Raw genomic sequence first — 72,089 nt, 5'->3', positions numbered from 1 at the left:
GTGGCGCTGGGGGGGGGAGGGTTGGCGGCGCTCGGGGGGTTTCGGCCCTCAGCTGTTTTCTTTGGAGTAATATGGCCCTCGCCACTTTACGAGTTGTGCAGGCCTGGTTTAGATGATCTAACTTATTTTTGGGATGAAAGCTATGATTGATTGGAAGCTGACTGTAATAAATTAGGAATACTGTTTCTTGACTGGGCTTTTGTGTTGTTTACTGTATCCATATACTGAGTTAATTCAATAGCAGATTTGCCAGGAAATGCACTCAGAACGGGGAAGGGGTGGATCCTGATACACACTTCCTTGCAAACACTTTTAGGCCAATACAAAAGCATTTGATGCTCTGACTCTAATCAAACTGGGCTTTAAAAAAAACCACCTGTGGGAAGAAAAAACAAAGACTAGATTTAAAGGAACACACTTCCTTAAGGGGACAGATAAGGTTGAGCTAAGGTGAACCCAGACTCCAGAGTTTGGGGTGCCTGGGGTAAGACAGGCCTACCTACGACTATAAATAAGATAGACAAGTGTAGACCTTTTATTGTTTTAATAACATCTTGTCTTATGTTATGCTTTATTCCTACTGTTAAGTTTAAACAATACTTCATTTTAAGATGTCTGTTTGGGGTCACTGCTGGCCACAAGCTCCTGAAGAGAAGAACAGTAGATACTCAAACCCAGTCAGAGCTATTGTGGTAATACAGTTGATACACAGCCTGGGATCTAGTCTAAAAGTGGGAGAATTGCATGATTCTACTACAGGGAGACAGAAGCACAAGGCCTCATACAGAAGGGGGGATGCACTCAGAGAGGCCAGAAAAGGGGTCACCGATGCAATTAGCCCTGTCACCATGACAACTTACACTCAAGATTATTTTAACTGACTAGATCTGTCATCTATAAATAAAGCAAACTTCACTTTATTTTTAAAGGGGAAAAAGTTTTACAGCAGATCATTCTACCTACTCAGTGTATACGACAGTGGGAGAATCTGGCCCTAAGCAACTAGAGTTGAAAAGGTTGAAAATAACTTTTATAATTGCCATGATAGAGAAGAAAAAACCTCTATTTATATTCTTAATTATAAAACCAAAAATATCAGACTAACTATTCAAGACTCTTTAGTGACTAAATGTTTCCAACCAAAAGACATAGTTCAGTAGTAATGCCAACCAAAAAAAGTGTTGCTCAGACTCTCGGCTTCCTGTTGCATTTCAGAGGGTGATGTGCTAACACCTCTTTCCGGTACCACAAAATGGAAACGGAGGGCTGAGGAGAGTAAAATCAAGAAACCTGTGACCAGTGTGGATTTGATTTAAATCACTAGTCAGAAAGACTCGATTTAATCATGGTTTTCTACATAAAGTGCATTCTTGTTGCTTGTTATAACCTTAATACATATTCTTCACAACTCAGAGATAGATGTAGGTTTTATTTTTAGAACATCACCAGACAGTTTGCTGTTGAAGAAAAAAATCCAGAATACTTAACGTTGTTGTTTTAGTTAAATAAAAAAATTTAAATGTCTGTGTCTGGTGATGTTCTCCTCCTAATACAGCATGGCAAGAAAATCCTCCAAATATTAATGATTAGCCTGTTGAATTGGAGATAGTTCACCTCCCAATGACTTCATAAATATCTGCTTCAATTACCTTTGGTAAATGAAATAATCAAACAATCATTCATTTTCTGATATAGCTGTAAAACTAATCTGAAAAGTTTTCAAAATAAATCATTGTTAAAAAATGTATAGTGTGTACCTTCTAAAAATGAAACCTACATCTATCTCTGAGTTGTGAAGAATATGTATTAAGGTTATAACAACCAACAAGAATGCACTTTTATGTAGAAAACCATGATTAAATCGAGTCTTTCTGACTAGTGATTTAAATCATGACTTAAATCAATTTGGTTTAAATCAAATCCACCCTGCTCCAGATGCTCCTCTAATATAAATAATCATCAACCAACTATCTCAATGCTTTCCTTGCAATAGGCTACTTCATGCATGCACATACACCTCTACCCCGATATAACGCTGTGCTCGGGAGCCAAAAAATCTTACCGTGTTATAGGTGAAACCGCGTTATATCGAACTTGCTTTGATCCGCCGGAACACACAGCCCTGCCCCCCCCAGAGCGCTGTTTTACCGCGTTATATCCGAATTCATGTTATATCAGGTCGCATTATATCGAGGTATAGGTGTATTATATTCAATGCTTTAAACATATCAACTCTGCATTGTCTTCATCAGGGAAAGCAGGGATGCTTCCAAGGCAACGTGTAAATGGTATATCAGTCTGGCAGCCAGTCACAGGTCACAGAAGGACACTCACCTCTCTCCCAAGGTGCCACAACTGCTGCTCAGCGACAGGAAACCCGGTTTCTGAATTAATTAATGCCTTTAGGTGTCCGACAGCCGCAGAAGGAGGCACCTGGAATGTCTTGCAGCCCAGGCAGTCATGGAGCACGGTCACCCTGGCCAACCTGCGGAACACAAGGCAGAGGAGCTCAGGGTGGGAGGTGACAGGAGAGAGCTCCCGCTGTCACTAGCTCACCCGTGCCCAGCTGGGGGAGCGAGGGAGAGGTCCCACCTCGCCCCTAGGGTGACCAGACATCCCGCGATTATCAGGACCGTCTCGATATTAGGGGCTTTGTCTTGTATACTCAACAATACCCCCGCCCCCCAAAAAGTGTCCTGATTTTTCACACTTGCTACCTAGCCACCCTACAGCTCTTCAGCCAGGCAGCATCAGCCTGGGCTTCCCCCACAAGCGCTGAGCCGCAGGGAGGCACCAACAGGCGGGGCCCTTGCAGGCAAAGACGCCGCTTCTCGGGAGAGAGGATGAAGCTCTGACCGGGACAGGACCCGCTGGCCTTGGAGGCACGGGCGGGGTGACGGGCATGGCGAAGGCTCCGGGGATCCCGAGCGCTCCCTGCCCGCTGTGAGGCTGCGACAGCCGCCGCCGCGCTCGGGCGGGGAGGAGTCGCCGAAGCGGAACCCGGCCGGAGGGCCCCGCTCCGGGAGCCGCCTCTCACTCCCGCCCGGTGCCGCAGACCCACAGCCCTGCCCCGCACTCACATCCCCCCACGGCCGCGGTCACTCAGCCAGGAAGCGGCCGGGCGCGTCCGCCGCTCAGTGACAGTTCGAACCCGCCACGCTCGCGCCCAGCGGCCCCGGACACAAAGAACCGTTAGCTGCGGCACCCGCCGGGCCCTGTCCCCCACGCGGCGCCGCGGCTCCACACATGGCCAGGGGGCGGGACTGAGCACGGGCGGCCCCCAGCGGGGACGGGCCAACACAGATCTCTGCAGGGGAGGCGGCTGTCACACCAACCTCCTCCCGCTGTGAAGGGAAACCAGGCTACCGGGGGCAGGGAACTGCCCTCGCGGGAGACAAACGGCTCCTCTCCCCGGGCCGAGAGTGACACACGCACTTCACACAACAGGATCCTCCCCCTTACACACACACACACACACACACTACACCAGACCCCCTCCCCATCCCCACAGACTCACACACCCGCACAGCAAAATCCTCCCCATTCCCACAGACTGTGACACACACCACAAAATTCTCCTCCATCCCTATAGACAGCAACACTCGCAGCAGCGTCTTCGCCCATTCCCACAAACTTTGAAACTCACCATCAAGTCCCTGCATCCCCACAGACTACAACTCACAGCAAAATCCTCCCCGTTCCATCCCCACAGATTGTGACACACACAGCAAAATCCTCCCCGTTCTATCCCCACAGATTGTGACACACACGGCAAAATCCCCTGCCGCCAGAGATTGTGACACACACAGCAAAATCTTCCCTGTTCCACACACAGACACAACACAGCAAAATGCCCCACTTGTCCCCGCAGTCTGACACACACATGCAGCAAAATCCTCTTTATTCCTACAGACGACTAGCACATGTACACCAAAATTCCCTACCCAACAGACTGCAACCCATCCAGCAAAACCAACTCCTTCCCATCCCAACACGCTGCAACGCTGCAAACACAGACAGCAAAATTCCCCCAACCCATTCCATCCCAACACAACGTGATACAGGACAAAATCCTCCTTATCCCCACAGACTGTAATACATGCTGCAACAACTTTTACAATTCCCAGAGTGAGAGAGCCTGCAACATTTTAAAATCCTCCTCCTCAAAAGAATCTACAATGTATACACAAGTTAAATACAGTACTCTTCATCTGTATCTGTAGAAGCATATCTGATTATCAGTTCTGACAAAGATAAACTCAGTATATGAAGTGGAGAGAGGTGAGGAGGGGTGGCAAAGGTCACTTTATCTCATATCCTTGGCCAGCCTGAAGCATATGTTAGACCAGCCTCAAGAGGCTGTTCCAGCAATCAGGAAAAGCCAGAGTGCAACAATACTCTAGTCAAGACCCCTACAGTGAAAGGCTTATAAGTAAGGCTACGATTTTTGTCATGGATATTTTTAGTAAAAGTCAGGGGCAGGTCATGGGCTTCCATGAATTTTTCTTTATTGCCTGTGACCTGTCTGTGACTTTTACTAAAAATATCCATGATAAAATGGGAAGGGACTAGGCAGCTGCGGGGTGGCTGGGAGCTCTGGGGTCCCCACCACCCGTGGGGGCTCAGAGCTCCAGGGTCCCCCTCCCCCCTCTCCAGCGGTGGGGAGTTGCGGAAATCCCCCTGCCACCACCGCAGTGGGGAGCTGCGGGAGTCCCCCTGTTACCCCATGGCGGCCAGGGGCTGCAGGGGTCCCATGGCCCTGCTGCAGCGAAGGGAGCTGCGGGGGTCCCCCTGCTGCCGCAGCAGACAAGAGCTACGGGGTACCCTCCCTGTCTGCGGTGGCTGGGAGCTTGGAGGCCCGCTGCCTCAGGCGGCAGGAGTACCTCACAGCTCTTTGCCGCTGCAGGAGGCGGCGGGACCCTGCAACTCCCAGCCACCGGGGCAGAAGTCATGGAGATCTTTGGAAGTCACAGATTCCATGACTTCTGCGATCTCCATGACAAAATCATAGCTTTATTTATAAGTGAATGGCATAGAGCTGCTACGCTGGCTCTACACCACCCAGGGAAGCCCCTGGGAAAAGAGAGAATCTTTGGTGGTCATATCCAGCAAATTTAGGCCCCTTCAGGCTGCATTGATGTAGCAGCGCTGCTGTAGCACGTCTGGTGAAGACGTGGCATGCGGATGGGTGAGCACTCTCCCATCGGCATAATTACTCCACCTCCGCGAGAGGCGGAAACTGTGTCAGTGGGAGAGGATCTCCCGCCGACATAGCAGGGTGTGGACAGTCTGTAAGTTGATGTAACTTACGATGTGGAATGTAATTTCCTGAGGTGGAATTTGTCCAGGACACTTTAGTTAACAAAGACACCTACTCATGTAAATTGCCATGGGATATGGACTGATCACAAGTACTCAGAATCTCAATTTTAAGTCTTGTACAAAATCTGCAACAATTCTACTGCTTTGTAAGAATATCGGTGTCATCAGCTAGTTGTTTTTATGCATTTTTTTAAATAAGAGAAGCAAAGCAACAAACAGGACAGACAAAATTGCTAGCGAAGCATGGCCAATTTTATAATGCTTTCATTGACACAAGCTGATACTTATAGTGCAATATACATAAAATAATCTCTTTATGATAGATATACTTTCCCGTTGTAGATTTTTAGTATTGGAATGACAGTGTTATCTCATGATTGGAGCAGGGCACTGCAGAACTTCTAAATTCTGTTCCTAGCTCTGACACTGGCATAGATCTTGAAAAAGGTCACTTAAACCTCCCTGTCCCTCAGTTTACCCATCTGTAAAATGAAATGACACTGACTTATTTCACAGTGGTTTTGAGTTCTTATACACTTCTCAGCATGCCAGCTCCATGGTGTGGAGCACACATTCCCAAAATGAAGGACAATAAGGGACACTCACTTGTGCAACAAAAATCACAATGTGGGGCCTCATTTTCCAGCTTTTGTCTCACTTCACTGCCCCTGAATGTTTATGGACAATAACCTTCCAGTTTCTATTCCCATTCTCCATTGTCTCTCATTTTCCCTCTATCACTCCATAGTACCAAAAAATTCACCTCTTCTCTTCATACTCCATTTTCCCTCAAATGTTCCCTTTTCTCCACCTCTTTCCATTTCCTTCAAACACTCATTAACCATCTAGCCTCATTATTTTAGGCAGCCAAAGGTTACTAGACATCCTCTGTGGTCCCCATCAACAGACCATGAGCCCTCACCCAGAAGAAAGATGTATGGGCAGCATCAGCCTGGAGTTATCCTGGCTCTTGAAGGGCAAAAATACACAAAGAGAAAGAGCTATGAAAAAGCATGTCAAGATCTAGAGACATTAATGCATTTGCTTATGAGGAATACAGTTGGTTAGTGTGCTCAGGAAACAGCTTGGATTTGAAGTTTGCTTCAGAAATGACAAGTCTTCATCCATGAATTGGTACAGTTCATCTGGTGTTAGGGAGATACAAATTAGTTAATTAGCTCTTTTTGCTAATTCAATTATCTGTAACCAAGCTCCTTAACTTTTTGCGTGTTGGCAATAATGATTGATTAACTCTTTTTCCCTGAAATGTAACAATGGGTAGACATCTTTAAATAGTGAATCATCCCTGAAAAGTGGCTGTATAAAAACTGTACCTTCTGACTCAGAAGTACTCCTGGTATGTACTCAATACTATCTTCTGATTTTAGTGACAAAAATAATTTTTTACTGGTTTTTATTCCTGTTAGCACTGCAGAGACAACACAGCTTTGGAAGTGGGAATGGAATTCTACTCCTTGTGTACCATCAACAAAATCGTTTACTAAGGGCAGGTCTTCACTACAGGGGCGGGTCGATTTAAGATACGCAAATTCAGCTACGCGAATAGCGTAGCTGAATTCGACGTATCGCAGCCGACTTACCCCGCTGTAAGGACGGTGGTAAAATCGACTTCCGCGGCTTCCCGTCGACGGCGCTTACTCCCACCTCCGCTGGTGGAGTAAGAGCGTCGATTCGGGGATCGATTGTTGCGTCCCTACGAGACGCGATAATTCGATCCCCGAGAGGTCGATTTCTACCCGCCGATTCAGGTGGGTAGTGTAGACCTAGCCATAATCATTGCACTGTCCAAACCCATTGAAGATAATGGGTCACATAAGTAAAATTTGGCTTGCAGAACCTTTATTACTGATGATCATATATTATATGAGAAGGAAAGAACCCATTTGACTCTCACAACCCAGAGTGAATTCTGCAGGAGTGGCATTTAAAAGAAACATCTTTTTACTTCTAAACTGAGTACAGTTGACTTGGAAATTATTGAGATGATAAAACACAAACATCCCAAAATGGCATTTTTACAATCACTTTTCAAAGTAGAACAGCACTTTTCAAATTATTATTTTCAAAATAAATATGTAAGAGAACATTTCCTTTAAGACTGGGTGGCTATGAAAAAGGAGTTCTGCTTGGCCAGTGCTATAGAAACTGGGAGACGTTAAACACAATCAAGATATGTGGAAACAAAGTCGTAGAGTATGAATGCAAAATGTATAGAGCCCTCTGCAATGTTGTCATATTGCTATAAAATGAAATGAAAGCAATCCTCAGAATGGCCATTTCCTTGAAAATAGAAAACTGTAGATTTCAAAATGACTAAGCATATCATACTCATCTGGAACAACTGTGAACACTGGCAAGGTTTGCTGCATTGGAAGATGTGAGTCCCTTCCATAAGCAAGAAGGGATATTACTGTGCAGGAACAGATGGGAAGGAGTCTGAGGAAAGGAAGAGTGAATGGGGCCATAGAAACAAATATTATTGGTGTCAAGTATCAGAGGGGTAGCCGTGTTAGTCTGGATCTGTAAAAAGCGACAAAGAGTCCTGTGGCACCTTATAGACTAACAGAAGTATTGGAGCATAAGCTTTCGTGGGTGAATACCCACTTTGTCAGTCGTCTGACGACTGACAAAGTGGATATTCACCCACGAAAGCTTATGCTCCAATACTTCTGTTAGTCTATAAGGTGCCACAGGACTCTTTGTCAAATATTATTGGGTTACTAATTCAACAGGAAGTGTACTGCAGTAAAAGATATGCAACTGCAGCTGCTAAGATTCTGCAGTGCTAGCAGGCAAGTAACAATGACTCAACAACCACTTTTAGATTTAAGACAATGCACTACTAACAAAATTAAAACCTTTTAAAATGCAGTAAGCATTGCACATTTGTTTTATACCTAATTTCTAAGCCAATTCCTTAAGTATTTATAACAGCATTTTTTTAAAATTAAATGTTTAAACATTTCAAATTAACTAGAGATGACTGACTGTACTAATCAGTGAAATCTTTGTCTGACTTATGCTTTACTGAACAGCAAACTATAGTACCATATTTACTAATCTAATTTCAAGAAGCCTGAGAATAAATCTACCACTCTCTGATGACACATGCACACTCTTTTTAGGGAAAAAACTGGAAAAAGTTGTAATCAAACCATTAGTTTGGATTATACAAAGCCAGATCATTTATAGACTAAATTCTGCCCTTATTTGTTCCCTGTGGATCCCCACTGACTGCAGTTAAGGTGGAAGAGAAGATGCATGAAGGCAGAATTTGGATCTAAGTTATGCCTTACTTGAACTGCTTCAATAACAGCAAACAAACAAGAAAGCTCATTTTCTTAAAGAAAAAAAAGAAAGGAAAATCATAAAGATTATATTTGTGGTATATTTACTTTTAATAATAAAGGACAGAGTCTGGGTTGTGAAAATGTCTGATTTAAATAAGGTTTCTGGCTTTTACCTGGTTTGTTACATAATTTAAATCTTTTTGCTGAAAACATTTATTATGGGTTACTCCATTTTATGTGTAATCAATATTCCTAGTCTGCATGCACTCATCATATCATCATATGGTTCCATTATATTCAGATGCTGAGCCACCTCTAAGTGGTTGTGGCACTGATAAAATATATAATGAAGGTGGAAGCTTTGTTCCTCTTCCTTTAAGGAGATGATGCACTTCTAAATGCATGTATCCATGCCCAAATACTAAAAGTATGGATGCATTAGAAGTACCACTACTACAAATAATAATAATAAAAAAAAGATTTAAGGGCAATGGCTAGCAGTAGTTTTTCCTTTCCACTACATGGTTTTTTGCTGTCTCAGTTACATATAACTGACAAGGGAGCAATAACTATTTATATTTTAACATAAGCTACCTCCTTGATGGCAGATTACAAATACCAGTGGAGAGTGTTTAAGAGATCATAAATCTTGTTTCACTTTACTACCTGCATACAAAATAAAAAGCAGAGCAACGGGGCACAAATCAGTATAAAAAAATAAAAACCTTCTAGTGAGTTTCTGAGCAAAAACTTACTTTCAGCTCTGACCCTAACATACATTGACAGACAAAAAGCTCTCTGAAAGTTTTTTAAGGCCCACAGGGGAGGAACTATGTGCAGCCCTAACTATGGAGCAGTTAATGTATCTCCATAACAAATATAAAATTGCTGAAAATCACGAGGTTTATTTATTCAAATAAGCTCAAACAACAACAAACACCTAGTAAAAAAGACTTGATGTTCCAAATTATGCAAAAGATCAAACCACCAGAATGGAGGATAAAAATAATTTCATAAATTGCTCTTTGGAATATTGTTTTGGGAGAGATTGTAGTGCTGCAAGTAGTGTAGCTAGCATCCATTTCCTGTCTATAATACAAAGTATTGTTCAGGCCCATTTTCTATGATAATAACAGCTGCGAAATGACTCTTTCTGTTAATGCTTCAAAAGTAGGTCTACACTGCAGGCTTGCCACATATTGCACTGTGCATTTTTGTCCAAACTACTGTATCATCCCCACTCAAAGCCATGCCATTCCCACAATTTCCTGTATCTGTATCTTCTGGCCCTTCTGCCTACTCGCTTCAGAGTCACCCTCTATGCACTGCTACCTGCCAGTTCACATACCCTTGCTTGGAATTTATTTCATTTTCCACATCCTGCTCTAGTTTCTGAACAATTCAGTCCAGCTCCATCTTCCATAGAAGATGCTAGCATGCTGTTAGCTGGCTGGAGGAGCACATGGGAGTTCGAATTAACCTCAGGTGCAAGAAGCCTCCAGACCATGATCATAAAAGGAGCTCCAAAAATATACATCTCTATGAGACCGTCTCAAAGATACTGGGAGATGTGGGCATCCACCAGACTGGTGGGTAGTACAGGGAGCAGATGAAGCAGCTATCCCACAAGGCCAAGAATGGACATGGCAGGTTTGGCAACGTTAGTGTTCACTGCTGCTATGAGGAGCTTGACCAGGGTTGCCACTGCCCCAAGCACAGAGCCCACCATCACCTCTGACATGCTCCTGAACTTGGATGGCCTTGTTTTCAGCCTGGTGGAAGAGGGGTATGGGGGGTAGCAGCAGATGAGACCATGGCAGAGGCTCAGTCCCAGGAACAGACAGCAGAGTTCAGCCAGTTGGGCTTGTGGACATTGAGGGTCTATTTTTGCAGCTGGACCTAGGGAACAGCCTGGAGAGTATGCAGCACAGGGTCAGTATCTGAACTGAAGCCTGGTAAGTGTTACCTGCCATATTTGTTATTGTCATGATGAAAAATGTGCTTTTAAGAGAGAGGGATTTACAGGTTATGCTCAACAAAACTATCATTATGGAGGATGGTGCATGCAATAGAGTGTGTTTTGCTTCGACTGAGGGTGGATGTGACACACTATACCTCAGGGGAACACTGTGTAACCCCCATATTCATCATTTGTATATAATTGTGATATTTCATATAAAGCATGCCATGTAAGGTATTATGGGAAAGACTATGATCTATTAAAATACATTGTTCTATCTAAATATGTATATTATTAGTGAATATGAAGTTATAATTGTAATATATGGAGATATCCTATCTCGTAGAACTGGAAGGGACCCTGAAAGGTCATTGAGCCCAGCACCCTGCCTTCATTAGCAGGACCAAGTACTGATTTTGCCCCAGATCCCTACGTGGCCCCCTCAAGGATTAAACTCACAACCCTGGGTTTAGCAGGCCAATGTGCAAACCACTGAGCTATCCCCCCCCCAAGATTGTGTTGTTGGTTTTCACTAAAATATGCTGTGAGTTAGGAAACCGTCCAGATATTAGCTCCTCAGAAAAAACAAGGGAGCTAACCAATGCCCGGACAGGTGTCGAACAACCATCAGCAGCCATTGTCCAGCAAGGGAGTTACAATTCAATGACTCACTTGCATAAGGCCATACCAGGGGAATTGCTCAACCTTGCCTGGTGACTCAGCAATGCCCACCAGACATACCTGGACTTGTTTTCTCCAAGCACATGGAATGAGGATGTAAAATAGAGGACAGAGGCTCCATGATTTGTCCTGTCTCTTCCCCCACCTACGCTGAAGGCAACGAGAACACTGGAGCTGAGGAGAGTGGTCCCAAGGCTAACAGGGAGAGCCTGTGTATGAAAGACTGTACCCAACCTGCAGTATCTAGTGGTGTGAGAAAAACTGCTTAGTCCAGATATTGCTTAGTCTAATAAGGTTGAGAATTTAGACTGAGTGTTTATCTTTTATTTTCTTTTGGTAACTACTCTGACTTTTTGCCTATCACTTATAATCACTTAAAAACTATCAGTTTGTAATCAATAAACTTATTTTAATGTTTATCCTTACCAGTTAGTTTGACTGAAGTGCTTGGTAAATCTGCTCAGGTTACAAAGGGTGGTGTATGTCCCCTTTCCATTGATGAACTGGTGAACCAATACATAAAATTGCATTGCTCAAGAAAGGGTCTTGAGCAGTGCAAGATGGTATATTCCTGAGGTACAAGGCTGGGTGCTCGGGGGGATTTGGCTGGTGCCTTTCTCTATGTGATTCGTGAGTGGCTCTGGGATCGTTCATGCAATCTAGGTGGGTGTGGGGTTCCAAATGCGGTTGTACCAAGTGGTAACAGCACCTGGAGGGGTTTGCTGCTTGTCACCAGTAAGGCATTGTTAGAGACAACCCGGAACAGTGAGTTAAGGGGGCACAGTGTCCCACAGTCCCACAGTTGTACCTTGGGGATCCTGTCACAATGAAGCCATAACATTTCCATAACCTACTTTCTTCTTGTTCCTTCCCATCAGCATGTGCGATCCAAGAAGAATGCCGAGTGAAGGGAAAAAAATTAAAACACATAACTAGCGACTCTTTCAGCCTATCTTTGCAATTTAAAAAAAATGCAAAACAATTAAAGGGTTACAAACCTAGCAGAAATGAGTGCATAGCTTTGCAACTACTGCTCTTCTGTAACTCGGTCACACTAATGATGTAGAGTTATACCTTGATTAGCAGAGCACTTTCCCAGACATCATGGATTATAAGTCCCTTGGACTTGTACAAAGTGGTAAAGTCCTTTTAGGACCTCAGTCCTTGTCCTTTTAATTCTTTCCATTTGCAGGACACTACCTGGGTCCCGGTCTATGGTGGGGGACAGCACGGGAGAATCCACACTGCTGATACCAAGCCTCTGCATCTTAGTGTAGCATCCTGTTAATGTTCACTCTAATTTCCCTCCACTCCTGACAGATGATGCTTGAAAAATTTTCAAGAAGTTGGAACTCTAGTTAGTCAGTCAGATTCCGGCAAACTTGCTAGGGCAACCATGGTAATTTACTAAACCTTTCCCCCTGTTGATATGCTGCTCAGTACCACATACTAAAAAATCTCCTTTTCATAAACAGATGGGATCCCACCACTAGCCTGGACAACTTCCTTTTTCCATTTTGGTACTTCTGAAATATTTATGTCTCCTAGGGTTTCCCCGGCCTGAAACATTGTCAGAACCAATTCTGGTAACAGTGCCCTTTTTACAATTTCACCCCATCCTCCCTCAGCCAAACACGAATTTAAAAAAATAAATTAATATATAATTCTTACCACAGTGAGTCCATGGACTGCCTATGTTAGCAGGAGGTTATGAACAAGACAATGCAAAAAGAAGTAAGAGAAGCACTCCAAAATAATAAAAAGTTGCAATCTGGCTTTATGTTGATGCAGAATGTAAAGTGGGGGGATTCTTTCCTCTCCTTCCTCCCCGTACCACAATGACAAAGAAAAAAATATGCTCCTTCATTGTCTTGGCAAGCATTTTCACCTTAGGTGGACCAACCTTCTGAGCCAGAACTCTGGAGGACAGGATTGTCCAGAAGCAGGGGAAACACAAGAGGGCCAAGGATGAGATGTTTGGCGGTGTGGTATGCACAAGTGAAGAGTACCTGGAGCTCCAGAGTGTGAAAGAGGAACAGGACATGCAAAGGGAGGAGAGACTGCTCAACAAACTCCTCAAGGAAGAGCAGAGGAATAGAGGACAGGACCATCTGCTCATGGAAAGGCTGATCAACTTGGTGACCAACAGGGTTCAGCTGCCAGCTCCAGTACCAGCTCCACAGCTGCGCCCTTTGACAGCTTCACCGATGCCCATAGAATCTCCTCCATGGTATCACATCCTGCAGCCAGTGCAGGCACTGGAAAACTCTAGGGTTGGCTGAGTCATTGACAACTCTATGAACTGGAGTGGACAAATGTACCTGTGCTCTCCATCCCCATGCAACCTACAGCCCCATACAATCCTTTGCAGCCACATGCAAACCAGGCAACACATTTTGCCAGAGGGAAGGAGAATAGGAGGAGATCTACAGACAGCTGCTTCCACTACCAGTGAGACTGACTTGTGAGGCTTGGAGTTTGGGGTTCATACAATTTCATTGTTTTACTCTGATTTTGAATGTTTTGCACAGACACACGTACACTTCTCTTCACACTGCACACTTGTTACTTCCTACTTGTGAAGAGGAAGCTGTTACGCCTGTAATGGTTTAACTTTTTTTTTATTCAGTTGTTTGGTTAATAAATTGGTTTGGTTGTACAACAGGTTGCTGTGTGGGTTCTTGTAAAGGAAGGTGGACCTAGGAAGTTGTTTCATAAATTTTTAATTAAGTTGCAAAATCTCACACATCACATGAAACCCACAAAACCTATAGTTGCATAAAACCTGTAACAAGTTGACAGTTGTATAATACAGCAATAAAAATTGATTACAGGTTGATCAAAACTGTTCCAATTATCACCTCATTACAGGCCCCCATTACAGCATCATAGCTCATTCACACCAACTTGTGGTGCAAGGATGCAGGCACACAAGGCATCACTTATTTCCCTTGCCTGCCTGGACCCAGCCCAAGTGATCAGTGCACTTTCTGGTTGCCGATACTAGGTCTGCAAACCATTAGTGTCTTGAATCAACACCATGCAAATGTACTCGCCTTTAGCCTTGCAGAGTGCAACAGGCCACAATCATATGGCCGCAGTCAGCCACACTGAAATCCAAATGGTTTTGTAGGCAAGTGCCATCTTGCCTTCAGCTTGTGAAATGTGCAATCCACCACGATCCCACAATGAAACTTCCTGTGGCAGGTCCTCTGATGTCAGGGTATGGTTTCATGAGCCATGGCAGAAGTGCGTAGGAGGGGTCTCCCAAAATAAGTAATGGGCACCAATACCCTCTTGATAACAACATTAAGAAGGAATAAGGTCCCTCTTTGTCCCAGCATGTAAATGTCAGATCTCCTCATCACCTGGCATCATGCACTTTTTCGTACTTCCCGTATTGGGGTATGTCTACACTACGAGAGTATTTCGATTTTACTTAAATCGAATATGTGGAATCGATATTACAAAGTCGAACGTGTGTATCCACACTAAGGACAGTAATTCGACTTTGTGAGTCCACACTAATGGGGCAAGCATCGACATTGGAAGCGGTGCACTGTGGGCAGCTATCCCACAGTTCCCGCAGTCCCCGCTGCCCATTGGAATTCTGGGTTGAGCCCCCAATGCCTGCTGGGGAAAAAAATGTGTCGAGGGTGGTTTTGGGTAACTGTCGTCATCCAACCGTCACTCCCGCCCTCCCTCCCTGAAAGCGCAGACGGGCAATCAGTTCGCGCACTTTTCTGGTGAGTGACAGCACGGACGCCACAGCACTGCGAGCCTGGAGCCCGCTGCGACCATCGCTGCAGTTATGGCCGTTGTCAACACCTCGCACCTTATCGTCCACCTTTTCCAGAGGCAGATGCTGAGAAATCGGGCGAGGAGGCTACGGCAGCGCGGTGAGGACATGAAGTCTGAGAGTGGCACAGACCTCTCACAAAGCACGGGACCCCGCGCCGTGAACATCATGGTGGCAATGGGTCATGTTGATGCTGTGGAACGGCGATTCTGGGCCCGGGAAACAAGCACGGACTGGTGGGACCGCACAGTGCTGCAGGTCTGGGATGAATCACAGTGGCTGCAAAACTTTCGGATGCGGAAGGGAACTTTCCTGGAACTTTGTGAGTTGCTGTCCCCTGCCCTGAAGTGCAAGAACACCCGGATGCGAGCAGCCCTGACTGTCCAGAGCGAGTGGCCATAGCCCTCTGGAAGCTTGCAACGCCAGACAGCTACCGGTCAGTCGCGAACCACTTTGGCGTGGGCAAATCTACCGTGGGGGTTGCTGTGATGCAAGTAGCCAACGCAATCGTTGAGCTACTGCTGTCAAAGGTAGTGACCCTTGGAAACATGCAGGTCATCATAGATGGCTTTGCCGCGACGGGATTCCCAAACTGCGGTGGGGCTATAGATGGAACTCACATCCCTATCCTGGGACCGGACCACCAGGCCAGCCAGTACATTAACCGAAAGGGCTACTTTTCAATGGTGCTGCAAGCACTGGTGGACCATAGGGGACGTTTTACAAACATCAACGTCGGATGGCCAGGCAAGGTTCATGACGCTCGTGTTTTCAGGAACTCTGGTCTGTTTAGACGGCTGCAGGAAGGTATTTACTTCCCGGACCACAAAATAACTCTTGGGGATGTGGAGATGCCTATAGTGATCCTCGGGACCCAGCCTACCCGCTAATGCCCTGGCTCATGAAGCCCTATACAGGCGCCCTGGACACTGAAAAAGAACTCTTCAACTACCGGCTGAGCAAGTGCAGAATGGTGGTGGAGTGTGCTTTTGGACGTCTCAAGGGGAGATGGAGAAGCTTACTGACTCGCTCTGATCTCAGCGAAACCAATATCCCCATTGTTATTGCAGCTTGCTGTGTGCTCCACAATCTCTGTGAGAGCAAGGGGGAGACCTTTATGGCGGGGTGGGAGGTTGAGGCAAATAGCCTGGCTGCTGTTTATGCCCAGCCAGACAGCCGGGCGATTAGAAGAGCCCAGCGGGACGCGCTGTGCATCCGGGAGGCTTTGAAAGCTAGGTTCCTCAGTGAGCAGGGTAACCTGTGACTATTAAGTTTGTTTAAAGAGAAGCTGAACCTGTCCCCGTTTCTTTACCCGGTTAATGTTGACTATCCTCTCCAGCTACATACCCCGTTCACCCCGTCACCCCCTTCCAACACACGTTTAAAAATAAAATAAATGGAACTTTGTTAATGAACCCCGTTTTCTTTATTACGGGTTTCGCGGTAAAGTGTTGAAACTGGGACGCAGATTGTGGTGGGGAGCGGGCGTAGTGATGGAAAGGACGCTTCTAAACTCGAGGAATGACAGGCTCCTGCCCCTAGAGCGGTCCGCCGTGGTGGACTGGTTGTTTCAATGGAGCCTGCCACCCCTCCTTTTCGGGACTCTGTGTGTGGGGGCTATGTGACTTTGTGGCGGGGGAGGACGGTTACAGATCCCCTGCTGCGTGGCTCTGTGATCCAGGATAAGGACCGCTGCATAAGATCTCTAACCGCCCTCCCCCGCCACAAAGTCACATAGCCCCCCCCCCCCCCCCACAGAGAACATGAAAACCACCTCCCAGACTGACCAGGGTGCCTAGTGACTGCAATGTGTGTGTGACCTGCTGCTGAACCTGCCCCCGTGTCTGTACCCTGGTAAAGGTGACTGTCCTCTCCAATTACCAACCCCCTTCCACCCTTCAAACACACTCTCCTCTAAAAGAACATGATGGAAACAGTCATTAACAGAAACGTAATTTTTATTAGCAACTACACAGTTAGGGGATGAAACTGGGACGGGGGCTTGGGTGAGGCGGGAAGGAAAGGACTTATCAAATTTTTGGGAATGAGAGCCTTCTGGTACTTGAGCAGTCTGCAGGGGTGGAGTGACAGTTTTTACGGCCCCTGCCGCCCTTCCTTCTTGGGACTTTGGGTGAGGGGGGTATGGGACTTTGTGGCGGGGGAGGGCGGTTAGAGATAGACTGCAGCGGGGCTCTGTCCTCCTGCCTCCGGTCCTGCAGAACATCCACAAGGCACCGGAGCGTGTCCGTTTGCTCCCTCATTAGTCCAAGCAGCGTTTGAGTCGCCTGCTGGTCTTCCTGCCGCCACCTCTCCTCCCGTTCAATGTGTGATCGATGGTATTGCAACATGTTCTCCCTCCACTGGGTCTGCTGGGCCGCCTCGGCTCGGGAGCAGCCCATAAGTTCTGAGAACATGTCGTCCCGTGTCCTTTTCTTTCTCCGCCTAATCTGCGCCAGCCTCTGGGAGGGGGATGCCAGGGTAGGTCGGGAGACAGTCGCAGCTGTGGGATGGGGAAACGGGAGTGAATTCCTCAAAAAGATAATTTTTTGTGAACAATGAACATAGTCTTTCTCTGTGAACAAGACCATGCACAGCACCTATCACATGCGCACTCAGGACAAGGTCGAATTTTCGGCCTTCGCATTCAGTGCCTGGGGTCTTGCAGTGGAGATCAGACAAGCGGGGCAGGACAGCAGAATTCGGGTAGCAGGCTGACATGGTAAGCCGTAGACTTTTGGCTGCTTAAAACTTAAATTATAGCAGTGCCCTCCTTTCACGTTCAAAGCAATGCTCCTAGCGTTGGCCAGTTCCTGCTGCTGGTAATCCGGCAAGCATGAACTCTGCCCCTGTCCCACCCCCTCGCGGCTGTCCACGGGAAAGATCCCTGTATGCTGCCCCTTTCCCACCTCCACCGCGTGGCTGTAAACCGCCGGTTACAGTTCTGTAAAGGATCAGGCAAGCAGTCCCAATAGTAACATTCCCCTAATTCTAAGCAGGTCACCATGAGCGACATCACTCTGCTGAGGATTTCTGAGACAGAGAAAGAACGCATGCTGCGTGAAAGCCAGCAAAAACCAGGGCCGTATGCCGCCATGCTCTGCAAGGCAATGATCCCAGAGTACTTGATGATAGCCTGGCGCGGAAAAGTTTCCTACCACGGAGGACACAATAAGGCCGCTCTCCCCAGGAACCTCATGCAAAGGCTTTCCAATTACCTCCAGGAGAGCTTCATGGAGATGTCCCATGAGGATTTCAGCTCTATCCCCGGACATATAGACCTTCTTTTCCAGTAACTGCACTGCCAAGGACTTAAACGTTAAGCGCCTAGGGCAAACTAATCATGAAAAACCCATTGTTAATATTCCTGTTCTGTTAAAAATAAATGTTTACATGTTTAAAACACTTACTGACTGATCCTTCCCCTGATTCAGGGTCCGGGTTAACGCCTGGGGACGGTTGGTAGGGGATCTCTGTGAGGGTGATGAAGAGATCCTGGCTGTCGGGGAAATCAGCGTTGTAAGCGCTGTCGACTGCCTCGTCCTCCTCATCTCCTTCCTCATCTTCCCCGTCCGCTAACATCTCCGAGGAAGCGGCCGTCGACAATATCCCATCCTCAGAGTCCACGGTCAGTGGTGGGGTAGTGGTGGCGGCCGCACCTAGAATGGAATGCAGTGCCTCGTAGAAACGGCATGTCTGGGGCTGGGATCTGGAGCGTCCGTCTGACTCTTTGGTCTTCTGGTACCCTTGTCTCAGCTCCTTGATTTTCACGCGGCACTGTGTTGCATCCCGGCTGTATCCTCTCTCTGTCATGGCTTTTGAGATCTTCTCGTAGATCTTTGCATTCCGTCTTTTCGATCGCAGCTCCGAAAACACGGACTCATCGCCCCACACAGCGATCAGATCCAAGACTTCCCGATCAGTCTATGCTGGGGCCTTCTTTCTATTCCGAGATTGCATGGTCACCTCTGCTGGAGAGCTCTGCATCGTTGCCAGTGCTGCTGAGCTCGCCACGATGTCCAAACAGGAAATGAGATTCAAACAGCCCAGACAGGAAAAGGAATTCAAATTTTCCCGGGGCTTTTCCTGTGTGGCTGGTCACAGCATCCGAGCTCGGACTGCTGTCCAGAGCGTCAACAGAGTGGTGCACTGTGGGATAGCTCCCGGAGCTCTTAGCGTCGATTTCCATCCACACCTACCCTAATTCGACATGGCCATGTCGAATTTAGCGCTACTCCCCTCGTTGGGGAGGAGTACAGAAATCGAATTTAAGAGACCTCTATGTCGAACTAAATAGCTACGTTGTGTGGACGGGTGCAGGGTTAATTCGATTTAACGCTGCTAAATTCGACATAACCTCCTAGTGTAGACCAGGCCTTGGTGTTCATGAATTTGCTTCAGTGGTCAACCCAGGCCTGAAGAAGCAGGGATTCAAACCCTTTGCTATACACATATTTGCTTGCTCCTTCTGGTGGGAAAATTATGGGCACCTGTGCCATCAAAATAGCCTCAGCCCAGTAGGTGAACCCCATTCTTTTAAAGCCAGCTATTATTTCGCAGGATTAATCACCTCACAGACCTCCACTACCACAAGCCTGATAGTTAACTTCCCAACAATAAATTGGTTTGCAATGGCCTCCAGAGGGCAATTGTAACTTGCTTCTGTACTAGTAAGGCCTCCCTAAGTTGAGCGTTGTGGCATTAGAGAGTCAGGGCAAGCTCCTCACACAACTCCCTGAAGGTCTCCTTCCTCATGTGGAAGTTCTAGAGCCACTGCTGGTCATCCCATATCTCTATGACAGTGTGGTTCCCACCACACTGTGCGAGTTCGATCTTCTCCTGCACCAGAAGCAGAATGTATGGCAACTGCAGCAAGTACCATGTCTGTCCAGTCTGCCATGAATGAATCGCCCTACAAGTTCCGCCAGCTTCTGTGTTTCAGAAACTCCTCCTGAAATGCCACCCAGAGTCTCACTGAACATCTGTTCCATTGCATAAAAAGTTCACCCATGGATCAGCTCATCCAACAAATCCATGGCTTGTTCCCTAGCTGGAATGGGCTGTGAGGAATGTGCAGAGCCAGAAAAGCCTCCGCTAAATGTGGCGGGCTAAAATCACTTGCTATCCAGCAAGGACAGACAAGTTCTCCCATAACATACCACACACCAATACGTAGAGCATCTCCAGTTGGTGAGGGGCAAAGAACCCTGGGATATAGCTCCAGAAATCCTAGTGCTAAACACACACATGTGCCTGCAGCACTAGTTTATTGGGTATGGGGTATGTGCAGCTCTCCAGTGTGGCCCCTCAGACTCACCAAGGTCAACACCAGGAGCAAAGAGCTGTTTACCTCATGGTAAAACTAAAGGCCCTGGCCTTTATTAAGTTTTTACCTCAGGACAGCTCATGTGTGTCAATTACCCCAATGTAAAAAATACACCTTTTTTAGCAGTGAAGATAAGACTTCTGAAGAGTTTTACGTATCCTGTAGCAGCATCCTCACTGTATTACTAACTCGAGTGATAGCAGCACTCAAGCTTCAAACCACACCCCTTATAGGCCAGCTAGCTCGAGTTTAGGCACCACATAACTCGAGCTAGAGATTTTTGTATGCGGATGGGAGTCAGGTTAGAGGCAATGCTTGAACTATACCTCAAGCTAACACTGCAGTAAAGACAAGCCCTAAGACTAATAAATGAGGCCCTTCTGAGAAGGAAGTTTCTTTTATTTGATTCTTTTATTTAAGTAGAGGAGCCTCTGATGGTTTGTGAAGGGGCGTTTGGAACTGGGACCCCACCACACTAAATATAACTTGATAGTACCAAATATATACAATGTAGGGACAGCTTTAAAAGTTGAAAGCCTAAAATTAGTCTTGAAATCTCTACTTATTATTATTATATGTATCGCAGTATCTCCTAGAGCAGGGGCGGGCAAACTTTTTGGCCTGAGGGCCACATCGGGTTTCGTAAATTGTATGGAGGGCTGGTTAGGGGAGGGGGTCATGGCCCGGCCCCCACCTCCTATCTGGCCACCCCGGGAATCCTGCCCCATCCAACCCCCCCCCCCTCTTCCCTGATGGCCCCCCCGGGACCCCTGCCCCAGCCACACACCCCCGCTCCCTGTCCCCTGACTGCCCCCGGACCCCCACCGCCCCATCCAACCCCTCCTCTAATTCCTGACGGCCCCCTCGGGACCCCTGCCCCATCCAACCACCCCTTCTCCCTGTCCTCTGACTGCCCCCTGCCGCCCCATCCAACCCCCCCTCCTTCCTGACTGCCTCCCCCGGGACCCCTGCCCCCATTCAACCCCCTGTTCCCCCCCGACCGCCCCGCCCCATATCCACACCCCCGCCCCCTGACCACCATCCTGAACTCCCCTGCCCTCTATCCAATCCCCCCTGCTCCCTGCCTCCTTACCGCGCTGCCTGGAGCACCGGTGGCTGGCGGCGCTACAGCCGCGCCACCCAGCTGGAGCCAGGCCACGCCGCTGCCGCCACCATGCAGCTCAGAGCACCAGGTCAGGCCGGGCTCTGCAGCTGCACTGCCCCAGGAGCTCACAGCCCCACCGCCCAGAGCATTGCACCAGCGGCGGATCAAGTGAGCTGAGGCTGCGGGGAAGGGGGAGGAGGGACAGCGGGGGAGGGGCCGGGGGTGAGCCTCCCGGGCCAGGAGCTCGGGGGCCGGGCAGGACGGTCCCATGGGCCGTAGTTTGCCCACCTCTGTCCTAGAGACCCCAATTGACACTAGAGCTTCATTGTTTTAGGCACTGTACAAATACAGAGTCAAAGATAGGCCAAGCCCTAAAGCGATTACATTCAAGATAGGACAAGATTGGGAAGGCACACAGGAAGTCTGTAACAGAGCCAGAAATTTAACCCAATTTTCCTGAGTCCCCCTCCAGTGCCTTAACCATGAAACCATCCCTTCTTTCCACCAAGTACATCTAAAACTTGTAGGTGCCTAAGTGCTGATTCATAGATTCATAGATTCTAGGACTGGAAGGGACCTCGAGAGGTCATCGAGTCCAGTCCCCTGCCCGCATGGCAGGACCAAATACTGTCTTTAGACATTTAAATATAGATATAGGTCCTGATCCTTCAAAGTGTTCCACACTGGAAAATCCCTATGTCCATGCAAAGTCCCAAGGTCATCAGAGGGGTTCCATGTGGGTGCGGGGGTGTATATCTGTCCTGAGCAGTGCAGGATTGGGACATTATATGCCTAACTTTAGATACACAGGTTTGAATAGCTGACACATAATTGTAATTATGAACATATAGATATTGTTTCAGTTGCTGCCTGATAAATCCATACTTTATCAAAGTAGAAGATCTGGTAAAATACTGTACCAAAATCTTTAAGATTGACTTTTTTTATTTTTTGCAGCAATTAAAATTGCTTAAAAGTAGAATAAAAAAAGGAAAGAGACTCCAGTGGGAATCCTGAAAAATGCAAAAATAGTCTAATGGAAGCTCTTTTAAACATAAATGTACATAAAAGCATAAACTGCACAGAACCTGCAAGGAGCAGGAAGAATGGCATTCATTATATAATTGATATTACTGGTTATTTATCATCTCAGTGGTACAAGGTCCCCAATTTAATAATTTATTAGTGTCCATTGTGTACTTCAGGCTGAGATACAGAATTAAAAATTATTGACAACATGATAATATGTGATGCAAAAATCTGCTCTCAAGCAATACAGATTGAGTCATTTACTCTGCATGCAAAAGTGAAGCACGTGCCCTGTCTTTAGCATGAAAAAAGTAATCTTTCAGACTGAAAAACAAGCACTAATGAGTATGAAACCTACTCCTCAAGCCAAAGGAAACCTGGGAGACACTGCAGCTAGGTCACACACTCATCATGTAAAAAAGACTTATCCAAGGGAAATTAAATCCTCTCTGAAAAATGAAGAGGTGACCTCTTTTCACTGTAGAGGCACCAAGCCAATTAACCACCGTGAACTAGAGAAAGGAGACTAAAATCAATACCTTTTGACACTGAATCAAAATAAGTGCCTATGCTGTGGCCCAGGATGTCTGTAGTGCAGGGGCGGGCCATGAATGCTCAGCAAATTGGGGTTGGGGTGCGGGAGATGGTGAGGGCTCTGGCTGGGGGTGCAGGCTCCAGGGTAAGGCCAGAAATGAGGAGTTCAGGGTGTGGGAGGGTGCTCCAAGCTGGGGCGGGGGAGTAGGGTGCGGGGGTGGGGGGTGAGGGATCTAGGGTGGGGCTGGGGATGAGGAGTTTGGGGTGTAGGAGGGTGCTCTGGGCTGGGACCAAGGGGTTCGGAGGGCAGGAGGGGGATCAGTACTGGGGCAGAGGGTTGGGGGGCGGGGAGAGGCTCAGGGGTGCAGGCTCCAGGCAGCTCTTACCGCAAGCGGCATGGCCCCACTCCAGCCGGGGAGCAGGGTTGGGGGCTGCTCCACGCTGCTTCTGGAAGCAGTGACATGGCCTCGCTCCGGCTCCTACGCGGAGCCGCGGCCAGGCGGCTCTGCGCGCTGCCCCGTCCGCAGATGCCGCCCATGCAGCTCCCATTGGCCACAGTTCCCGGCCAATCGGTACTGCGGGGGTGGCGCTTGGGGCGGGGACAGCATGCAGAGTGGAGACCCCTGGCTGCCCCTGCACGTAGGAGCCGGAGCAAGACCATGTCACTGCTTCCAGAAGCAGTGTAGAGCAGCCCCCAAGCCTGCTCCCTGGCTGGAGCAGGGCCATGCTGCTGCTTCTGGGAGATGCATGGAGCGATCCCGACCCTGCTTCCCAGCTGGAGCGCCGGAGTGGGGCAAGCCCCAGACCCAGCTCCCCAGCGGGAGCTCGAGAGCTGGTTTAAATGGCTGGTGGGCCAGATCCGGCCCGTGGGCCGTAGTTTGCCCACCCCCGCTGTACTGTCTCAGATATCCTTTTCTCTGCATAACCAGCCTGCATGTGCAAAAGTAACCCCTGCTCCACAGCCAAACCACAGAATTCGCAACATTGTTCAGACAACCCAGTGACCTCTGACATCAATTTTTTAGTCTTAAATGTCAAAGATAAAAGATAACTTTCCTCTTTCTTTCTTTCTTCCTTTCTTTTTTTTTTTTTTTTTTTGGATTCACAAATGTTTGAACACTGATATCCATTTTCTTTCCTTCATTTTACCTGAGACTCTACATATAACAGTAACTGGAGGGAGGAGAAAGTTTAGAGAGCTTCACCACACTGCAGCAACCAAGGAAAAAAGGCCCCCACACCACCACGCTTTCTAGGATCTAGGATGGAGAAAGCACCTCTTATCTGATTTTTAAAATTACCTACGGATGGCCAAAACTTGTATATCTCTCCCTCTCTTAAGGTCATATGGAGGGATAAACTCCTGCCCTAGGGATGCTGTTCAGGACAGGGAATTGTAGGGCCTGGGAGATGTGGCTCTGTTTCAGTCCTTGGTGTCAGTTTAGAAGGCTGGGGATATTTCTAGCTGTACAAGCTTTGTATTTGAAAGGCTTTGTTCTCTATTTCTTGCGGATCAGATTAATGAGGGATAGACAATTTTTGATTTTGACTTAATCACTTAATACTGAAGAATATATCATTTCCACTAAAGTTTTACAGAGTTCAAAAGGAAACAACAAATAATCAGAATTAACTGTGAAAAAATAAATACGCAAACAAAAAATAAAGTATAAAAAAATTAAAACCAAAATATAAAACTAGGAACAAAGTAAAATCAGACTAACCACAACATTAATAAGAAACATTTCTCACTCCTTTCTGATCCACCATTAATTGAGAAATCAAATAACTCGTTTTTAGGGTAGAATTCTCAAGTCATGCATAAAGCCAACATAATCAAGTCTGTGTGGTTTGCCTGTGTGGAGTTTGGAGAGGACATCAACCCACACAACCCCAGGGTAGGCTACAAGGCTTCAGCTCAGCGCCTCCAGGGCCACCATTTCAGCCTGTGGACTCAAATAATGACCCAGCCTCATCTACACTCCCATGCAGGGGACCCTGACCAACTTTCACTTTTCCTCTCTGCAATGGCATATTCCATGTCAGTGCAGAGTTCACCACTCAAGTGGACAGAATGTGCAGTGGCTGTACATCCTGCACATCTATCTGCCTGAATCGCACTGCACAGGTACATCAAGGGGATTCCACAGAGCAGAGGGAAGAAGGGCCTTGCATGGGCCTACCATCAAGGGGTGAATTCCACCCACGGACAGCAAGAACATTTCAAATAACATCTCACAGGGCAAGTAAATATTAAATTAACTGCTGTGGTCTCAAAGGCCTCGTTTAGATGCTCTATCCATATGGAAGTTTCTCTTTAGCTCAGGGGTGGGCAAACTATGGCCTGCGGGCTGGATCCGGCCCATCAGCCATTTTCAGCTGGCCCTCAAGCTCCCGCTGGGGAGCTGGGTCTGGGGCTTGTCCCGCTCTGGCGCTCCAGCTGGGGAGCAGGGTCGGGGGCCACTCCACGTTGCTTCCGGAAGCAGCAGCCATGGCCCCGCTCCAGCTCATATGTGTATGGGAAGCCAGGGGGTTCCGCTCTGCACGCTGCCCCCCGCCCGAAGCACCGCCCCCGCAGCTCCCATTGGCCGGGAACTGCAGCCAATGGGAGCTGCAGGGGTGGCGCCTGCGGACCGGGCAGCGCGCAGAGCCGCCTAGCCGCGGCTCCACGTAGGAGTCAGAGTGGGGACATGGCTGCTGCTTCCAGGAACCGCTTGAGGTAAGCCCCACCTGGAGCCTGAACCCCTGAGCCTCTCCCCACGCCCCAACCCCCTGCCCCAGCCCTGATCCCCCTCCCACCCTCCAAACCCCTCAATCCCAGCCCGGAGCACCCTCCTGCACTCCAAACCCCTCATCCCCAGCCCCACCCTAGAGCCCGCACCCCCAGCCGGACCCTGCACCACTTCCCGCTCCCCAACCCCCCGCCCCAGCCCTGATCCCCCTCCCACCCTCCAAACCCCTCAATCCCAGCCCGGAGCACCCTCCTGCACCCCAAACCCCTCATCCCCAGCCCCACCCCAGAGCCTGCACCCCCAGCCGGAGCCCTCACCCCCCCTCCGCACCCTACTCCCTGCCCCAGCCCAGAGCCTCCTCCCGCACCCTGAACTCCTCATTTCTGGCCCCACCCTGGAGCCCACACTCCCAACCAGAGCCCTGACCCCCTTCCGCACCCCAACCCCAATTTTCTGAGCATTCATGGCCAGCCATACAATTTCTATTCCCAGATGTGGCCCTCGGGCCAAAAAGTTTGCCCACCCCTGCTTTAGCTGGTAGCCAGGAAAACAGAACATTGAATTCAGGCCTTGCCAGGTGCAGTAAGTGAAGCAGCAAAATTATTTTCATCTTCTTTATTTTCAAATATATTTGTCTAAATGCTTAAGCTAAATGTGGATTCTGTAAGTAACTTGAGAACTTAAGGTCAGATTGTGATTCTATTACTCATGGTGGTGAGCAGCTACTCACATAAGGTATGCCATTGATTTCAGTGGAAGTACTCACATGAGTAACTACTAACTAACATGAATAAAGGGATCACAATATGACCCTTCAACATTATTGTGTAATTTTTAAGCACTTCATTTTACCTTTATGAACTGCACTTTTTGACAAACTCCAAGTCCATTTCAGGCAATCTTGCTCCCACTTGAAGCCAATGAGAATATGAGCAACATCAGGAGCTTTGATAGCCACCTTATTCTAATCAAAGTATTTCACAATGGTTAACTCATTTACCTGATCTTATCCTTGGTCTCCATCCTCTTTTTTCATGTGATCTTTTCCTGCTAAGAACATGAAGCAGACATTGAATTTATAAATTAAACAAATTATTTTTTTATCTTCTCTGCTTGAGTGTTGTCATCTCTTTCTCTTTAAATGTACTTCAGAAAGCCCAATCTTATGAAACCCCACTCACTGTTCACTCCATCCCTTATCTCCGAAATGTGGCTGTGCTTCTGACTGACTGCTCTTTATCCAGATTCCTTGTCAAACCTCCTGCTCTCAGTTGTTCAGCATGCTTGCTTGTCTCATTTTCAGCAACACTGGTACTTGGCAAGCACAGAGATCTTGGTTTCTTTCTGCAACTTTAACTGAATTCACACCATTTTCTTCTGTAACTGATTTTTGTCCATTTTGTGGAGAGAGAGTGAGAATGTGAAAGATGTTGTTTCTGTTTTCCTTTTCCTTCTTTTTCCAGGAAGCCGAGACAATGTTGGAACCAAAGTCTGCCCTGTCTTAGCTCTCTGGTCTGCTAGCAGCCACTTCTTAACATCAGCTCTCGAGTCCTGAAAGAAGAAAAAGAAATGAGAGAGGAGAGTGACATTAATAATGAGAGGAATTAAACTGAAGGGCATGAAAAAGTCGTTTCCTCTGAGGACATAGCTGCAGTTCCTAGTGAGTCATGTTTCTAATTATAAATGACCCTGTGCATTACAGTACTTGCAAGCACGTGGAGGGCAGAAACAGAGCTATGCCTTTTTCTCCCCACACACACTACTGTAAGTATACTGACTAAGAGGCAGGTTTTCACTTTCTCCCTCTGCCTCATTATGTGCTGGAAAAGGCTCTTGGAGAACCTAAGAGCCCCATGAAGGATTTTGGGCAGAATACTTTTGAAGAGTTGTTTTGCCCTTGGAATAAACTAGACTGCAGACAGAGGAGGCGATTAGCTAGACTGCAGCTAGGTTTACAGGCGAGGATACAAAGTCTTCACCTCCTATCCCCACTTCCACTTATATAGGTCATCCTCTAGGTTATGCTGTCCAAACACTCAGTATAGTTTTCAGGAACAATGTACACATTCCTTCAAACTGATACACAGAATTTACTGCCATTAGCAACCTGAATAGTGCCTACTTGATGCAACACATCTACTGCCAAATTGCTTAACTGATTCATTCACTATGCATATATAAATGAATTATGCAGTATAAAGCCATTTTTAGCCCTTTCCAGCTTCCTACATTTGTTTGCCCAGTGATTTTTTTTCTCCCTCTTGGTTTGTAAAAATGCATTTTGGTTTAAGGGGGAGAATAAGTGAATAGATTCCCCAATCTTTCACTCTACCGACTCCCCCATTGCAAACACACACATCCCTGATAAGTGGGGTTCATTATAAGCCAAGTGGACAATGTTTGTAGAAACTCCTTCTTAAACTATTGACAGCATTTCACTGTTCTGTCTCTGTGCAAATGTAAATTCTTTTCTGTCTCTCTGACTGGGCTCTCAGCTACTAGGTCTTTTCTTAAATGTATAGTCAAACATGTTTGTCTCCAGCTAGCATCTTGGGGACCCATTAGTCACAAATCTAACCAGAAAATAATCGAGGCTGTGCTGTAATATATAAATATGATCATTGTGAAATTATCAGATTAAAATACAAATAATCTGGGTTTTTTTGTTTTGGCTTGAGGTTTTGCATTATTTAGGAATCTATTCCGTTAATTTGTACATGAAAAACAAGGGAATGTAAAACTGAGAGGAATTTCCAGTGGTGCGAGTAGGGCGGTCCGGTCCAGTATGCCGTACCAGTAAGATATTTGTAGCCGGTATGCTGTATTGGAAAGACACAGGAGGGGCAGAAAGTGGTGCCACCAGGCGGCCCCACACCAGCAGCTCCTCCAGTGTGGCTGTACCGCCTCCAGCCCTGCCTCTCCAGCCCTTCCATGCAGCTGCGTCTCCTGTCTGGGGTCTGTACAGCATCCCCGCCAGAGGATAGGGCTGGGGCAGTACAGCCGTGCCGGAGGAGCTGCTGGTGTGGGGCCACCCAGCAGCCGCATGTTCTGCTCCTTTCGCTGCTGCAGTTCTGGAGAGTCCTGTGGTTCAGAAGTCTCCAGCGCAGAGGGAGGAGGACAGAGCCCCCACAGGTAATGTGGGATGGATCATGGGGAGGGGACGGGAGAGCATGGGGGCCCTGGGCTGGGGGCAGTGAGGAGTCATGTGGGAGGTCACATACGGAGGTCACATGCCCCCCTTTGTGTCCCTCCCATGAATGCAGTGTACCGGTAAGAAACTAATTCTACTTGCACCGCTGGTGATTTTGGAAATGGCATTCCCAGTGTAATGTCTTTGCAAATAAAATCTGGCACATATACTTTTCCAGGCCTTTCAATAAGTGGATTCAGCTTGTTTTTCTGTCTGTACAAATGTTTCAATATTTGTATAGCATAGAGTCCAACAGAAAAGTAACACAATCTTAGGCTACGTCTTCACTACGGGGGGGGGGGGTCGATTTAAGATACGCAAATTCAGCTACGCAAATAGCGTAGCTGAATTCGACGTATCGCAGCCGACTTACCCCGCTGTAAGGACGGTGGCAAAATCGACCTCCGCTGCTTCCCGTCGACGGCTCTTACTCCCACCTTCGCTGGTGGAGTAAGAGCGTCGATTCGGGGATCGATTGTCGCGTCCCAACGGGATGCGATAAATCGATCCCCGAGAGGTCGATTTCTACCCGCCGATTCAGGCGGGTAGTGTAGACCTAGCCTAAGGTGCTACTTAATTAGTTACAACCATTTATGCAAATCAAGGAAAATCTTGCCCCAACCTTCATGGGTGTGGAGAACTCCACAGAATGTGAAACTGGTGCAATTCTACTGCAGAGGGAGACAGGGTCTAGGGAGGTCACACAGAGGTTGTGCACCTTCTTTGCAGTGGAAAGCTCAACAATTCAGGGGTTCCCTGTGCACTGTGGTGCAGGAGCACTTGGAAGTCAAGACAAGGGAGAGCCAGCGGAAGGGCAGGGCCAAGGTATATACTTTCCCCAAAAAATCTGCAGAAGAAAATAACTTATGAGAAATTTCAGGATGATTAATTTAGTTTTGACCATCTTGGCTAGTGGGAATGTCAAAAAACAGACTTAGAATAGAAAGCTAATCACAACCTTAACTATTGAAAGACCATCTCTCCATAATTAATGGGTAACACACTTTCCCAGAAGCTATTCTCCATTCCTATGCTCAGTTTAACATAGGTTTTCCTTTATTATGTTGATCTGGGGAAATTGTTTGACTTCATTTTTGATTTTGTGCCCAACACTGTACATGACCTGAATGCTGAAAAAGAGGTATGCTTTACAATACTCAAACTAAACCCCATTGTCCTGATAATGTATTAATAGCTGTGAGCAATCTATACCCCCTAGGATAAATGAAAAGCCAGATGTGCCAGGGAATTCATGTGTTACTCCTATTAGTGTTGAAGTTCCCATGGAAAACAAAAGTACGGACTAGTATTCTTGACAACTGTAGCTAATCAAGGAAATGAGACACTACAATGTGCCTAAATGCAGTTTAGATATAATTGATTCACTCAGAAGCCAATTTAGCTGAAGAGGAAGTTAAACCCTGGCCAGTAAAGGCAGATCTACACTGTCAAATTTACATGATAATCCCAAATCCGTTTGGTTTTGCCTGTGTAGATGGGATCAAGTGGTGGTGTAACCATGTTACTGGATCAAATTACAACCCTGATGAACATAACGATATGATTCTAGTAGTGTTTCCCATGGTAGAGAAGAGAGACAGAACTTGGTTGTCAGCTACTAGACACAGACAGACCCTGTAGCGTTCCCTGGTTCTCTAGCTCTCTGACTGCTTAATATGACCATATAAGGTCTTCCTAAGTGCTGGCCTGGACAAAATAGTCATGGAAGGATTGCTGTCTACACCCCAGTCTCTGCCATGTAAGTTGTTTAACTGATACAGATAGGCCCTAAACCTCCTTCCAGTGCATCACACAAATTTAATTAAAGAAAAGATAATCCCCAAAATTTAGGGCTTTACTTTTAAAAACAGTCTTCAATTTTGCAGATGCCTGCAATTAATTGTGGATGTGAAGTTACAGGCATAGATACTAATGTTTAGATGTTAAATTACTTAATTTTGCCTGCGTAGACATTGAAATTTTAGTAGTTGTGCCCACAATTCACTATGCCCGATACTGGAGGCTCATTTGATAACCTCCCGCCGCCCCCTTCATGCCTCTAAAAATTGGAACCACTATATGTAATATACATGCTAGATGCATCTGAAGAAGTGAGGTTTTTTTACCCATGAAAGCTTATGCCCAAATAAATCTGTTAGTCTTTAAGCTGCCACCGGACTCCTTGTTGTTTTTGTGGATACAGACTAACACAGCTACCCCCAATACGTGCTAGATGTTGTAATTCACTTCAAAGTAACTCTTAAAATAGCTAAATCAAAATCTTTAAAACCTCAGCTTGGAGCCTGGGGAGCATACATAGCAGAGCCCATAAAATTGCTGAACACAGTCCAAAGTCTAGAGGAGGTGGGAATTTGTGAACAAAGGGAACATGGTACTAATACAATGTATGATTTATACAGTTTATAAGTACAACTGATCACAGAATCACGACTGATTTATGTTGACTTCTTCTGGTATGAACTAGGCCATGAGGATCCCAGTGGAAAAAGTCCACAGTGGTGTGTCCTCAAATAGAATAGCAATAAGGGGCAGTACAGCTAAAAGGATGGGTTGTGCTAGCCAGGTCAGCCGCTTGACTAGGGTGGAGGATGGATGTGCATATTCGGAGCATCCACTGAGCAGCCTCCATTAGGTAAGTTCATGTGGAACCTTGGCTGCAACTGCATCTGTCATCAACAAAGTGGAAACTCCAAGTTATGGCATGGTCAATAACCCAGGACCAGCTACATCTCCATGCAGCACCAATGGGGAAGGATCTGGCCCACAGTATGGAGGGAAGAAAGGCACAATTGTTTTATTTAATAACATTTCCCCAAAAGCAAAAAAGGGTTGAACAGCAAATTGTACACTGAATGATACTGTGCAACTCATATTTGAGCCAGAGTGATTTCATATTGTGGTGTGAAGGTTTTACCTGCAAAAATGGTGTCCACTGTGACACATGCTAAAAACATGTACTTAACCATGATATTGAGCCTGAGAGTGTGGGGGAAATAGATCTTTGAAAGAGAAAATACAGGTAAAGATTAGCAAACATAAGTACTGAACAATGAGATGACAGAAGCAGCATGGTCTAGCAGATAGAGCATAGGACTAGAAGCCAAGAGAGTTTTAGTCTCTATTCTGACATCAATTTGTGTGGCCTTTGGCAACTTATTTACACTGTCTGGGCCATGTTATCTCATTTACTCCAGTATAAATATGGAGAAGCTCCATTGTCTTCATGAAAGAAAGAAAGAAAGAAAGAAAGAAAGAAAGAAAGAAAGAAAGAAAGAAAGAAAGAAAGAAAGAAAGAAAGAAAGAAAGACTGAGAATCTTCAGCTCAGTTACAGAAACAGCAACTGTGTTTCAGGCACAACAGGGTGTAGAAGCTTGCATAGTAACTGCCTACAAAGTGTCTGACTCTGGCCGATATCCAAATACTAGCTATATACCAAAACATATTTAACTTTAAAATGTACATCCTTCTTCAAAACAAATGGGATAAAGAATGACAGTATAAAAATACAACCTGTGAATCTTTTGTATTAGAAACAAAGAAATTTAACTACAAAATGGAATACCCAGGTATCAAAGTACTTGTAGAAAGATGTACAATTTAAAGATTTACTGTAAAAAGCATGCCAGCTAGCTTCAAAGAGAATTCACAGTCAAGGTTACTGCAGCTATTGTACAAATGTACAGAATTTTGCTTTTTATAGATAATTGTCCTATAAATCACAGGCAGAAACTTGAAACAGGTCTGACAGGGTGTAATACAATAAGATGCCAGTAAGCAAAATGTGCTGGAATGGGAATTGTCACAGTCTTAATATGCTTATTGTCGGGGAAATTTAGGGCAGCAAAATCAAATGAAATTTGTGGGCCAGATCCTCAGCTGCTGCAAATCAGTGTTGCTAATTGAGGACGTGACTGTATATTGTATAGCTATTCATAAAGAAAATATTATTTCACAATCTGTCATGATAATTTCAAAAATTATAATATTTAAATAATAAATTACCCAAGAATTTAAAAAAAATTATAGCCAAACTATAGTCTTGTTCATTTTCCCATCTGAGACCAGTTGAACATTTTTCTACCCCAAATCATTATTTTTTCCAGAGTGCAAAAACTTTGTTTAGTGCATTCAGTGTAGCGGGAGTTGCTGCCTTTTGATGAAATATGAAAAATGCAGGCAAAAATGCCAGTATTTATCACAGAAATTTCTGACAAGGTAAAGGACTGATCTTATAGTCCTATTGTCCCCAGTGCTGATCTTTTGTAAGCAAGCAGAATTGGTATGGGAGTAAGACTGGAATTAATTTCTCTTAGGTCACAAAACATCAGTAAAATTATTATATGACAACTACAGTCTCAGGGCTGCAACAACCTCTGTGATTTCCATGGGAGTTCAGCCATTGGGCCATATAGTCACAAATTCATCAAACCTCCCCTCAGCTAGTGAGGATGGAAGCATATTCTCAGGAAAAACAAGGTTTGGAGCTCTCACTCCCAATACCACTGCTTCCCAGGACTTCTGCACCCATTGTGGAGTGAGAAAATTTGCCCCATTGACTTTCTTCTCCTGAGTAAAGAGTGCAGGATCAGGTCCAAAATAAATTTTAGGGAGAACACTGAGGCTGTAGGCAAAGTTTTACTAGTGGATTTTATTATTTGTATTGGCGTAGCACCTAGCAACCCCAGTCACAGACTAGGACCCCATTGTGCTAACAAAAAGACAGTTCCTGTGCCAAAAATCTTATAATGTAAGTATAAGACGAGACGAGTGAATACAGGCAGGTGAGCACACGGAAACAATGTTTTCATCTTGGGTAACTTTTTTCCAGACTTTTCTGTATTCCTTTTTATGCTTCACCATCAGAGGATACCACAAGTGAAAGTCCTGCTCTTTCCTCTCCCTCAGAGGTGTTAAATTCACTGACTTCAGGATTACTCTAATTATTCCCAGTGAAATACTTTTCATTATTACTGCAACAAAGATGGCAAGCCCCAGTAGCAATCAGGAAAGAATAATGTTATCATCAAAGGTTACAGAGGCTGTGGAAATGTTGTGGAATTTGTTGTCCTATCATTGCTCCATGGAAGAATACAATTAAAATAAATAAACATGACTAAATAGGAGCCACATTGAGAAGACCAGGACCAGAAGGAGAAGGGGGCTAAACCTCAGCCATTGGGACAATCTGTATTCCTGATAGAAGAAGCTAAGAATAACCCCACAGTTCTATATAAACAGAATATGATGAACAGAAATGTATTGCACACTAACACTGCAGGACTTTAATTTCAAACCTGCTCTAAGTCTGTACTTCACAGAAATGTTTCTGAGACCAAACACCAGATCAAAACTACTCCTCTAACAGAAGATGTTTGGATCAAGTACAGAGTACGGTATTTACTCTTAGGAAATGTAGGTTTGGGTTAAGTCAAGCAAAAGTTTCCTTATCAATTTTATTTTATATTTCCAGAGAGTTTATGAGAGTGCAAACCTTGAAGAGGAGTAGATGATTCTGACACGAGGGATTTGCAATATTTCAGTTAGGGAGAAAAAGGGAAGTATTTCTTAAGAGGGTGTGATCATGCTCAAGGATGTGGCTACTCTGAAACCACTTCCTAAAGAGGTTGCTAATTTACAATTTATAGGGAGTGAAGGCACATAAAGGAGATATTAAACTGTGCACTAATTATCACCCAGTTAAGCTGACATCACATGCTATGAAAGCATGGAAGAAGATGACTGAAAGGCATCTAAGTGGCACAGCTGAAATTTAGAAGAGTCAGTATGGGTTTATGATGGGAAGGAGGAAAACTGCTCTACAAATCCTCATGGAGAAGTTAAGAGAAAAGAGACAGAATTACATGGTCTTTGTGGACTTGGAGAAGGTGTACAATTGTACAACAAGAGAATTGGTTTTCTGGAGCTTGCGACGGAGAGGCGTGCCAGAAGGACATGTCTGTCTTAACACCATAGAACTTCCCCAAAATAATTCCTAGAGCATATCTTTTAGAAAAACAGCCAAGTTTCATTTTAAAACTATCAGTCATGGAGACTCCACCATGAACTTTGGTAAATTGTTCCAATAGTTAATTACACTCACCGTTAAAAATGCATGCCTTATTTCCAGTTTGAATTTGTCTAGCTTCATCTTCCAGCCATTGGATCAAGTTATACCTTTCTCTGCTAGACTGAAGAGTCCATTATTAAATATTTGTTCCCTGTGCCAATACTTATAGACTGTAACCAAGTCACCCTTTAATCTTCTCTTTGTTAAACTAAATAGTTTGAGCTCCTTTATTTGATCATTATAAGGCATGTTTTCTAATCCTTTAATCATTCTTGTGGCTCTTCTCTGAACCCTCTCCAATTTATCAACATCCTTCTTCAAATTGTGGGCAACAGAACTGGTCACAGTATACCAGCAGTGGTCACATTAGTCAAATACAGAGGTAAAATAACCTCTCTTCTCTTACTTAAGATTCCCCTGTTTATGCATCCCAGGACACACAGCATCACACTGGGAGCTCATATTCACCAGAAACCCCACATCTTTTTCAGAAGCACTTCTTCCCAGCATAAAGTTCCCCATCTGTAAGTCTGACCTACATTCTTTATTCGTATATGTATGCGTTTACCTGTATTAAAATGGATATTGTTTGCTTGTACTCAGCTTACCAAGCAATCCAGATTGCTCTGAAATCAGTTACCTGTTTTCTTCATTATTTAACATTCCCCCAATTTTTGTGTCATTTGCAAATTTGTCAGTGATGATTTTATGTTATTTTTCAGGTCATTGATAAATTTTTTAATAGCATACGGCCAAGAACCAATCCCTACAGGATCCAGCTGCAAACACACACACTCAGTGATTCCCTAGTTACAGTTATATTTTGAGACCTATCAGTTAGACAATCTTTAATGCATTTACTGTGTGCCATGTTAATTTTATATCATTCTATTGTTTTTAATCAAAATGTTATGTGGTACCAAGTCAAATGCTTTACAGAAGTCTAAGTATATTATGTCAACACTATTACCTTTATCAATCAAACTTGTATTCTCGTTAAAAAAAATCAAGTAAGTTTGATGGAACCTACTTTCCAAAAACACATGTTGATTTGCATTAATTTAATTCTTTATTAACTAAGTCCCATATCAGCTACTCCATTATTTTGCCTGGGATGAATGTCATGCTGAAAGGCCTATAATTACCCGAGTCATCCTGCTTACCCTTTTTAAAAATTGGCACAACATTAGCTTTCTTTCAGTCTTCTGGAAATTCCCTAGTGCCCCAAGACTTATTGAAAAGCTACATGAACTGTCTAGCAAGCTCCTCAGCCAGCTCTTTAAAACTCTAGGATGCAAGTTATCTGGACCTGCTGATTTTAAAATGTCTAACTTTAGTAGCTTCTATTTAATATTCTCCACAGGTACTAGTGGAATGGAAAGAATGTTATCAGCATACAATGAGACCATATCATCTGTTTTTTCCCCAAATATAAAACAGAAATATTTATTGAACACTTCTGCATTTTATGCATTATTATTGATAATTCTACCATTTCCATTTAGTAATGGACCAATGCTATTGTCAGAATTCATTTTGTTCCAAAGATATTTTTAAAACTCCTTATTGTCCTTAACTCTGCTGGTCATAGATTTCTCTGTATGTTTCTTGGCTTCCCATATTAATTTTTTACAATTCCTAACTTCTTTACTATCAACTTCCTCTCTCTTCCATTTGTTATACATTTTATTTTTTACAGCTTTCTTTGCTTCCCCTCAAACCAGGTCAGTTTTTTAACCAGTACAGTCTTCTTCTTCAATAGTGGGATTGTGGTTTTTTGGGCATCTAGTAAAGTGTTCCTAAATTATTCCCAATTACCATTCACATTTTTCTGATTAAATTCTGCCTCCCAGCTGATTTGGCTCATAATTATTTTCAGCTTTGTGAAATTGCCCTATTAAAGCACAAAGAGAGTGTGTGTGTGTGTATATTATATATATATATATAACTGGTCTGGACTTTATTCTGCTTGCTCATTGTAAATGTAATCAAGTCATGATCACTTGTACCTAAGCTACCATTAATTTTTAGTTCTGTGATCAGTTCCTCTTTATCGGTTAGGATAAGGTCTAAAAAACAATTCCCCTGTGTTAGCTGCAATACTTTTTGAGTTAGAAAATTGTCAGTGATAATGTTTAGAAATTCCAAGGATGTTTTAGTGCTGGCAGCATGAGACCTCCAGCATGTAACTCAAATAGAAATTCCTCATGATCACACAGCTTTTTATCCTACATATTATAGATAGGTGCATAATGAGTTGGTCATCTGGTTTCCTAGTATGATTTGGTGGCATGTAGCAGAAACCAGCTAGTGCTGCATCTTGTGATTTCTGTGTTAGGACATTGATCTATAAGCATCTTTCTTCCAAGTTATCAATGACTCAGAAACAGGTAATGCCACTTTTGACATAGAGTGCCACCTCCCACCCCTTTTGCCCACTTGATCCTTCCTAAATAGGTTATAATGATTGATTTTAACATTCCACTAATGTGAATCATCCCACCAAGTTTCAGTAATCCCAACTAGATCAAATTTATGCTCATAAAATCAGCAATTCCATCATACACATAAGTGAAAATATACAAAGGGAACCGCCTTGGAATATGCTGTCCGCCGATTATTTAGTGATATGTGAATAAGATTGTGAGACCCTGCAAACCAACCTTGAACAGTGGCAACACAGTTTTGAGCAGGTGAGACTTATAGTGAACATTGGTAAAACTGAGGCTATGATAACAGAGGGAGGGGACCCACCATAAAGGATATTACCAGCAAAGAGCTAAGTAGAGTATAAGAATTTACATACCTAGGATCAATTGTTGAGGATAATGGTGCCCTCCTGTGTGATGTCCAGCATTGTATTAAAGCTTCTTGTTGCAAATGACAGGAGCTTACTTCAGTTTTCTATGACAAAAAGAGGCCAATAAAAGTTAAAAAGCACATTGTATAAAACTATAATTTGACTCATCCTAATGTATGGAACAGAGACTTAGCCAACCACAAGAAAATAAATCAGAATGTTCTCCACCACGGAGATGTAGCTGCTGAGATGGTCAAATGGTTGGATGCTCCATGATAGGAAATAACATGAAATTGTGAGGAGCCTAATGCAAATTGCCCCAATTGAAGCTAAATTGAGGGAGGCTAGGCTACATTGATATGGACATGTCCAGCACAGACCCAAGAGTTATATTTATAAGATGGCCCTTCCCATGATCTTGGATGGAAGACGACTACAGGAGGAGACCAAAGACTTGGTACCTGGATAGGATATCAGTGGACCTTAGAGAGACCAATTTGCACAACAGTCAGGCATACAATCATGAGTTTTGGAAGAAGGCTATAAAAGTCGCCGACACCAAATAGGGGCGTGGCAAGAGAGAAGAAGAAAAAGGGAATAAAGAGCACCTAGATTTCTGAGTGAATGAGTTTTCTATTTTTGTTTGCTCTGTCATTATCCGAGATCATCCACTTGATAATATATAAGCATGTATCACTTTCCAGGATATGAGAGAAAGCATTACTGCAGAAGCCACCCCAAGGCAGACAATAGAAAAAGGAACATAGGCCCAGATCCACAAATATATTTAAGCTCCTAACAGTTAAGAGCCTAAATATCTTTGTGGATCTGGGCCAAAATACTTACTAGTGAAAAGGAAGATAGTAACAACCTGCTACCGTCGGAGGTAAAAGAACAACACTGGAGCTCCGGCTGTTGCTGGAGCCAGGCCAACTACCAGGAAGGTGTGCTGGAAAAGGCTCATTTAAAGGGAAAACCCAAAGAAAGGCTTTAATTGATAACCATGCAGTTAGAAAGCAGGTAGCTTGTAGGGGAAAGACATTGAAGTTCAATCTTTCTGAGAGTTGGGAACAGGTGAAAGATAGCCTGAGCTTGCCAAAAGTAGAGTACAGCATGCTCAGGCTAGTACATCATTCTTTTGTTATAATATGTTGTAATAAACATTCAATCTTTTCTGGACAGAGCTGTGCTTTCTTTGCTTGAGGTTTACCACTGTACTATCATCTAGCTAGCCTGTCTTTTTTCTTGCCAAGTTTTTCCCTTAGCTCTTCTGCAAATTGCCAGAAAGCTAAGGAAAGGGAAAGGAGAATGTTGCTACATGCAACTATTTGAATGTGGTGTTAAACAGACTGCACTAAGAACCTATATCCTAGCTTTAGAATGGAAGGGAGAATGGAGCCAGAAATGGTTTGACAGAAAAAATTCTGCACAACAGCACCACCATCAGGTTTTATTAATAACCTCGAAATGAAGCAAGACTGGTGGGAAAAGCGTTACTGATCAAGTGCTATCAAAACCTGACCTCCCAAGATGAATGAGTAAATGAATGCTTTTATAAATGCCATCTTGGTCTTTTTTTGTTTTGTTTTGTTTGGGGTTTTGTTTTGTTTTAATTAGATTTTGTTTGGATATAGAAATTAGTACTTTTAACTATCAAAATTGACTCCCGTGAGAACTTTTCTAAAAAGGTAAACCAGAAATCTCAGACATGGGTTGTTTCATATATTACCTTTGGTTGAAGTTCCAATAAGAATATTTTACATAATGGAACTTTTCAAGGTATTATACAAAAGAACACGTATAAATGGTAATATCCAGAATTGATTCCATATGTGTGAAACCAAAATCTTTTTATGTAAAGCCATTTCATCTAAAAAAGTGCCTGAGCTGCATTGAGCAGAAATTTACCGTAAAATTTAAGATAAAATTTATTTTAAATATATAATTTAAAATGTATATTTTCTTACCTTGGTCTACTATGCTACTATAAAATCTGAAGAAATGATACTTAATGGTACCTGACTTTAGAGTCCTGTTTTACCTCCTACAGTTTGTAACATACTAACAAAGAATTCAGTCCTGAATATACTGAAGTAAAATTGTCTGTGTGCTGGGGTGTACCTACCCCACACTGGTTCAGCAGAGGTTATCCACACTCTGTAGGCTGAGGCGGCCACTGGCCATGCTGCCCAAGGAGCAAGGGCCGCTATGGTGACGCTGGAGATTAGGCCACTTGGGCCGCCAAACCCCTATTTTAATTTCCCCACAACCCAGCACCCCTCTGACAGGGGTACCTACCCCACGACAGTCAGAACAAATTTACAAAACATTTTGTTACTTGTTTCAGGCTCTCAGATACAATGGTGACATGGTCCAGATGAGTATGCAGACATATTTCCTAAAGTAGAAAAGATACTTCTATTAAGGAAATTGCTTACCTATCAAGGTGATCCATTTCCCAATAATAATATATAAAATAATAAAAAATAATAATAATAATAAAGGCATCCTTTATGTTTATTCTATTGTTATTACAGACAATACTTTTACAATTATTTAGTTTTTCCATTTCAAGCGCAGGCCCTAGCTATATTCAAGACTTCCTCCTTAGCCACATCCTGGTTGAATATGTGAACTCACATGCCTTTCAAGTCCTTCAAGAACTGACTTCCTTAAAAGAAATGAGGCACGGTAATGTGCTGTTGGAATATCTTGGTTCTTTTCCTACTTTGACACAGACTTGCACTGTCACCTTATGCAAATCACTTAATATCTCTGTGACTTTGTTTCCTCATCTTTAAAATGGGGGATAAAGTAATAATATAGTTTCATAGAGTTTAAGGACAGAAGGGACCATTAGATTCTGTAGTCTGACCTCCTGCATATCACAGACCATAAATTTCATCCAAATACTCATATACTGAGCCTGATTACTCTAGTTTAGTGGTTCTCAACCAGGGGTATGTGTACCCCTGGGGGTACTCAGAGGTCTTCCAGGGGGAACATCAACTCATCTAGATATTTGCCTAGTTTTATAACAGGCTACATAAAAAGCACTAGCAAAGTCAGTACAAACTAACATTTCATAGACAATGATTTATTTATACTGCTCTGTATAGTATACACTGAAATGTAAGTACAGTATTTATATTCCAATTGATTTATTTTATAATTATATGGTAAAAATGAGAAAGTAAGCAATTTTTCAGTAATAGTGTGCTGTGACATGTTTGAATTTTTATGTATGAATTTATAAGTTTTTAAGTGAGGTGAAACTTGAGAGTATACAAGACAAATCAGACTCCTGAAAGGGGTACAGTAGTCTGGAAAGGTTGAGAGCCGCTGCTCTAGTTGAATTAAAGCATTTTAGTTCTCAGGAAACTTTTTTTGTGCCAAAAGGTAGAGGACAGGAGAGACTGAGGTCTCAGCAATGCCAAAGGCCCCTGTGGTGGCTGGAAATTATTAGGTAAAATATGCCCAGGTGATCCCAGAAGGTGATGCAGGCTCCACACAGCAGAAGAGGGCAAAAACCCCCAACATCCCTGCCAATCTGACCTGGGGGGAAATTCCTTCCCAACCCCAAATCTGGTGATCAGTTAGACCCTGAGCATGTGAGAAAGACACACCAGCCAGGCATCTAAGATAGAGAATTTTCTGTAACACCTCAGAACACCAGCCCACAATAGCTGGTATCCTATCTCCAGCTGTGGAAGATCTCTGATACTTCAGAGTAAGAAAGGGAAATAAATAAATAGATTACAATTGTGCATCGGGGGGAGAGTGGGAGGGAGAATTCCTTCCTGACCTCTGCAGGTGACCAGCTGAAGTCCTGAAGCATGAGATTAGGTTACAGTGATTAACATTATAGTCATCAGTATTAGTATTCATTAATATGCACTGGTGGACCCCACAGTGTAGAACTTGTTCCCCTTTAATATCCATTTTAGTCCCTCTCCCCAGTTCGAAAAAACCCTTGAATTTCCCTTCAAAATTTGATTTTAATTTTTTGTTTTGTTTTAACTGTTCTTCAGTGTGCCTTCTTCTGTACGGACCTCCTCAGGAAGGTTTCTGATTCAATGTATGTACCTGTTCACACTGTGGATCTTTTTTTGGATTGGGATTAGAAGGAGCAGAGGGAATGAAGTTCTCATGTGTCATGGAGAGGCCATTATTTCCTTCTTTTTGAATCAAGGCTCACCTTTGCTCCTGTTAGAGTACAGGAGCAATTTTAATGGTCCACCTGATGGATTAGTGAAAGAGGATGGGTTCCAGGTATCTGAGAAAGAATGACAATACAATTCTCTAACACTTGATATGCTCCACTATCAAAATGGTGACCCTGAAATACTCCTGCCATTGCATCTTCCTCATAGATCACCTCAGTACACAGATGTTATCTCTCACAGGTCCGCAGAATGAGGGAGATTAAGGTGCTGCTGGCAGAAATTGTGCTCTAAATTAAGCTGTGTGTTTCATGAATACAGCTCATTTTAAAAAAATTATTGGGCTGTGGCTATGATAGTATCAAAGAGGTTTTTCCCTCCACCTCAGCATCTGTAAAGTCCCAAACAACAGAACTTTTCCACATGGTCTTTTCTCAGATACTAAGTTGAGTGTTTCTCATAGCATGGAGTTTTCCCAACTGCTTTGCCTACATGATAACTTGGATGCAGACTATATTGGTAGCTAGACTGATGTCTGAAAGAAACAAATACAATTTCTTCTATATTTGAGTTTTGGCCACTCACTAAGTTTATGGATATGCTCTGAGAACTTTAGGCTACAACCTACAATCTAGAATTGTCAACTGGTAAGGAGACTAATAAGGAAACCAGATGTGTTAGCATAAGACATCACCAATGCTTCCTTTACAAAGGGGAAGTTCTCACTCCTTTAAGAGGTGCTGATAACACTGGTCTACAATTTTTGAGAAGTCGTCTGCTTCAGAGATAAAATGTGCTATTTATTATGTATTTTGATGTGCTGAATTCAAATATGACAATTAAAACAACTGATTGGCTACTGTTGCTAAGATATTTAAGTTTTTACATTTTATGTCTATGTATATTGTGTAGATAGTAGAGTTTTAATCATAAATTGTAAACCTAGGTCTTTTCATGTGTTTATGATTGCTTTACATGATAATATTTTACCTGTCCTGTTTATGTAACACTTTAAAAATCAGCAAAAGGGTTATATAAATAAAATGTATTATGAAACAAAAGGCAAAAAACTATTATGTACATAGTTTAGTCCTATTCAGTGTCTACTCGGCGCTTCTTGGCTTGTCTCTTGTATTCATTAAATGGAGCATCTCTTGTCACTGTCCAGCAATAGTCTGCAAGCATTGATGAGCTCCATTTGCCCTGATAGCGTTTCTCCATTGTTGCAATGTCCTGGTGAAATCGCTCGCCGTGCTCGTCGCTCACTGCTCTGCAGTTTGGTGGAAAAAAATCTAGATGAGAGTGCAAAAAATGTATCTTTAGTGACATGTTGCAACCAAGGCTTTTGTATGCCTTGAGGAGGTTTTCCACCAACAATCTGTAGTTGTCTGCCTTGTTGTTTCCGAGAAAATTTATTGCCACTAACTGGAAGGCTTTCCATGCAGTCTTTTCCTTGTCACGCAGTGCATGGTCAAATGCATCATCTCGAAGAAGTTCACGAATCTGAGGACCAACAAAGACACCTTCCTTTATCTTAGCTTCACTTAACCTTGGAAATTTTCCACGGAGGTACTTGAAAGCTGCTTGTGTTTTGTCAATGGCCTTGACAAAGTTCTTCATCAGACCCAGCTTGATGTGTAAGGGTGGTAACAAAACCTTCCTTGATTCAACAAGTGGTGGATGCTGAACACTTTTCCTCCCAGGCTCCAATGACTGTCAGAGTGGCCAATCTTTCTTGATGTAGTGGGAATCTCTTGCACGACTATCCCATTCGCAGAGAAAACAGCAGTACTTTGTGTATCCAGTCTGCAGACCAAGCAAGAGAGCAACAACCTTCAAATCGCCACAAAGCTGCCACTGATGTTGGTCATAGTTTATGCACCTCCAAAGTTGTTTCATGTTGTCATAGGTTTCCTTCATATGGACTGCATGACCAACTGGAATTGATGGCAAAACATTGCCATTATGCAGTAAAACAGCTTTAAGACTCGTCTTCGATGAATCAATGAACAGTCTCCACTCATCTGGATCGTGAACGATGTTGAGGGCTGCCATCACACCATCGATGTTGTTGCAGGCTACAAGATCACCTTCCATGAAGAAGAATGGGACAAGATCCTTTTGACGGTCACGGAACATGGAAACCCTAACATCACCTGCCAGGAGATTCCACTGCTGTAGTCTGGAGCCCAACAGCTCTGCCTTACTCTTGGGTAGTTCCAAATCCCTGACAAGGTCATTCAGTTCACCTTGTGTTATGAGGTGTGGTTCAGAGGAGGAGGATGGGAGAAAATGTGGGTCCTGTGACATTGATGGTTCAGGACCAGAAGTTTCATCCTCTTCCTTGTCTGACTCAAGTGAGAATGATTCTGGTGCATCAGGAACCGGCAGTCCTTCTCCGTGGGGTACTGGGCGTATAGCTGATGGAATGTTTGGATAATGCACAGTCCACTTTTTCTTCTTTGACACACCTTTCCCAATTGGAGGCACCATGCAGAAGTAACAATTGCTGGTATGATCTGTTGGCTCTCTCCAAATCATTGGCACTGCAAAAGGCATAGATTTCCTTTTCCTGTTCAACCACTGGTGAAGATTTGTTGCACAAGTGTTGCAGCGTATGTGTGGGGCCCACCTCTTGTCCTGATCTCCAATTTTGCAGCCAAAATAAAGGTGATAGGCTTTCTTAACCATAGTGGTTATACTGCGCTTTTGTGATGCAAAAGTCACTTCACCACAAACATAGCAGAAGTTATCTGCACTGTTCACACAAGTATGAGGCATCTCTGCTCACTTTGGCTAAACAGAAATGTGTCCCTTTGCAAAATCAAACACTGACAAATAAGAGAGCACGACACTGTATGATTTCTAGAGCTGATATAGGCCAATTTGTTCAGCAGAGTGATGTAAGCTTCGTTATGATTGCATCATCCATGACTTCTAGGAATAACATGATGCAATTCATATCATGTATGACGCAATACCAGCTTCAGATTGCATCATTCATTGTTTTGCCTAAAAAGCAAGTACTGTCCAAACCCAGTCATAGATTTATTCATAGATCCAGTCAAAGATGTATTTTAGTCATTTCTGGTTTAAATTGAGATCCCTTCCCTTTATAACTCACTTATCCTCCGCCATTCCCAAGTCAAGGGTCGTATATACTGACCCAATAGCATATCTTGAAAACTAGAGCCAATCAACAATTTTAAGCATCATTTTTGTTCTCAGTGACCCAGAATTAGTAAAGTTTGACTACATTTATTTCAGAAGCATTTTGGCTGTAGAGCAGTGTAATCAGACCTGTGGTCAAGAAGGCATCTCTTGACACTTGTCCCCTCTCCAATGACAGTGGCTAGAGCTGCTTGCCTTTTAAAAATAAATACATAAATAAAGATTACTAGGCTGTTTGGTAAGGCAACTTTGTAAGGTCCGAGGCCTTTTTCTGCAGCCACATTAGGACAGCAGCCAAGCAACTATATGCCAAGAAGCAGAATGTCACATCCTCACATTCCCTCTAAATTAATCAAATTAATATAATATAGGGCTGTTAAGAAGTTGCTCCTGTCCTAATAGTACCCACCATCACCAGATAAAGAAATCTTAAGAAGTTTCAAGAAAACTTTGTTTGATAGCATTCTGTCTGGCAAGGAATCACTTATCACTTTATTCACTTTGTGATTGTGAAATCTATACTTCTTTATTGTTTTACCCTTATGGTCTCTACATCTCTATTGTTTATCTGTATGGTTTCTGTCTGTTTCTTTGATTGTTTCTGTCTGTTGCATAACTAATTTTGCAAGATTTAAATCAGCTAAGGTGGGGTATGATTGGTTAAAGAATTGTTTTACAATGTTAGGATTGGTCAAAGAATTATTATGTAATACTTTAGTAAAGTGATTGGTTAAGGTATAGTTAAGCACGACAAGTTTCACGATATAAACTGGCAACCAACTCCAGGACACAGCCCAATCAGAGCTGCCAGACCTCAACACCCTGCCAACTATATTGAGCAGAAGCTGGAGTCCCTGGATGACCTGATCCTGAATGGCCACAAGAACATAAGAACAACCATACTCGGTCAGACCAAAGGTCCATCTAGCCCAGTATCCTGTCTTCCGACAGTGGTCAATGCCAGAAAAAGTTTGTCTGCCTTATTGGGAGTGGTGATCATTGTATGCTTAGCGTGTGCATTCTGGTTTGGTAACTGTTAATAAATAGAGGTAAAGGATATTACTGTTTAAGGCTCTTTCACTGGTAATAGGTCCCATAAGCCCCCTGAAGGTGACATTCTGAGCCTTAGGAATGGGGTAAGGATGGGTGCTCTAGAGTGTGCGGGTAACAACTTTGGTAACACCTGGAGGCCTCTGCCTCTCTTCTCTCCTTTGACTCTGGTTTTAGGCCAGCATATGGTATGGAGACAGTGTTGGTCTCATTGGTCAATGATCTCCCAATGAGGTAAATATATATGTTGACATCTCCATCCCCTGACTTCTGGAGTCTGTCAATCCTGGCAGAGACAGAAATAGTCATACTTGAATAGTTTTGTTCTTTTCAATGGTAAGAAGAGTCAAGCAAAATATCAGGGGAGCTGCAATGTTCTACCCTGTCACTCCTCCTGCTCAATGTGTACGAGATGCTGCCAGGCAAAAAGTGAAACCATTATGGTTGCAATGCCTATAGTATGCTGATGAAACTGAGCTCTGGTACATCAGGTCTAAATGGTGCAGACATTTAGGTTTCCTCGTGTCTGGCCATGACTGGAGCTTGGATGAGGGATAGTTGGCTGAAACCCAATCTGGATAAGACAGAAGTGATGTTAGCTGGCTGGGAGAAGCAACTAGAGGAAATAATTTAGAGATGGTGGGCATAAGCGTGCGCATGGGGCGCCCGGGCACACCCTAATGCAGGGGTGGGCAAATGGCTCCATTCTCCGGCGCGGCAAGCCGCGGGGTCCGCGCTCCCGGGCCGGAGCGCCCGGCCGAACTCAGCAAGCCGCCGGCCCCTCCTCCGCCTTCCCCCCTCCCCTGGAGCCATGCTGCCGCCCGCGCAGTGCTCTGGGGGCCGGGGCTGCGCCCGCCCGCGGGACAGCGTTTGGCTCCGTGGTGAGGCAGACATGCTCCCCCCCTCCCCTGGAGCCGTGCCGCCGCCCGCAGTGCTCTGGGGGCCGGGGCTCCATGGGGAGTCAGACACACTCCCCCCTCCCCATGAGCCATGCCGCCGCGCGCGCAGCGCTCTGGGGGCCGGGGCTGTGCGCTCCCGCGGGGCAGTGTTTGGCTCCGCGGGGAGGCTAGGAGCCTCATCTCATGGTAAGGGGTCCGTGGCCAGGGGGGTTGGATAAGGGGTGGGGGCAGTCAGGGGACAGGGTGGGTTGGATAGGGGGTGGGATCCCGGGGGGGTGGTTAGGGGTGGGGGGTCTCTGGAGGGGGCAGTCAGGGAGCAGGGGGGTTGGATGGGGCATGGGAGTCCCAGGGTCTGTCAAGGGGCGGGGGGTGGATAGGAGTCAGGGGACAGGGAGCAAGGAGGGCCCTCGGGGGGCAGTTAGGGTGGGTGGTCTCTGGAGGGGGTGGTCAGGGGACAAGGAGCTGGGGGGGGTTGGATGAGTCGGGAGTTCTGAGGGGGGCCTGTCAGGAGGCAGGGGTGTGGAGAGGGGTTGGGGCAGGCAGGGAGCAGCAGGGGTTGTATGGGTCGGGAGCTTTGGGGGTCCTGTCTGGGGGCGGTTGGATAGGCGTGGGAGACCCGGGGGTCTGTCTGGGGGCGGGGGTGTGGATAAGGGTCGGGGCAGTCAGGGGACAGGTACGGGGTAGGGTCCTAGGGGGGCAGTCAGGGGACAAGGAGCAGGGAGGGTTAGTTAGGGGGTGGAGTCCTGGGGGGGCAGTTAGGGGCAAGGGTCCCAGGAGGGGGTAGTCAGGGGAGAAGGAGCAGGGGGGGTTGGGAGTTCTGAGGGGGGAACTCAGGGGGCGGGAAGTAGGAGGGAGTGGATGGGGGCGGGACTAGGGCAGGGGCAGGGCTAGGGCAGGGCTCCCTGGGTGCATACCCTAATGAAATGGGCTGCGCATGCCTATGATGGTGGGGTTGACATCTACTCTCCTTTTGTTACTAAAATTGCAGTATAAAAAGTCTGTAAACTACTTGGTCCCCAGTAAACAAGGGGTTAAGTCCAGCTTCACTTTCCCCTCCCACCCTGCCTCCCTTTGCATATGTGCTCCAGGGAATGAAATTCCATTTGGTTTCTGGGACGTACAGAAGGGAAAGAACGACTGAAAGGCAAGACTCCAGCCTTAGGCGCTGAAGACAAGGTTGATCTCCAGGATGGTAAAATGTTGGTTTGTACTCTTTCGGCTTATGCTACCTTATTGAAATTTATGATTATAATGATTCTCTCCTGGTTAACAGTTTACTGAATGTTGCTATGCTTTGTTTCTGTTGTACCATCTCACCTTCTTATGGGGTCCTGTTGCTCCTGCTGAACTGATTTTCTCATCTCCATGTAGGGTGACCAGATGTCCCGATTTTATAGGGACAGTCCTGATATTTGGGGCTTTTTCTTATATAGGCGCCTATTACCCCCCACCCCCGTCCTGATTTTTCACACTTGCCATCTGGTCACCCTATCTCCATGTGATGAAGAGGTTGTGACCATCCTTTTAGGATATAGATACCACACACACACCTCAATTATATCAACACCTTTTATCACATCCAGCCTCTCTATTCCCAGAGAGTAGTTATCAGTGGTTCAGTCAAGCTGCAAGGGCATATCGAGTGGGGTCCCGTAGGGATCAGTTCTGGGTCTGGTTCTGTTCAATATCTAAGAGAGTACACTTATAAAGTTTGTGGATAATACCAAGCTGGGAGGGGTTGCAAGTGCTTTGGAGGATAGGATTAAAATTCAAAATAATCTGGACAAACTAGCGAAATGGTCTGAAGAAAATAGGATGAAGTTCAATAAGTGGAATACTATGCCTTTGTCCTTAGGAAGGAACAATCAGCTGCACACATACAAAATGGGAAATGACTGCCTAGGAAGGAGTACTGTGGAAAGACATCTGGGGGTCATAGTGGATCACAAGCTAAATATGAGTCAACAGTGTAACACTGCTGCAAAAAAAGCAAACATCATTCTGGGATGTATTAGCAGGAGTGTTGTAAGCAAGACATGAGAAGCAATTCTTCCACTGTACTCCATGCTAGTTAGGCCTCAACTGAAATATTGTGTCCAGTACTGAGCACATTTCAGGAAAGATGTGGAATAACTGGAGAAAGTCCAGAGAAGAGCAACAAAAATGATTAAAGGTCTAGAAAATAAGATCTATGAAGGAAGATTCAAAAAATTGGGTTTGTTTAATCTGGAGAAGAGAAGACTGAGAGGGGACATGATAATAGTTTTCATGTACATAAAAAGTTGTTACAAGGAAGAGGGAGAAAAATTATTCTCCTTAACCTCTGAGGATAGGACAAAAAGTAATGGTCTTAAATTGCAGCAAGAGTGGTTTAGGTTTGACATTAGGAAAAACTTCCTAACTGTCAGGATGGTTAAGCACTGGAATAAATTGCCTTGGGAGATGGTGGAATCTCCATCATTGGAGATTTTTAAGAGCAGATTAGATCAATATCTGTCAGGGATGGTCTAGATAATACTTAATCCTGCCATGAATGCAGGGGACTGGATTAAATGACCTCTTGAGGTCCCTTCCAGTTCTATGATTACTGTTTGATATACCATTAGAGACTACGTGAGAAACTTAGTTTGTACTGAATGTGTGTGGCGTGCCCACTTACTGAATGACAGATCTTAAACCTGTTACACCTATCACCGTAGTCTTCCAGACTTTTTCTGGGTGCACTTCAAGATATTGCTTTTCACCTAGGAAGTCTTTTATGGTTTTGAGTGCTGGCCTGCTTCTTTCAGCAGCTGGGATCACTTGGCATGTTTAAGCTCACAGTGTCTAGATTTGTACATCTGGAATCTAGTGGCAGGGAATCTTTTGTGAGGAGCTCTCAACTCTGAAATTTGCCTCTACCTCTTCTCTGAGAGGCATCGAGTTTGTTGACCATCAGACAAAGACTATCTATTCACACTGGCTTTCTCTAACGGGGGCGGGGATAGTTCCACTTTTATGGGTTAGAGAATGTTTGTGTTATTGACATTGTGTCAACTGAGGTTTATTTTGTAATATTTTTAAATATTGTGTGTTCATGTGCCTAGAGTCTGATGGGCTCATTTGAATAAATCAAAAATAAATACATACATTAAATCAAAAGATGTCCCATGTACACATTTCATGGCCTTCTATAACAGAGACACAGACGATCCTGATTGTCATATATGGCAGACAATCTGACAGTTGGGGAACGACAACAGGAAATGCATTGATAGCTTAGTGCACTGCCCCACGTCCTAATATAAGGGTGATGAGTTCATTCCTTCATTTGGCAAGGGAATTTTAAAAACAGTCATATGACTCAAAGACATCTCAGCTTACTGCTCAATGACTGTTAGCATGGAAGTAGGAAATAAACAAATACTTATAGCACTTAAACTCTGTGAAGTGTTACATCCTCACAACACCCCTGTAAATTAAGCATGGAGAAAGCTGTGGTGGAGAGGTTAAGCAATTAGCATAGAGCATTTAGAATTTGGTAGTCCCTAGCCCATTAGATCAGACAGAACCTACCTCCCACAAAAAAAAAAGGCACCTGGAAATCAGGAGGGAACCCCAACTGCACCCCAGTATGTGGGATGAGGAGTCCTTAACTGCCCATACAAGGTCACTTTAAAAAATGAAAGAAAGAGAATTACATACCGCATGGGCTGGCTGGGTTCTGTCCCTCTCTCCTTGGAACCACATATAGTAGTCACTATATAATAGCCAAATTTATTACTGTTGTTATAGAGGTGCAGAAATTCCTGCAGGCTGCGTAGCTCCAGTGGTGGGGAAAGACAGATTTGTGATAGAAAAGAAGGAAGTATGGAAATGGGGCACTAGTTTTCTCACGTTCCCCTTCTCTCTTATAAGATGCTCTGCAACTGTAGGGCACACAGGATTTTTGGACCTCTGCAGCAAATAAACTTTATTCCAATATAGGTGGAACCAAACTCTACAGCAAGCACAGCTCCAGTGGATTTTGAAAGGGTTTGTTCACCTACCCCCAAATGGAATTGTGAAGATTTTTATAAATATTTCTTAAGTGCTTTAAATATGTAGAGTCAAACTGAACTTTCGATTACAATAAATATGGAGTGACTCAACTGCTTTCTGTGGAGTTGCTTCAGGTTAACCCTGAGTATCTGAGCAGTACTGGACTCAAAAAACGCTATATAATTGCTAAGTATTTATTCTTAAAAGGCTAATGATATTGTTAGCCAAATAGGGTCTCTATGCCATTTGCCAGCCACAATTGCAGGAAAATGGTAGGGCATTTTACATTCCAAGGGTAGTATGCTTTTAGCTAGGGAATTTAACTATGTGAATCTCTCTTCTATATGTGGGAGTCTTGTGTCTAAATTGAGATATGCAGCATGCTGGAAAATTTAGCTCTGGAAAGGCAAAACATTGTAAAAGCAAGGAGATTAATATAGAGACTTGGCTGCACCCAACATGCACAGTTAAAAGAGAGAAACTTTGCAAAGATGAGAATATTCGGTTCCTTGGTCTATGCTATAAATAAATATGATGTACATGAAATCCAGCATATGTAACAGATGATGTTAATGATAACAACTGTGTTCCATGTGGCATAAGAAAAATTCTTAAAGGGACTCTGCCAAGATTGGTATGCCCACAATTTGACCTCTTTTTTTATTCTTATACTGTCTTGTAACATGTCTGTGATTCTATATATTTTTTCCAAACAAATATTTCAGTGCTTCTATTTTAATGAAAAAAATGACAATAGCCTAGCACTGGAAGAAGTATGGTTGAATTGTTGGGCAAGGATCACTCTGCCTGTGAAACAGTAATATTACCTGTTAATAACAATTAGATTAACTGATAGAGTATTATAAGGCTTAATTCTTTAGTGTCTGTGAAGTGCTTTGAGATCCTTTGATAAGTGATTTATAAGTACAAAAGATTATTAATGAGAAAAGTTATAACAAAGGTCTCTACAGATCCTGCAATGAGAGGGAAATATTTTAAACATAAATGAGAAATTAGTAAGGAAAGTAACTTCAGTTTAGAGTTTCCAGACAGTTAATTATGATGGATGGTGAGGAAAACACAGAAAAACTGTAAAGATATTCTGTTTATCCTTTTATGTTTTATAGATTTCAGAATAACCAAAATATATAGTACTTTCTATTACTGTATTCTCAATATTCCATTCACAAAGCTTTCAAAATGCTATTGTTATTGCTGCTCGTCTAAATAATATACTCCCAAATCGTGATGGGTATCTGGGAGGTTTAGATGGGGAGGAGGAAGACAGAGGGTATCCCCTGGGAGTCATTCCATTATAAGAGACTCTGTGCAATTCTGTTTGCTCCATTATGTTCACACAAAATAGCCCCTGTGCCCTCCACTTACTATACTAATGCATTTGAAAAATGAGCCATTTTGCATATTGTATCTTACACATAAAAAAGAGAAGGGCAATTTGTCTAGCATCATCTTTGTAATGACTAATGTAAAACCAACAGAAATTGTTTAGTCTTCATAGTAACACAGAAGTAAGAGATAAAAAAAAGTCCTATTAGGTAAGGTATGCAATTTTCCTGCAAGAGAGGATGTTCCCTAAAGCATACTATCCAAAGTAATTGTAGATGCCCCAAGTGATGGGCTTCCAGCCCACTTACCTTGTTTTTATGAAATCTATGTATGTACATTATATAAAACATCAGATGACTCATACTGATTCACAGAGAAATGTTTAGATTATGAGATAACAAACACAGCTAAGATCAGGTGAAATATACTTGATGTCCTCCAATATTTAGGCATAATGTGACATATTAGATCAGCGGACTGTCAACCCCAGTTGGGGTTAGACACTGGATGACATAGGATTGGGACAATATTTGCTCTTACTAAATACAGGCAAAAGTTTTCTTTCACGCCAAAGTCTGTGTGGCTGAAGCTCAGGAAGGTAATAAAGTCAGAATGGCATTCTTACTTATTCGTGGTTGGGTAGGGTACATCCTGAAGAGTGGGGAGCACCTCGTGTTGCTCGTCCAGGGTGGAATTAGGTCCTGATGTACTTCTGAAAGTATTGTTGTCTCCACTGTACACAGAGGCACCAGTTCAGCAAAGCATTAAAGCCCAAGCTTAAGTTCATCACTATGAAGCAACGTACTTAAGCATGTGTTGCTGAATAAATACAGACTTAATTAAGCGCATGATTGAAGTTCAGCAAAACACTTAAGTATTTGCTTAATTAGGGCCAGAGAAAGGAATGGAGTGTCTAAAACAGAGTGCTTCAGAACCCATCCTGATGGAATAAGAGAAATATGAGGAGCTGCCAGTACTGCTGGAGGGATGCTGAGGGATGTCCAGGGCCCTGGGGTAGAGTGAACCAAGGAAGGGAAGATAGAGGGTGATGGGTCAGAGACCAGCAGGGTTGGGAGGGAGGCAACGGGATGAAAAGAGTGAGGGAATTGTAAGGTTTGCATAGGCATACCAAGCGGAAAGTACAAGTTGTAGATATGACAAGTGAAGCGTAAGAGCAGAGTACTACCACTTTTCCACCAATATTTATCTGTAGATTTCCACACGGTTACTGAGTTCTTTCACTGAATGATTATATAGAGCAGGGATCAGAAACAGCTGATGCATGCCCAGCCAACATACCAGCACCTCTCTGAACCTACTATCATGTTCTCAAGAATCTCAGCTTACATTAAAAAACAAAAAAGTAAGTCTCTAGCTGTTATGATTTTGAAGAAACATTTGGTTCATGTTGATTAATTCAAACAGGAACAGGTGCAGAGAAGGACTACTAGGATGATCAGAGGAATGGAAAACTGACCTAATGAGAGGAGACTCAAAGAGCTTGGCTTGTTTAGCCTAACCAAACAAAGGCTGCGGGGAGATATGATTGCTCTCTTTAAACACATCAGTGAGATAAATACCAGGGAGGAAGAGGAAATATTTAAGTTAAGCGCCAATGTTGACAGAAGAACAAGTGGATATAAACTGGCCATCAGCAAATTTAGGCTTAAAATTAGAGAAAGGTTTCTAACTATCGGAAGAATGAAGTTCTGGAACAGCCTTCCAAGGGGAGCCATGGGGACAAAAAGCCTAACTGGCTTCAAGACTGAGCTTGATAAGTTTATGGAGGGGATAGTATGATGAAACTGCCTACACTGACATGTTGCCAATCTGCGACTGATAGCAGCAAATATCCCCAACAGTGATGGGATGCTAGATGGGGAGGTCTCTGAGTTACTACAGAGAATTCTTTCCCAGGTATTTGGCTGTTGGGTCTTGCCGAAATGCTGAGGGTCCAACTGATTTCCTTATTTGAGGTCAGGAAAGAATTATCCCCCAGGTCAGACTGGCAAAGACCCTGGGAGGGGTTGTCTTCCTTTGCAGCATGGAGCACGGGTCACTTGCAGGTTTAAACTAGTGTAAATGGTTGATTCTCTGTAACTGGAAGTCTTTAAATCATGATTTGAGGACTTCAGTAACTCAGCCAGAGGTTATGGGTCTATTATAGGAGAGGTGGGCAAGGTTCTGTGGCCTGCAATATGATCAGACTAGATCAGTGGTGGGCAACCTGTGGCCCATCAGGGTAATTCGCTGGCAGGCCACGAGACAGTTTGTTTACATTGACCGTCCTCAGGCACAGCTGCCCACAGTTCCTAGTGGCCTGGTTCGTCATTCCCAGCCAATGGGAGCTGCAGGAAGCGGTGGCCAGCACATTCCTGCGGCCTACGCCGCTTCCCATAGCTCCCATTGGCTGGGCTCCTGGAGCTGCACTGCCTCAGAGCATAGGGGGATGGCAGCTGTAGCAACAACCTTTCAAAGAGTTCAGCTTGGACTTCCCAGCATGTGGGAGGATCAGGGCCATAGCTCTGCCTTACCTGTTTCCTCTGAAGTGGCGAGTGCTGTAGCAGGCAGGTGCTGGGAGCAGAACTTAGACCCTAAATTCAGGAACAGGTATTGTGCTAGGTCCACACACATGTGCACAAAAGAAAGGTTCCCTGTGCCACTGCTCCCTCCCCTTTGTGTCCTCTTGTAGGGCCCTGCACAATCTAACGCTATGAACAGTTAGACCTTCTTTTGCTCCCACTGAAGCCAATGGGAGATTTCTCATTGATTTCAGCAGGAGCAGGATAGGATTAACTTCACTTTACCACATAAGACAGTATATGGATTTATTAATACCGGGATGCTATCCTTTGTTTCACAATTTATCACTGTGATGATACTGTAAGTATAGGCCCGTAGCTTGACAGATGAAAGCAAAATTAAAATACTTTCAAAATAATGATAAAAATGTACATTAGTTCTTTGCTCTGTTGGCATGAACAGTTTAGCTATGCAAATTTTTTACTTCATTGCTGAGTAATCTGCTCATACACACAGTGCAGGGAACTTGTGTTAACTATATTTTTTTAATTTGTTACCAAGACTACATTAGATCATTAGAGCATGCACAGAAGACAAGCATTAAATCAACTGCCAAAGAACAAGATGTGGAATTTCTACATGAACAAGTACTTTCATTTGAAATACATATATCTACTTTATGTCAGAACATAGGAAAACATAGGAAAGTGCTCATTCCTTTTCTAAGTAAATCATAATTGACACGCTTTATAGAGAACAACTCTCACAAACTGCAAAGTTAACGGTATCTTGCAACCCCATTACAAATACATACATATGAAAAACGACTTACTGCAAAGCTTGCTCAAACTACAGCATCTAGCATCAAGTAAGTTGGAGTAAGTAGTATTTTTAGGGTTTTTTTTTTAAATTATGTCAGCCGTAGTAATGTCAAACAAAGAATGCCCCACAAAACCCAGCATTCAAGGGCTGCTGATCAAATTCAGAAACAGGCCTCTTTACATGCATAGTACTGCAGCAATATACTAACATTTCTCACAATACAGTGCAACAAAGACACATAGCTATGAAACGGAGAGGCAAGCTAATGTGCAAATCCTTGTTCCATCCACACCGCTAGCGCACTGCAGCTTATGAGTCACCCAGAAATTCTGTAGACAACATAGACAATAGGCATTCAGCTAAATACTCTATTAAATATGTCAAAGCCTATGGTTTCTGCCACAATGAATGCTAGTAATATCATGATACCCATAAAACATCTCACACAAACAACTGCAGTGACTGAGCAATCCTATATCATGCTAGTACTTACAGCATCAGATGATCAGACAGGACAAACCACTGTATTTAGCTATTTCTTCATAAACTGCTTTCACATACTGGCCTGTTCATTGTGCCAATTCTTCCATTGGTTGCTGGTGTTTGACAGCATCTGGACTCAAAACAATCTTGTCCCTCTTCCCCCTTTTGTAAAATCAGCAGATTTCAGCATAATGCGTGACCACTGCTGCAGCCTCAATGTAGCCAAACAAGTTTAATGCAGCAGAGGCTTTAGCTCTGCCCTGCCAGCTTTCGCTCTCTTGCTCTTTTTTTTTTTTTAAAGAGATATGGTCCTGACTAGTCTCAGATTTCAACAGCACAGAAAAATGTCAGTTTGGGGTTTTTTTAGATTATATGTTGCATAAAGTAAAATACAAAGTGAGGATGTCACATCAAAATTTAATATTTTTAAATATCACTGTCAAGACAGAAGTTCTATTTAAAATATCTCCATTTGCATTAACTGATCAGATTAGGGTGACCAGATCACCCAAGTCAAATATCGGGATGCGGGGGGAGGACATGGCGGGAGGGGGCAGGGGAAAAAAAAAACACCCCCCACCCCTTCCTCCACAAGCGCTGGAGGGAAGCCCGGGAGACGCAGGGGAAGCGCGAGGCCGGGGTGAGTGAGAATCCGGCCTGGCCCCGAGTGCAGGCAGGACTCAGTCGGGGAGTAGGGGGGCGGCCCGCGGGGCCAGGCGGCGGCTGTTCTCCCCCCCGGGCAGTGGGACTCGGGTGCAGCCGCTGCTGCAGCTCCCACTGCCGCGGGGGGAGGAAGCGACTGATGGCCAAGCTCGGCGGCTGCGGCTCTGGCGCCCGGGCCCGAACCCCCCGAGCCCGGGCCTGTTGCGGGGACCCAGCAGCGCGCACGCTGCGCCCAGCCCCTGGCCAGTCACGTCTGGGCTGCTGCCCAGCTGGTGCTATCCCGCGGCGGCCCCAGAGTGGGGGCAGCAGGCCCCAGCCCCCCCGTCCCGCTCAGGTCCCGCAGGGGAACGAACGGGGCTGGGCTGCCGATGCCTCCGCCCCGGGGCCGCCGCGGGATAGCACCAGCTGGGCAGCCAGACCAGACGCGACTGGCCAGGGGCTGGGCGCAGTGTGCGTGCTGCTGGGTCCCCGCAACAGGCCCAGGCTCGGGGGGTTCGGGGGGCGCCAGAGCCGCAGCCGCCGAGCTTGGCCATCGGCCGCTTCCTCCCCCCGCGGCAGTGGGAGCTGCAGCAGCGGCTGCTCCCGAGTCCCACTGCCCGGGGGGGAGAACAGCCGCCGCCTGGCCCCGCGGGCCGCCCCCCTACTCTCCCTACCCCCCGACTGAGTCCTGCCTGCGCTCGGGGCCAGGCTGGACTCTCACTCACCCTGGCCCCGCGCTTCCCCTGCGTCTCCCGGGCCTCCCTCCACAAGCGCCGGAGGGAGAAGGAATGGCGAGCCCGGGGAAGAGGCAGGGATTCAGGGAGGGAGCCAATGGGGGAAGGAGGGGACGGAGTCAGGGCGGGGGGGGGCGCGAGCACTTCCAGGCTCCGGAGTATTTGCTTGTTTGTCCAGTGTCCCGAGCTAACATTGGTCAGGACGCGGGACAAACAAGGAAATATCGGGACGTCTGGTCACCCTAGATCAGATAGTAAAGATTTTTTTAAAAAAATCAAAATTACTTTTCACCTTTTATGCTGTTTTTCACTTGTTCACTTTTTGCATTTCTCTCTTTCTGTCTGTCTTATGCTTGCACAATTCTATTGTGTCTGACAATGCTTACTCTATAAAAAGCACAGGTTTTCAGTGGGATTTTTTCAAATCGTGAAAACTTCTCTCTTCATAGTAGCTTTTGTGAACCTCCTTGCTATTCCACTCTTAGCTTTCTCACTTAAGAATTGTATGTGCTTTCATACTCTTCAGATTATTATTTAGAGGAATTTCTTATGTTGATTAAATCATGGCTATCGGAAACCTAAGTATTAAACTTGTTTATCATTTGTGTCCTGAGTTTGGTTCTTCTTTTCCAAGTTGGCAAGGGTACTTGTCAGGATCACAGGGCCTGGCCTACAGTTTGGGACTTAGAATTTCTACCTGCATATAGAGAACTGTGGCCCCTCTCTATTGTTTTATGTGGCTAAAGGTTGTACTGTAGGAGAATCGAATAGGAACAACAGCATCTTTGGACACCAACTCACCAACTTAATGAGGAAGGCTTTCAACTTGGTTCAAAGAAGGCAGGTGACAAAAACCTAAAGGGATATATAAAGAGAGGCAGCTATAACAGAGAGCTCTGTGTTGTGGTGGAAAGGGAGGGACACAAAATTAAAAGAGGGTCACAGGAGCAACAAGAGGGAAAACAGTGGTGGGATCTGCTCAACATGTTAGGTGTCCTTGCATTTGTGTAAAGAGCATGGGGAATAAACAGGAAGAACTGGAAATGTTACTACATCAACTACATTATGCCTTAACTGGCATCATTAAGACTTGGTGGAATAAATGTCATGACTGGAGTATAGGTTTGCAGGGGGACAGCTTGCAAGGAAGGATAAGCAGGGGAAAAAAGGAAACCAAACCAATTTTCTCTTTTCCAAAGTTACAGGACACAAAATTAGGGCTTATAAAGAGACTCTCTTTGCAACCTCAACCTTAATCATAATTTAAAACCTGTTACACCAGTGAACTGTATGATAGTTAAGATTTAGTGCAGGGGCGGGCAAAATTTTTGGCCTGAGGGCCACATTGGGTTTCCAAAATTGAATGGAGGGCCGGTTAGAGGAGGCTGTGCCTCCCCAAACAGCCAGGCATGGCCCAGCCCCCGACCTCTATCCGACCCCCCCTTTTCTTGCCCCCTGACAGCCCCCCTGGGACTCCTACCCCATCCAATCCCCCCGTTCCCTGTCCCCTGATGGGGCCCCCCCCGGGACTCCTGCCCCATCCACCACCCCCTGCTCCCTGTCCCCTGACCGCCCCCGGGCTCCCCGTCCCTGACTGCCCCCCACCACCCCATCCAACACCCCCCCTCCTTCCTGACTATCCCCCCGGGACCCCTGCCCCCATTCAACCACTCCTGTTCCCCGCCCTCTGACTGCCCTGACCCCTATCCACACCCCCACCTCCTGACCACCAACCTGAACTCCCCTGCCCTCTTACCACGCTGCCTGGAGCACCGGTGGCTGGCGGCGCTACAGCCATGCCACTCAGAGCACCGGGTAAGGCTGCAGCTCTGCAGCTGTGCTGCCTGGCTGCCCAGAGCATTGTGCCGGCGGCGCAGTGAGCTGAGGCTGCGGGGGAGGGGGAACAGCAGGGGAGAGGCTGGGGGCAAGCCTCCCGGGCCAGAAGCTCAGGGGCCAGGCAGGAGGGTTCAGCGGGCTGGATGTGGCCCGCGGGCCGTAGTTTGCCCACCTCTGATTTAGTGTGTACTTTGAGATAAATACATATTCAACCAATTAGTTACTAACATTTTGAACGGCAAACAGAATTGTTGACAGTCCAAATTAATTTCTTATATTAAGAATATATATATTCTCATATACATTCTTATATATGGAAAATTACAATAGGATCAAAGGAGCAACAAAAGGGAAAACACTGTGGCAATCTGCTCAATATCTCTGATGTCTATACAAATGCAAGGAGTATGGGGAATAAACAGAAAAAACTATAATTCTTAATACGCAAACAAAATTATGACTTAATTGGCATACTGAGACTTGGGGATAATCCCAGAACTGGAACATTGGTTTACAGGAAGATAACTTGCTCAGGAAGGATAGGCAGGGAAAAAAAGGAAGAGGTGTTGGTGTTGCACAGTATATCGAGAATACATACACTTGTTCTGAGGTCCAGAAGGAGGTGAGAGGCAGACCAGTTGAAAGATAGAAGATAGAAGGGGGAAAATGGGGGACCACATCATGGTAGGGGTCTACTAGGGACCCCCAAATCAGGAGGAGGAGTCGGAGTCATTTCTAGCACAACAGAAATATCCAATACACAACACCTGGTAGTAATGGGGAACTTTAACTACCTAGATATCTGTTGGAAAAGTAATACGGCAAAACACAAAATGCACAATAGGTCCTTGGAATGTGTTGGGGACAACTTTTTGTTTCAGAAGATGGAGGAAGTAACCAGTGGGACTTGATTCTGACTAACACTTAGAGGAGAGGAAAGTGATCAGGAACAGTCAGCATGGATTCACCAAGGACAAGTCATGCCTGACTAACCTAATTGCCTTCTATGAGGAGATAATTGGGTCTGTGGATGAGGGGAAAGCAGTGGATGTATTATTCCTTGACTTTAGCAAAGCTTTTGATACGGGCTCCCACAGTATTCTTGCCAGCAAGTTAAAGAAGTATGGGCTGGATGAATGGACTATAAGGTGGATAGAAAGCTGGCTAGATCGTCGGGCTCAACGGGTAGTGATCAATGGCTCCATGTCTAGTTGGCAGCCGATATCAAGCGGAGTGCCCCAAGGGTCGGTCCTGGGGCCGGTTTTGTTTAATATCTTCATTAATGATCTGGAGGATGGCGTGGACTGCACTCTCAGCAAGTTTGCAGATGACACTAAACTGGGAGGAGTGGTAGATACGCTGGAGAGTAGGGATAGGATACAGAGGGACCTAGACAAATTAGAGGATTGGGCCAAAAGAAACCCGGTGAGGTTCAACAAGGACAAGTGCAGAGTCCTGCACTTAGGACGGAAGAATCCCATTCACTGTTACAGACTAGGGACCGAATGGCTAGGCAGCAGTTCTGCAGAAAAGGACCTAGGGGTTACAGTGGACGAGAAGCTGGATATGAATCAACAGTGTGCCCTTGTTGCCAAGAAGGCTAATGGCATTTTGGGCTGTATAAGTAGGGGCATTGCCAGCAGATCAAGGGACGTGATCATTCCCCTCTATTCGACATTGGTGAGGCCTCATCTGGAGTATTGTGTCCAGTTTTGGGCCCCACACTATAAGAAGGATGTGGAAAAATTGGAAAAAGTCCAGCAGAGGGCAACAAAAATGATTAGGGGGCTGGAGCACATGACCTATGAAGAGAGGCTGAGGGAACTGGGATTGTTTGGTCTGCAGAAGAGAAGAATGAGGGGGGATTTGATAGCTGCTTTCAACTACCTAAGAGGGGGTTCCAAAGAGGATGGATCTAGACTGTTCTCAGTGGTACCAGATGACAGAACAAGGAGTAATGGTCTCAAGTTGCAGTGGGGGAGGTTTAGGTTGGATAGTAGGAAAAACTTTTTCACTAGGAGGGTGGTGAAACACTGGAATGGGTTACCTAGGGAGGTGGTGGAATCTCCTTCCTTAGAGGTTTTTAAGGTCAGGCTTGACAAAGCCCTGGCTGGGATGATTTAGTTGGGAATTGGTGCTGCTTTGAGCAGGGGGTTGGACTAGATGACCTCCTGAGGTCCCTTCCAACCCTGATATTCTATGATTCTATGATTCTATGAACAGGAATCAATTGGTTGCAAATCTAAAGGTTGAAGGTAAATTGGATGAAAGTGATCATGAAATGATAGATTTCATGATTCTAAAGAAAGGAAGAAGTGAGAGCTGCAGAATAAGGACAAAGGACTTCAAAAAAGCATACATTAACAACTCAGAGAATTGGTATGTATGGGCCCACAGGAAGAAAATCAGAGGGAAAAGGGAGTCCAGGAGAGCTGGCAGTTTCTCAAAAAGACCACATAAAAGGCACAACAGCAAACTATTCCAATGTGAAGGAAAGAAAGAACAGTAAGAGGCCAATACAGCTTCATCAGGAGCTCTTTAAGGACATGAAAAATCAAAAAGGAATCCTACAAAAAGTGGTAACCTGGACAAATACTATAAGACATGGGACGAAATTGTCCCATTCAACTTGGCACTGGTAAGGTCGCAGTTGGAGTACTGTGTCGGGTTCTGTTCTCCACACCTTAAGAAAGCTGTGGACAAATTGGAGAGAGTCCAAAGGAGAGCAACAAAAATGATTAAAGTTTCAGAAAAATCATACACATGAAGACAGATTTTAAAAAATGGGCAAGGTTAATCTTGAGAAAACAAGACTGGCGGGGGACCTGATAAGTCTTCATATATGTTAAGGGCTGTTATAAAAAGGATAGAGATCAATTGCTTTCCATGGCCTCTGAAGGTAGAACAAGTAGTAATTGACTTAATCTGCAACAAGGGAGATTTTGATTAGATATTAGGAAAAACTTTTAAACTATAAGGATAGTTAAGCACTGGAATAGACTTCCATGGGAGGTTGTGGAATCCCCATCACTGGGTTTTTAAAAACAGGTGTCATGGCTGGTCTAGGTATATATGGTCTTGCATCAGTGTGTGGGGGATGAACTAGATGACCTCTTGAGGCCCCCTTCCTGCCGTACATTTATATGATAAGCAGTAATAAAGAGGTCTCATGACCCCATGTCTCCTACGACCCAGTCTCGGTTACCTGCTGCCACCACGAAGCTTCTCACTTGGAAATTTTACCTTGAGGCACCTCCCTCTGCTCCCTTGTGACAAGGACCCCATCCCCTGGAGTGGTGATCTCAGGATAGGTATTGTACTTATTCTTCGAAAGCTGTTGCAGAAACCCCCATTCAGCACTGCTCCAGACTTATTTAGCAAACTTTTAATTTATTATCTACAATCAAAACCTATGAATGAACTTTAGAACTGATCATCTGGAAGTGTCCACTTTTCTTATCAAGCCGTGGAAACTCTTATATCTAGGCTTGGCAGAATTCTTTTTTGTAATTTCAACAGTTAATATCTATTTTTATTTAAGATTTTTTTAAATTTTATGTTTAACAATTTTAATTTTTACATTTGCAGGAAATTAAGGAGGTGTAGGGTTGGGGGTAGGATTAGGGCAGCACTGACAGGAGAGTTGCAGGGGGGTCCTTGCTCAGCCGAGGGGCCCAAAACATCGAGATGCAAGGCATGGGGGAGACTGCAGTCCTGGCCCTGCAGAACAGAGATCCCTGACCAGCACTGCAAGGAGGAGGATGAGCCCCTAGCCAGAGGGGAGACTACCCCGCTGCTGAGCAGTCCCCACTCAGGGATGGCTTCCACACTCCTGGCTGGTGAGTGCATGAGCTGGGCTCCCTGCATGGCCAATGGCTGGATGAAATTGGATCCCTCCAGGTGTAAGGTGCGGAGAAGGCAGCAGTCCTGGCAGGGCAGAGAAGAGACCCTAGGCTAGGACTGCAAGGAGGAGGACAAGCCCCCGGCCCCAAAGGAGGCCACCCCACTGCTGAATGGTTCCTGCCTGGGGATGGCTCCCACGCTCGCAGCTGGTGAGTGAGAGATTGGGTAGTTGACAGCAGAGGTGCAGAGGGCTCTCTGTGCTGCTGCAAGGTCAGACACCTGATCCCTGCAGATGCAAGGTGTGGGGGCTGCACTCCCACCCACTGTTACTGATGGATATTTTCCATCAATTTCAGTGTGTCACCTGAAATCAACATGTATTGACATCTATTGATTTAAATCCAATCCTGACAAGCCTACTCATTTCACACCCAAGTTTGTGCTTTCTTTTCATAAACCATGGAGTCTGATGTTCTCCCAATATGGTCTCACCACTACCCTCTGGGCAGCCCCAACCTCTCTTCTCCTTCATAGACCAGTCTCTGGAGTCTGGAGAGACCTTTCCCGGCAACTTCAGCCCACCTGGACAAAAATGCCTCTAGCTGGAAAGTCTCCTCACTCCCTCCTCCACTGTTCTCCTACAACTGCTAATGTTTGAACGGACATTCTGTGCTGGCTCCTAGAAACCTAATGGACCCGCATGAACTCCTTAGGTTTCAAACCACTATCTCACTTCTACCCACATATTTTACCTCCCACATTCCTCATACCTAAAATAAGATAAAGGCAACAATACCCTAATGTTCTACACAAGAGGGCATCAGCTATTCAAGGCAATACACTACAGTACAGATGGAGCCCTATAAATTATGGGTTAGAAGAAGTATACGCATCAGTATTATCAATTATATCAAACTTTTTTCAAACAGTTCATTCCACAGGTTTGGAATTCCACAGATCTCTTCAAGTAATTCATTTGCTCAGGTTTAAAGGACCAGCACAGGTATGGAAGAGGACAAATGAGAAGAATGAATATACATAAAAGAACACAGGGCAAGAGAAAAGCACCTAATATGGGCTGGGACAAAGGCTCCCAAAGCTGATTTTTTTTTAATTATAAAAATTATTTCCAATTGTTTGTAAATGATAAAAGCTAGGGTACCACTCTCATTTTTCTTGTTAAAAGGGGGGGGAGGGAGGAATGTAAAAATTAACATTTCTAGGCTATCGTCCAGGCTGATTAAAATACCATCTATCCTGGCTATTAGTGCCATAACAATACCAACCACTCCAGCCTATTAGTGCTAGGGTGATTAAAATACCAGTCCAGCCTACAAGAGCCAGGGTGATTAGAGTACCAGCCATCCCAAGCTATTACTGCCAGTACTGTTAACATCATTCACAAGTCTAACCTGTGACACTATTGAATAATACATTGTTTCATGTTCTTTTGAATTCTGATCAATTTGAGAACTGTATTCTAACTGGAATATGTTGCGTTCTCATTCATTAGTTTTTTCAGATATTGAGAAAGAAGTTATAGTATTTCAAATGTTTGGGAAATCACAGGAAAGCAATATTGTAATACAGTCACTAGCAGTCTTAACTTACAAAATGGGTAGAAGACATCATGACAATGGATTGTCTAATGAGAAATCCAAGCAGGGAAATTAAGACTATGGAGTGTAGTTCCCTGATCACAATTTATTCATCCCTTTAGCTAAGAAACAAAGGCTGGCTCTGTCACTCCATGGCACAGAGCCTGGTTGGAGCTATGTAGCCAGCCTGACTCCATAGATACAGAGCATTAGATTTATTAACCACCTGGACACACTGCAAACCCCACCTCTTCCTACAGGCAGTTCGGAAGAAGGGGATTTGAAGGAAAGGATTAGACAGTGAGTTTTGAAATTCAGGGAGTTTACTTTTCATATTGTTGGTCTTGGCAGTCTATTAAGTTCACTGATTGTGTAATGAGATTTTAATTTTTTGTATGACATTGCTGTAAAGCGCCGCGCCGCGGGGGCCGGGCCGGGGCCGGGCTGGATCCGAGCAGCGCCGCGGGGGCCGGGCCGAGCCGGAGCAGGGCCACGCCGCGGGGACCGGGCCGGGCCGGAGCCGCGCCGCGGGGGACGGGCCGGGCCGGACCCGACCCGAGCCGCGCCGACCGGGCCGGACCCGACCCGACCCGAGCTGCGCGGGCCGGGCCGGACCCGAGCCGGGCCTGCGTGCTCGGCGGGAACGGGTGGCGCCTCCCCGGAGCCCTTCTCGCGCCCCCACCACCCCAGCTTACCTGTGCTGCCGGCCCGCCCCTGCTCCTTTTCAGACTTCCCGCGAATCTCTGATTCGCGGGAAGCAGGGGAGGGGGCGGAGCGTTCAGGGGAGGGGAGGAGGGGAAGTGAGCTGGGGGCGGGGTGGAGAGCTGCAGCGCGGGGCCCTCTTGGCGCGGGGCCCAATTCAGCCGAATCGGCCTAAAGCCGGCCCTGCGTGAAGACAACCCCTGAAATCCTGGATTTCTTTGCCCTTCCTGTCTCCCTTTTAACTTTCCCCCACTGACAACCTAAATTCCCATGTTAATCATCCAGTCCTTAACCAATTATCTCCCAATTTAGCCCATGTGGGGAAGCTTACAAAGTGCACAGAGTTGTGAGTCAGACTTAGGCTGCTCCCACCCTGTCACAAGGCCATATTTAGTGATCCACTATGACCCCCAGATCCCTTTCTGCAGTACTCCTTCCTAGGAAATCATTTCCCATTTTGTATGTGTTCAATTGACTGTTCCTTCCTAAGTAGAGTACTTTGCATTTGTCCTTACTGAATTTCATCCTATTTACTTCAGACCATTTCTCCAGTTTGTCCAGATTATTTTGAAATATAATTCTATCCTTCAAAGCACTTGCAACCCCTCCCAGTTTGGTATCATCTGCAAACTTTATAAGTGTACTCTCTGTGCCACTATCTAAATCATTGATGAAGATATTGAACAGAAACAGACCCAGAACTGATCCCTGCGGGATCCCAATCGATATGAGTCAACAGAGTAACAGTGTTGCAAAAAAAGCAAACATCATTCTGGGATGTATTAGCAGGTGTTGTAAACAAGACACAAGAAGTAATTCTTCCACTCTATTCCGCACTGATTAGGCCTCAACTGGAGTATTGTGTCCAGTTCTGGGTGCTACATTTCAGTGAAGATGTGGACAAACTGGAGAAAGTCCGGAGAAGAGCAACAAAAATTATTAAAAGTCTAGAAAACGTGACCTTTGAAGGAAAATTGAAAAAACTGGGTTTGTTTAGTCTGGAGAAGAGAAGACTGAGGAGGGGGGGGGGACATGATAACAGTTTTCAAGTTCATAAATGGTTGCTACAAGGAGGAAGGAGAAAAATTGTTCTCCTTACCTCTGAGATTAGGACAAGAAGCAATGGGCTTAAATTGCAGCAGGAGCAGTTTATGTTGGACATTAGGAAAAACTTCCTGATTGTCAGGGTGGTTAAGCAATGGAATAAATTGCCTAGGGAGGTTGTGGAATCTCCATCGTTCGAGATTTTTAAGAACCGGTTAGACAAACATCTGTCGGGGTGGTACTTAGTCCTGTCATGAGAGCAGGGGATTGGACCTCTCGAGGTCCCTTCCAGTCCTATGATTCTATGATTTGCAGCAAGAAAAGGCCATAGCATCCTAAGTTCCCTCTAAGCTGTGCAGGCAGCCACGCAGCAGCCTATTAAGGAGAGATACCTCTCCCCGCTGGCCCTAGCCCAGCCCTGGCCCTGCTGCGGCTGGGGGAGAGGCGTCCCTCCCCACCAGCCCAGCTGCTGCTGCGGGGAGAGAGAGCTGGGGGGAGTCCTCTCTCCCCACGGTAGCAGCCTGCAATTCAAACCCCTCATTCCTGGCCCCACCCCAGAGCCCACAGCCAGAGCCCTCATCCCCCCCCCGCACTCCAACCCTCTGCCCCAGCCCTGAGCACCTTCCTGCACCCTGAACCCCTCATCCCCAGCCCCACCCCAGAGCCCTCACCCACCGCACCCCAACCCTCTGCCCCATCCCTGAGACCCTCATCCCTGGCCCCACCCCAAAGCCTGCACCCCCAACCAGAGCACTCACCCTCCCACACTTCAACCCCCTAGGCCTCACCCCCACCACATTAATTTTGTTATGTGCACCAAAATGGAGGTGATGTGTTGCTTTTGTGGTTTTCTGTCACAAGTGATCTGAGATTATGGCTCCAAATTCTGCTGTATAGATTTCATCCACAAGAGGTCTCTCTAGCATCACATAGCTGGCTGAAATGTTTTGGGTTTGCTGGAGTTTACTGCGATGACACTGTCTTTCTTAATGAAAGCACAGATGGATTGAGAGGGCTGTAATTTGATTTTGGCAAAACCTCAGTCACAATGCTTTGTGTGATGTTGAATAAGCCCAAACTTTTCAAACTTGGGTTCCCAAAGATAGGCACCTAAATATGTGGCTTCGTTTTCAGAAGCTCTCTCAGCTCCCAGTGGGTGAACTCCACTCGGGTTGTATTGGAAGCAAAGCTAGTAAGAGAAGGCACTGGTGGCTGCCAGTGTTTTCTGCACTGTGTTGTCTAGTCCTGATCTGAGCTGGTTTAGATGACAGATTGCTTAAAACACGGCATCTGCTGAGCTTTGTCTACAACTTGTATTCTTAAAAGTTACATATATACATGTAAATATGTACATGACTAGTGTTATATAGTTAAAAGTATACAAATAAACTAACAAAAATAAAAAAAGACATTTATTGTATTATTGGTTTTGTACCATTTTCACTTGAGTTATTTTATTGATAATTCAGTCAATTGCCCTGTTTCTCCCTAGGCCTCATCCAGGTTGAATCTTTGCTACATCCCCAACAAACAATCAAGTTCCCTTTAACAAATGCAACCCAACTTCATACTGGGTGGTGTCACGGCATTCCTGGGGTAATCAATCTGCATCTCAGCTTCATTTTCCAGCAGGGACTGGCATATGTGTTACTAAGCCATGTTTTGAGCTATATTTTGATAGGTACCCAGAAGCCTTCAGGCATAGGCATCCTTCAGATAGAAATTATTATTATAAATAATGGTCCTAGATAAATACCCTGTGCAGTATTCAGCAACATGAACGGACAAAGCAGGTGGCAGCACACCAGCCTCGCGGTTGGTTTTGGCCAACTATGTATTTCAAATGTTGCCACAAATATTTTTTGACTTTGTAAGCGTTATATAAGACAATTACATTTCACATTAATCATCAACACAGAGAAAAACTGCCAGGAGAGGACTGGCTTGGTGCTACAGTTAGAAAAAATATGTAGGTTAATTCCCACAAAGTGTGGTGCATTCTGGCTCTGAGCAAACAAAGCACGTTTTAACTTTAAGCACCTCAATAGTCTCACTGACTTCAACTGAAGCACATACATAAGTGCCATGCTGAATTACGGCCAGAGTGCTCAGCACCTTGCAGGATTGAGATCCCAATCCCCTCACCCACCCCAGCCCCCAGACTGCTCATTTTGATGCTGCCTTTTGTGGCAATCTGAAAACCTGATTACTCAACCTCCTCTGCTGCTGGTGCCACTGTACACTGAAGCAACAGAAAGGGATCTAGGGGTTATAGTGGACCACAAGCTAAATATGAGTCAACAGTGTGATGCTGTTACAAAAAAAGCAAACATGATTCTGGGATGTATTAACAGGTGTGTTGTGAGCAAGACACGAGAAGTCATTCTTCCGCTCTACTCTGCTTTGGTTAGGCCTCAGCTGGAGTATTGTGTCCAGTTCTGGGCACCGCATTTCAAGAAAGATGTGGAGAAATTGGAAAGGGTCCAGAGAAGAGCAACAAGAATGATTAAAGGTCTTGAGAACATGACCTATGAAGGAAGGCTGAAAGAATTGGGTTTGTTTAGTTTGGAAAAGAGAAGACTGAGAGGGGACATGATAGCAGTTTTCAGGTATCTAAAAGGGTGTCATAAGGAGGAGGGAGAAAACTTGTTCACCTTAGCCTCTGAGGATAGAACAAGAAGCAATGGGCTTAAACTGCAGCAAGGGAGGTCTAGGTTGGACATTAGGAAAAAGTTCCTGTCAGGGTTAAACACTGGAATAAATTGCCTAGGGAGGTTGTGGAATCTCCATCTCTGGAGATATTTAAGAGTAGGTTAGATAAATGTCTATCAGGGATGGTCTAGACAGTATTTGGTCCTGCCATGCGGGCAGGGGACTGGACTCGAGGTCCCTTCCAGTCCTAGAATCTGTGAATCTATAAAACAGGTCAAGGAGCATGTTTGGGCCCCAAGCCTACAATGAGCCTCATATAGGTAGACTCTTGTGCCTGCACTGTCCTGGTGAAGTCACTGAAGGTCTGCCTGCATAGAGTTCATTGCAAGATCAGGGCCTTGTTTCAGGGTTGCTGGGACAATTTGTATAGTGGGGGTGCTGAGAGCCATTGAACCAAACTGTAAATCCTGTATGTGATGGAAACCACTTCATGCCAGGGGATGTGGCAGCACCCCCAGCACCTCTAGTTCCAGCACCTATGCCTTGGTTGCGATCTTCACACACCAACCTGAGGCAAAATAATTTCACTCTTGAAGGTCAAAACCACTTTTGCAGCTGCAGAATGATTTTAGCTTACATAGTGCCTTTCCTGACAAAGTATTCTGAGGTACTTACAGCCACTAAAACTTCATGAGTTGCTTTTGTATATGCCACTGTGGAACTCAAAGAAAAATAGTCAAATAGATAAGGATGCTGATCTAATCAGTTAATTAACTAATGTTCTTACAGGGCTCTCTGAGCTCCTCAGATAGAAGCAAGGTTCAACATAAGCGCAAAGTAATATTATCAAATCTTCTTGTTGTGTCCTCATACTGCTTCCCACCACATCCATGCACATGCGATGGCCCAGTAATTGCACGCTGTCAGGTCACTGGGAGAGGATTCATGCTCAAGCAGCTGGCATTGCAGGAGATGCTTTATATTATCAAGTGAAGCTGATGAACTCGCTAGAATATTATTATACCTCAATATGATACCTCAGTAACATAACACATTAGTATACTCTACTGCGCAAAGCACAGAACATGTATTTGCATGTAACTAGATACAAAAGCTTATGCCTTAGCATTGGAAACCCAAGGGAAAATGTGAAGTAGCTTTGTAAGGAACTGATCAGAAGAAAAAAATGTTATCCTGCCAGCAGACCATGAGTGAAGGGAATAAATTTACAGACAAAAGACCTGAACTAAAAGAAATTATTTGAACTACATTGTGATGCTAAAGCAGAAAATACATCATGCTTTTGGATAGTATCCAACATTGCAAAACTACTGTAAGGTGTGCCAGGAGTCATGTTTGTAGCCTCTACAGAGGAGTTCATAAGAAGAAAGCTTACCTAAAGGAAATAATATTCTAAGAATCTGGAGTAATATTTTGTACTTGGTCATGCACTAAGTTATAAATTATATGAAATGTTAACTTGATTTATAGCAATAATGTGTCTTAACATGACACCAATTTTTTGTTTTGAATATAGTGAGGCAAGAAAGAAAATATTTTTCAGTACCACTTAAAATATTTTGCTTTTTTAAAACAGAAAATGGTAACTGACCCTTAACTATAGCAGAGCTATTGAAAAGAGATAGAGACCAATATTTTCTAAAATAGGTCCATAAAGTCAGGCTCTTAAATCTCTATTTCAGTGGTTCCCAAACTAGGGGAGTTACTTGTTCAGGGAAAGCCCCTGGCAGGCCGGGCCAGTTTGTTTACATGCCGGGTCCGTTGGTTTGACCGATCGCAGCTCCCACTGACCGCGGTTCACCGCTCCAGGCCAATGCGGGCTGCAGGAAGCGGCGGCCAGCATGTCCCTCGGCCCGCGCCACTTCCTGCAGCTCCCATTGGCCGAGAACGGTGAACCGCGGCCACTGGGAGCTGCGATTGGCCGAACCTGCTGATGCGGCAGGTAAACAAACCAGCCCAGCCCACCAGGGGCTTTCCCTGAACAAGTTTGGGAACCACTGCTCTATTTGGACACCTGCCTGGTTTTTAGAAGTGCTCAGCAATGAGCGGCTCCCACTGAAGTGAGTGGGAGATGAGCGTTCAGCACTTTGGAAAAATCTAGTCACTGATTTAAGATTCTGAGTATGGACTAAGAACCCTAATAATTTTAGGCACCCAGTTTTGAAAAATCTTTGCCATAATGCAAAAAACAAACAAAATCCACATGTAGATATAAGCTGCAATGTAAGAAAAAAAGATGAAAAGTACCTTCATAGATAGAAGAGAGTGCACATCGATCAGCTGATAACCATCTATTATCAAGCACGTTATTTTTACGAAGGTTTTTTTTTTAATTTACTTTGACATTTGGGGACTTCTTTTATTTCATCTTTGATCATGTATGCATGGTACAAGAAACCCTATGGTAATGGGAGAATTACACTTGCCAGAGTCAACTCACGAAAGCATACGTACATTCCTTTCCTTGTTTTCTGCATGTACAGACTGAGTCTAGGACACAGACACGCTGCTGCTGCTGCTACTGTTCTTTTTGGGCTCTAAAGATTTTTTTTCAATCAACTCATCAACTGCTTATTGGGAGCTCCTCTTATGTAAGTTATAGGAAGGAATTCCTTAAATATCTACCTCATCTACTGTTACGTATGTTGCTCTCTGATTGCTCAA

Source organism: Emys orbicularis, chromosome 1, assembly GCF_028017835.1.
Source record: "Emys orbicularis isolate rEmyOrb1 chromosome 1, rEmyOrb1.hap1, whole genome shotgun sequence".
NCBI lineage: Eukaryota > Metazoa > Chordata > Testudines > Emydidae > Emys > Emys orbicularis.
The sequence above is the reverse complement of the archived record's forward strand: the minus strand, read 5'-3'. Positions refer to the sequence as shown.